Source organism: Patella vulgata, chromosome 4 (assembly GCF_932274485.2).
Source record: "Patella vulgata chromosome 4, xgPatVulg1.2, whole genome shotgun sequence".
NCBI lineage: Eukaryota > Metazoa > Mollusca > Gastropoda > Patellidae > Patella > Patella vulgata.
Genome location: NC_065882.2, coordinates 84240134 through 84312222, shown reverse-complemented (window position 1 = coordinate 84312222; position 72089 = coordinate 84240134). Strand labels below are relative to the sequence as shown.

At 35.5% G+C, this 72089-nt stretch overlaps 3 protein-coding genes and 2 long non-coding RNA genes across 18 annotated transcripts; 3 read left to right on the top strand and 2 right to left on the bottom strand.

Moving 5' to 3' along the window:
- Positions 1-4990: 4990 nt before the first annotated feature.
- Positions 4991-12458, top strand: LOC126818301 (uncharacterized). Its single transcript, XR_007679186.2, has 5 exons — positions 4991-5038; positions 6136-6216; positions 8024-8126; positions 9757-9852; positions 11700-12458. It is a non-coding gene; the product is annotated as an uncharacterized LOC126818301 (long non-coding RNA).
- Positions 12459-19136: 6678 nt separating this feature from the next.
- Positions 19137-25929, bottom strand: LOC126818300 (uncharacterized). Of its 5 annotated transcripts, XR_007679184.2 has the most exons (7): positions 25915-25929; positions 25408-25453; positions 24943-25052; positions 23722-23844; positions 23369-23460; positions 21574-21661; positions 19137-20773 (listed from the first exon to the last, which is right to left on the bottom strand). It is a non-coding gene; the product is annotated as an uncharacterized LOC126818300 (long non-coding RNA). The 5 variants fall into 5 exon arrangements; XR_007679183.2 differs by lacking the exon at positions 25915-25929 and having other exon boundaries at positions 25408-25561; XR_007679185.2 differs by lacking the exons at positions 25408-25453; positions 25915-25929 and adding an exon at positions 25255-25279.
- Positions 25930-26548: 619 nt separating this feature from the next.
- Positions 26549-36742, top strand: LOC126818293 (uncharacterized). Its single transcript, XM_050545628.2, has 2 exons — positions 26549-27256; positions 34140-36742. Exons 1-2 carry the CDS (start codon positions 26604-26606, stop codon positions 35035-35037), a joined length of 1551 nt encoding a protein of 516 aa, XP_050401585.1. The 5' UTR covers positions 26549-26603; the 3' UTR covers positions 35038-36742.
- A 2332-nt stretch (positions 36743-39074) lies between these two features.
- On the top strand, positions 39075-49714 carry LOC126818298 (uncharacterized). 5 transcript variants are annotated; one of them, XR_008787830.1, is made up of 10 exons: positions 39075-39282; positions 40479-42986; positions 44014-44792; positions 45209-45231; positions 45748-46031; positions 46688-46750; positions 47787-47899; positions 48108-48280; positions 48558-48769; positions 49234-49714. XR_008787830.1 is itself a non-coding variant. In XM_056100341.1 (10 exons), the coding sequence occupies exons 1-4, from the start codon at positions 39205-39207 to the stop codon at positions 45187-45189; spliced, it is 1011 nt and encodes a 336-aa protein (XP_055956316.1). In that variant the 5' UTR covers positions 39075-39204; the 3' UTR covers positions 45190-45231; positions 45748-46031; positions 46688-46750; positions 47787-47899; positions 48108-48280; positions 48558-48769; positions 49234-49714. The 5 variants fall into 5 exon arrangements, 3 of the variants coding, with proteins under 3 accessions (XP_055956316.1, XP_055956314.1, XP_055956315.1); XM_056100341.1 differs by having other exon boundaries at positions 42875-42986; positions 45148-45231; XM_056100339.1 differs by having other exon boundaries at positions 42875-42986; positions 49234-49713.
- Positions 49715-52192: 2478 nt separating this feature from the next.
- On the bottom strand, positions 52193-64605 carry LOC126818133 (uncharacterized). 6 transcript variants are annotated; one of them, XM_056100694.1, is made up of 10 exons: positions 64587-64605; positions 59369-59455; positions 59116-59203; positions 57144-57229; positions 56318-56491; positions 55445-55542; positions 54899-55038; positions 53880-53992; positions 52884-53035; positions 52193-52723 (listed from the first exon to the last, which is right to left on the bottom strand). In XM_056100694.1, the coding sequence occupies exons 5-10, from the start codon at positions 56461-56463 to the stop codon at positions 52521-52523; spliced, it is 852 nt and encodes a 283-aa protein (XP_055956669.1). In that variant the 5' UTR covers positions 56464-56491; positions 57144-57229; positions 59116-59203; positions 59369-59455; positions 64587-64605; the 3' UTR covers positions 52193-52520. The 6 variants fall into 6 exon arrangements, with proteins under 6 accessions (XP_055956669.1, XP_055956668.1, XP_050401308.2 ...); XM_056100693.1 differs by lacking the exon at positions 64587-64605 and adding an exon at positions 59855-59875; XM_050545351.2 differs by lacking the exon at positions 64587-64605 and adding an exon at positions 59619-59848.
- Between the last annotated feature and the right edge of the window lie 7484 nt (positions 64606-72089).

Here is a 72089-nt window from a genome sequence, read left to right as displayed (position 1 = left end):
CAAGGTCAATATTATAAAGTCAAATATTTAGAGAGAGAGAGAGAGAGAGAGAGAGAGAGAGAGAGGGGGCATTTTGGGACTAACATATGGTTCAATTTTATTTCAATAATTGGCTTACGCGTAGGGGTATGTATCTGTAGGAGGAAACCGGAGGACTCGGAGAAAACTCACCAGGTTGGACAGGCGAGTCAAATATTACAGAGGCATTATATAAGATTTAAAGAAATGAAATGAAATGGGGTTTAACGTCCTACTTTTCTGTGCCTACCGAAGTAATGACGTCCCATCTGTTTAAAACACAGATCCTATTTCGTTTCGTTTTTATAGTTCAAAATTTCGTTTTATTTGTCTTTGCTAAAGGTAGGGGCCTGTTTCACCAAATTTTAACTAAGATAAAATCCAAATTTTAGTAATTTGATTGGATAATACTAGACTGATTTTAGTGCTAAGCCAATCAAAATTGAAGTATCTACTAAAATTTGGATTTTATCTTAAGTTAAAATTTCGTGAAACAGGCCCCAGGAGGAGTTGTTATCATTGACGTGTTCTGAATAGTGTGAGGTATTAGCCACTGAAACGGTCTGTTATGGCGAGCTTTAGGCGTGTTTTGCGCGGAACTGTGGGTAATCCTCTAGTAACACCAATGCTGATCGGTTAATCAAATATCTGACGTCATAGGGTCAAAACCCGCTCGTATGACCTCTGATGCGACCTATCGCTACAACCGGTCAGATCTTCATGTAGTGTAGACCATCGAAAGTATAAAAAATAACGAAACGAAATATAGATCTATATTTTAATTAGATTGAATGACGACGGAAGATTTAGTTAAAGCGAGAATTTCAAATTTTCTAAGAAAGTCAAAACATAATTATTTCTATGTCTTTTGCTCAATAGGTTATCAAATCACTATTATACGATCATGGGCATTATTTCCCACCCTTAAAAATCTATGACACGGGAAATAACAACACAATTACCTCCCCTGTTTTGCTATTGACAACATGGGGCAGCCATTTTCCAACGTTGGAATTTGAAGTAAAAAATGATATTTTTGCCAATTTCTTAGCCGGCAATAGCGAATTATAGGATTAATAGGATTATTCTTTAACAAGGTAGGACTGTTTATGGATACCATCTATTTTAAGGCTTTATTTTAATACATTTTAAAAATATAACTTGAAAATTTGCAATTGCAACTTTAAAGAGCTAGTCGTTTTGTTCTATATAATAGTTCTAAAAAAGATAATGAAAAGTAACCAAATTATGATTCATTTAAAGGGGACATAACTTGTCGAAAACCTTGTGACTGGTTGTATTGTGAAATCTCAAGTTTTATGTCATTACAAAGTTTTTGTACGTGCTTCATATAGAATTAAATGAGCTAAATCGCTAATATTTGGGACCTAGAAATGGACACAAATGGGTCGCAACACATATAATAATGTAATATAAATGTATATAAACTGATTTGCATTCAATCGTTTCCATTTTACTCTAATTTCAAATCAGTCATGTTCGACGAAATACGCCAGAAGTTTCAATCGAATGGCAATCTCTAGCATCTGGTTATTCATAAATACATCGATAGTATTTATTGCGCTTGCTCTCCAGATAAGAATATGGCGTCGCCGATTGACATGACTTGTGGAATATGTGTAGCCTGGTTCTTCGAGTCCCTTGTTACAAATGGCGCTGAAACGCATTATGGTACACGATTCGTGTACCAATGGCAAAATGTTTATTTTGTCTTAAACATTGGATATCAGAAGCCCATCTTTTACCGGTAAGATCACAACATCAGTGTTGATTTCAATTGACAAATAATTAGTGTTTTTAATGTGGAAGACTTTGGATGATAATGAGTTAGAGACTTAGCTGCTTTAAATTTGTTGTTATATAACATTTATTTGGGTTAATTCTCAGACTTTGTGAACTCGGGGCCAGAATTAAATCCGGAAATCGTTAAAGGGGCATTATGGGAGATTAGATAAAGAGTTGACAGTCCTCGCTATAATAGTTAAAAAATAGATCACATAAATAGAATATGCTGAAAATATCTGCCAATTTGCTCCACTCTGAACCGAGATATTAGCTTTGGAATTTTAGACTAGCATCGATCATCATTACTAAAGTCGGTACGATAAAAACAAAGTCGCGATTATCCAATTTTACGTTTAATCATCCTTCATAAAGTGTATTCCAATCCGTTAAATATCGCAGACTAGCGAAATGGGGTTTAATGTTTAACAACCTTCGAATTTCCACTGCTTATGGTACTTTTACGCGAATGCCAACGTGTATACGGGACCTCGGGTTTTTCGCCCCGATCTACGCGTTGATCAATGTCACCCCAGCCCCCCCCCCCCCCGTTCTGCAAACAAAAGTAAACTACGCCTGACAATCCCGGGAATTTTCTCGACCGATGGAGCCGCGGTGACTCAGTGAGTAAGATGTTCGATCCCGGTGTTGGCCGAGAAAGTTCATCGGCATTTTAATTTTCCAGCGTGGTTCCCCCGTGTCAGTGGTGCAAGGGACAACGCATAGACGTTTGGATGGCACGAAAATCCGAGGTCCCGTGCACACATTCGCGTGCATGTAATAGATCCCTCGGCATTTGGAATTCGATATAATCGTGGGCCGTAGCGCCATTGTTAGAGCAAAATTCCCCCCGTAGCACACTGTATTAAACCCCATTTGATTTCATTTCTCGACCAACACCGGGAGCGATCTCGAGGTCAGTTTTTAATGCTGTTGAATCCAAGCCGAGGAATTACCTGTCAATGATATATAATTTTATTTTCTCAATTAAATAAATAACACACGGAATATTATTATTTAATCTGGGTCTATTCTGGAGGTCCATAGGGGCAAAAACAATTGATTTGTCTCCCTTTGATCTTCAAAAGTCGACTGTGTTCAAAGTTACCATACGTCCCGGTTTTACCGGGACAGTCCCAGTTCTTACATCAGGTGTTTTTCAGTTGAAAATAATAACACAAAACACATAAACTAGTGATTAATGTATACTGCGTTTGCTACAAACAATCGTGTTTCATCATCTAAATATATAGTTCAGAGCATAAAAATTACAGGCCTTGACATATGATCTTGGGTATAATTTTATTGTTTAACGACGTAGAGTTTTATAACAAAATACAATACATTTTAATTAAGACTTGTTAAACAATCTACATATTGACAACTCGATATAAAGTCTGTCAATGGTCCATTCAACAACATAATATGTTTAGTGTAACTACCGTCACAAAATGACGGAAAACGCATCTACAGGCTTCACAATCCCCCTAGCAAATTTGCGCATTCAGTCCTCAATATATCGCTCTCTATGGGCGCTCATTAACGTCACGCCCTTCGGGTGCTCCTTGCTCATTTTTGCCTTTGTCTGATCAGAATAACAAATGTCCCGGTTTCTTCAATGAATAATCTGGTAACCCTACCCGCGGGGGGGGGGGGGGGCAACATTTGAAAAAAGACAATTTATTCAACTTTGACATTGCGTATAGCAGCGTTGTTCTTAGTTTTGAAATTAGAATATGATTTTTCATTCCGTTGGTCGTGTGTATATAGGACTTAGACAAGTAATTATTTCCCCTTATTTCATGTAGTGCGAGTTATAAATAGACATTTTTTTCCTTAATTGTCTTTCTGCAGATCAATCATTGTGTCGGAAGTGAGATTTTCACCCCAGTCAACATCAAATCCCCGTAGCAAAAAATCTAAACGGTCATCCCCCTACAAAATTATGATGAGGATATTGCAAATATGGTCCCCATTGTGCCTATAAAGATTGGAACCAACGGAATGTTGGGCAAAAAGCTATAGCCTGTGGTGTTACAGCCATTTAACATTTCCATTAAAATTTCTCAAAGAATTGCGGTGATGTTTGAGTTGTCTCCCTTTAGTCTTCAGAAATTCAATAAGGTATACTGTGCACCCCCTGCTCAATTAACAACTGTGGTAAGCAATTATTATAATCATAGTCGATATAAACTATGCTGTCCTTGGGGAATTTATGTTTTATTCAGGGAAACAAGTGTGGTCTGTAACCAGCTACTTATTGGTGTACTCGTTTCTACAAATAGTAATTATTTGGGCACGTGTACTTTACTCGTTTGGCGAACAATCCTCTGGACTGCCGAGCGATTAATCTATTTCGGTGACCATGGTCATGGACCTTGATATATGGTTTACGGGGTCGAGGGGGTATTTATTGTTAGGGAACTTTCCAGAAATTCACCCAGATTTCTTAGCAAATGGCATATGGTTAACATGAATTTGAATCTAGCTCTTTGTATCGCGCTACAAAACAACATAAGAAAACCCACAGCACAATCAAATTGATGGTCATAATTATTGAATGTTGATGTACAAAATAAGAAATCCATCTTTAGATAGTAAGGGGGGGGGGGCTGATGGTTAGCACGTGCGCGTAGTATCATAAGGTTTGTTATTCAGTCAATTCCCCGGTTGTATGTGACAAGGAGTAGGGTCGCCTGTCTAACCTCGACATGGGTTTTCTCCGGGTTTTCCGGTTTCCTCCCACTGCTAAAGACCCTTACGCGCAAGCGAATTATTGAAATAAAATTAAACCATATGTTAGTCCCAAAATGACCTAGATTTTATCGAATGGATGTTAAATCCTCCCTCTCTCTCTCTCTCTCTCTCTCTCTCTCTCTCTCTCTCTCGATCGATCGATCGATTTACTTAAAGGAATGTGATCCTCACAATGTTTTGTTGAACTAGACAAGAATTACGGTGTATTTTCTACGGAAACATCGACGAGTTTGTAATGGATATTTGACGATATATCCCCCCCCCCCCCCATGTAGGTTTATGTAGTTTTAACAATAGATTGAATATAATCCAAGAGATATAATCAGTAAATCGAGGATATAAAATATCAAATAACAACTCATAAACTCTCTCTCGATAAATATGATTTCCATTCAGAGTAACTTGACCATGCCAATGAAGTACAACGCACAAGATGGCGGATGATGAATGGGAAGAAGAGGTTTGTTGGTCTATTTCGTAATGTTGTAGTTTATAGTTCAACTCAAATGAAAAGTTCAATGTCTTGAAGCATAAAGTAACAATATTTTTATTTGATGATATCTGCTCTGACTGAGTTTGTGAAAAGGAGACATGTTTGCAAAGATTTGAACGGTCGATTTCTTCTAAAATTTTGAGTTCTCACAAGGGAAATAACTCGTGATAGAAAAAGATGTATCGTTTCAGACTAGTCATCTAGAAATTGTTCCACTACTGATTTCTTCCGTCTTGCTCCAGCCACAATAGTGGACAGTCTTAAGGCCTTCCTTTGAGCAAGTTTTGTAGTCATTTAACTACAAAAATGTTACTGGCCTATAACTCACTTAATTTCCAATTACACTGAGTGACTGACCCCAAACTGTACTGGACATAGCTTAACATATAATAAACAAATTCCCATTGAAATAAAGGTGAAACTTTACCACATAATTATTTGACTTGATAAAACCCAACTGCTATGCGAAATTTCTGTTCATTTTAAAATGGTCGCCGAACCAGAATCATGTGGTTCATGGCACTCGAAAATACAGATTTCAGTGTTCCACTCTTCACTATTTGTAACATAATTACTTATTTCCATGCAAACTGTGATGATATGTGTTGAAAATTTGCAACTGAACCTAATTTTACTTGTGCAAAGCCTTGAATAGTGTATCAATTGTAGCCGCGGACAATACAGGATGTGGGTACAATATTGTAGCTAACGCCAGTCAACCTGTCCACATTGACTTCAATTTTAAATCCAGTCATTTCTTGGCCTATAACATAACATTTGTTTTTAATATTTCGATGATCTCAATGTTTTAACCATATAGAGGCCAACATGTTACAATCAGTCTTTAGCAGTGGGAAGAAACTGGAGGACCCGGAGAAAACCCACGAGGTTGGACAGACGACCCTACTCCTTGTCACGTACAACCAGGGAATCGAAACCACGCCAGTTGACTCAATGACAGACTTTATAATACAGCACGCATGTGCTAACCATTCAGCCATCCAACCCCACCCCGACCCCACCCCCAGGTGTTTTGAACTACCAGTATTTTTTTTTATTTCCAGGAAACAACAATATTGGTAGAATTAAATGGATTAACAGATTCTGAATTCTTTAAGAAAGAAAATGTAGCCTGTAAGATACTTGTAAGTTTCTGAACAGTAGGACGTTAAACTCCATTTCATTCTGTATTAAAATTTATTGCAAATCTTACTGTACTTGAATAATGCTGCCCCATATTACCTGACTGATCTCATAAAACTGCAAGATTCTGAATGTTTAGAATTGTTGCTCTAACTCTGTAGAATGACAAAGACTTGAACAATTCCATCAAAACTGCCAAAACATTACTTGACTTTAGGAAAAGGTTAAAAACACACCTGTTTCAACAAGCTTATCCAGATTGACATTAGAAGCGCATAGTGCATGCCTCAGCATGGAATAGATTCTTATATAAATAACTTTATTCTTATTACTTCAAGTTGGACTGTTATATATGCAAACCAAGTAGTCTTCATATCTCCTACATCCATATACACACGCTCAAAGTGCAACATTTAAAGAGTTTCTGGTTAATAAAAACACACACATAAACAATCTGTTTCTAATCTGGATAATAGAGTTTAAACAAATAAGTTTTAGATCTGTAACTTAAAGATTGTGACAGTTTGATACATTATGTAAGATTTAGATAAAGAACTGGTTGTTCTTGCTATAATAGGTCAAAAATAGATAATGATTTGATTAATTTATTACAAGACTTACCAGAACCTTAATTCACCATTTTTAAATAAAATCATTAAATGGAGCCCATATTTCATTCCATTTAAATCTCCACCGTCTGATGATCAAGAAGGTTGATGTTGATTAAACATCAAAATATAATTTATATAATATTTGAAGCCAAAATAAAGACCTTTAATAAGTAGATTTAAGTGTTTAAGTATATCTATGAGAATGAACTGGATAGTTGTAATGCACAAGTTAGAATCATCAAGACAAGTTTATATAATATAACTTGTTCTTTACTAACAGGTGCTATAGAAAACATGTCGTTAATGGGAATATCATTTCTTAGAGATGAACTGATATTTAGTTTAATGACAAACAGGTCATAGATTAATGAATGGTCTAATGCATGTGCTTTAGATCATAAGATCTGTCATTGAGTCAAGTGTTTGGATCGAGTGGATGTTAAACCCTGTTTCTCCATCTCTCAAATTGAGAATTATCTTTTTTTTTTGTATTTTAGGAAGTGGACAGCGATCTCTCTCTCTCTCTCTCCATCAATGGGGGCGGTTGGATGTCTAAATGGTTAGCGTGCGCGCGCTGTATCATAAAGTCTGTCATTGAGTCAACTGGCATGGTTTCGAATCGCTGGTTGTACGTGACAAGGAGTAGGGTCGTCTGTCCAACCTCATGGGTTTTCTCCGGGTCCTCCGTTTTCCTCCCACTGCTAAGGACCCCTACGCGCAAGCGAATTATGTAAATAAAATAAATTAAACCATATGTTAGTCCTGAAATGACCTAGTTTGTGTCGAGTGGATGTTAAACCCCATTTCTCTCTCTCTCTCTCTCTCTCTCCATCAATGGGGGATCACCTGGCTAAGAGTGGGTAAGACGCTGGCTCGATAGCCTGGAGGTCGGGTGTTCAATCCCTGCATTGGCCGAGAAAGATCATCCAGATTTTCCGGCGTGGTTCCCCCTTGTCAAGGACAGCTGTCTAGTCCTTTGGATGAGACAAAAAACCGAGGTCCCGTGTATATATTGGAATGCACGTAAAATATCCCCTATAAGAGTAGGCGATAGTGCCGCTGCCTGGGCAAAATTTCCCTCATAGCACACTTTATGGCGTATGCCCGTCTTCATTAGCCCAGCATAGGAGCAGAACAATAGGACGTTAAACCCCATTTCATTTCATTTCATTCAAGAATTACAATTTGGTTATTTTAGGGAGTGGACAGCGATAAACCATTATTACAACTTGGTACTAATTTATTTAGTGGTGAATACAAGGATGTTCTTGGTACCTGTCTCATCTTCGACAAAAATACAGGTAAATATCACACCACCTTCTACACCTTAACATATCCACACCTGTGAATAACCTGTAAACATTTAGAAAAAAAGATTTCATATTTTTTTAGATTTCTATAAGAAGCTAGTCATCCTTGTCATTGGTGCATGACAGAGAGCCCGGCAACGGACAACGTACATGTATAGTCGTTCGGATGGGACGGAAAACAAGGGTCCCGTGTACACATTGATGTTCATTAAAAGATCCCTTGACATTTGGAATGCAATATTAGAGTAGCGCTGCTGCCCAGGCTAAATTTCTCTCATAGCACACTGTATGGCATATGTCTGTCCTCATTAGGGGGGGTTGGATGGCTGAATGGTTAGCACGTGCGTGCTGTATCATAAAGTCTGTCATTGAGTCAACTGGCGTGGTTTCGAATCCCCAGTTGTACGTGACAAGGAGTAGGGTTGCCTGTCCAACTTCGTGGGTTTTCTCCGAGTCCTCTGGTTTCCTCCCACTGCTAAAGACCCCTACGCGCAAGCAATATATGGAAATAAAATTGAACCATATGTTAGTCCCGAAATGACCTGGTTTGTGTCGAGTGGACGTTAAACCCCCATCTCTCTCCCTCTCTCTCTGTCCTCATTAGCCCAGTGTTAGTAGAATACTGGGACGTTAAACATCATTTCACTTTCATTTGTCAAGCTAGTCAATATATCATGTAATGATGGTCAGTATTTGCAATAAGTATTTTGATGTTTGTAAAAAAAAAGAAGGGCCACAGTGGTTTATACAAATGGTCGATAGGGGTCAAGGGGTCTATCGCCATGTCGGATGAGAAAGTTCCTTGCCATTTTCCAGCATGTTTATCGGAGGACGCGTAGAAAACCAATAAGGTTGTAATCAAAACCACACCACTTAACTCAATGACAAACCTAATGATTTCACACGCACACATTAAACCACTAGACCCCCAATAATTTTTTATTTTGCGTGTGTTACAAGTGGGGTGGGTCGTTTCGAAATGTATAAATTGTCTCAATGGCATTTAGTAATTGAACTGTACACAGGTCACAGTTCTATGGACTACAATTACTACTTATCACTGAGTGACGATCTTGCTTGATAATGACTAGAGAAGCCTAGTCGAAACGGCGCTTAGTAATAAGCAGTAATTGTATTCCATAGAATTGTGACCTGTATGTTCTAAATGTATATTTAAAATTTATGGAAACCTTGTTTATTATCGTTGGTCTTCCCCTTTAATTTGTTGTACACATTAGCCTGCAGTCGTGCATCTAAAAGATCTCTTGGCACAGTTGGAATTTGATATAAGAGAATGCTGTGGTTGCCTGCATAGTACACGGTTTATATTGGTCTTCTTAGCTCTTCCCTTTAACCTGTTACTGGTAGTGTACTACTGCCTCATCTAATAACCCAACCTCGTAGATTTTCTCTGGTTCTCTTAGTTTCCCCCCACTGTTAAAGATCCCTATGCGCAAGTGAATTATTGAAATAAAATTTAACCATATGTTAGTCCCGAAATGACCTAGTTTGTGTCAAGTGGACGTTAGACCACATTTCTCTCTCTCAAATCTAATAATATTCTATCACCAGGAATTGAAATCTACGAGCGTTAATTTTGACATGAATCTTTGATTTCCAGATGCCGATGAAACCAATATAAAGAGTGTTAAATTTCACAGCAAAACTCAGAAAACTTTAGTCATGCATCGAACTTTCCTGAATGAGAAATCAGAAGGTATTATTACAGGCCTATTATATTTCACTGTATATTATTATATTATATTATATTATATTATATTATTATTATATATACTATTCAAAAAAAGTAGGGGATATTTGATTTTGGGGGCATAATACTAAAATATGCAAATGACTACGAAAAAAGTCACTATAGAACCTAACAGAAGAAACATTTCCAGTTACATGTGACGCCCAAACGCACCAATAGCTACCGCATGGAATGCAGGTGATGCTTGGGATCATCATGGGGGTCCAACCCAAGATTTGCACGACTCTGAATTTGAATTCCAGGGTGGAAACATCAGTTTAATTGTTTTAGTGACCAGAAAACAAATTTTGATATGCGTCGGCTTACCCAAAATGAAAGGTTACGTGCCCTTGGCATGCTACAGATCGGCACAACACAGGCGGTTGTGGCGCGGACGATGAATGTTTCTCAGTCTGTCATAAGCAGGCTATGGTCCAGATACCGTGATACACAATCTGTACAGGACAGACCACGCTCAGGTCGACCAAGGGCGACAACTCAAGCCCAGGATCGATTTATCCGTACCTTGGCCTTGAGAAATCGTGTCATCACAGCAAATCAGATCAGCAAATCGGAATCGACTGCATAGGGGTCACCTTCGCGCCCGACGTCCTCGCGTGATCCCTTGTTTGAGAGATCATCACATTCAGGCAAGACGTCGTTGGTGTAGGGATCGTCAACACTGGGATAATCGACGCTGGAGCAATGTGATGTTTTCAGATGAGTCAAGGTTCACTGTTGATTTTTTGGACAGACGTAGGAGGGTGTGGCGTCGTCGGAACGAGCGCTTCCAAGACGTTAACGTCATCAGACATGATCGATTTGGGGGTGGTTCTGTTATGGTGTGGGGAGGCATCACTGTTGCTGGAAGAACGGCTTTACATGTTGTTGCAGGGCGTGTTACAGGCCAGTACTACCGGGACAACATCTTGGCAGTCCATGTTGTGCCGTTCGCACGACGTCATGGCCGCCGTTTCATCTTCCAGGATGACAACGCAAGATTTCACAGGGCCAGGATCGTTACAGGTTACCTCCAACAACAGAACATCACCACATTACCTTGGCCAGCACTGAGTCCCGACCTCTCCCCCATCGAGCATGTCTGGGACATGCTTGGACAGAGGTTACGTCAACGTCAACAACGTCCTGCCAATGTCCAAGAACTTGCTGCTGCGTTGCAACAGGAATGGGACAATCTGGACCAAAATGACCTTAGACGTCTCATTAGGAGTATGCCATGTCGGATCAATGCTTGTTTGGCAAACAGAGGAGGATTTACCCGTTACTGACTTGGTTGTGATGCTGTGGTAACTTTGCTGTTTGACCCCGGGTATCATTTTACCCTTATAATGGTCAGTCTGTGCCTTACTTAGTCTAACGATCATTTGGAATAAATCGATGAATGTGAACTTCATTTCATTTTGTCATTTGTTTCTTCGTCAGTTTCATTAGGTGACTTTAATAACACTTAAAAATCAAATATCCCCTACTTTTTTTGTATATTATATTATATTATATTATATTGTATTATAATATAATTATATTATATTATATTATATTATATTATATTATATTATATTATATTATATTATATTATATTATATTATTTATATTTTATTATTTTTATTTTTTTAAAATTTATATTATATTTATATTTTATTTATATTATTTATTATATTATTTATATTATATTTATATTATATTTATATTTTATTTATATTTTATTTATATTATATTTATATTATATTTATATTATATTTATATTATATTTATATTTTATATTATATTTATATTATATTATATTTATATTATAGGTGTGATAGAGTTGTGTAAAGATACAGCAACTACAGAACAAACGGATCCTACAACTTATGACAAACCACCAATTACACAAGAAAATACTTGATCGGATATTTTATTCTACAGTTCAAACACATCAATGAGCAAGATGACTCGCTGGCAATATATTTGAGATGGATACGATTTCGTCTGATACTCGTGAACTTTTGACCAAGCATTTGATAAAGATGAGATGGCCCTGTTTCTGTAACCTTGTGCTGTAGAACTGGTGGCTAGAGGTTTGGTATTTTTGAGATGGATACAATCTGGTGCTGTTGTACTATTGGCCAAGTCTTTGGTATCAAGCTGGTTTAATCTAAGGAAATGTTACAAATCAGTATAAAATTAATTTAAAAAACAAACGTGTTGAATCATTTAGGAGAAAGGTGACAGAATAAAGAGACTTGGATAAAACGATCATAAAAAAAACCTAAATTTATCTGAGAAACACAAGTTTTATTTTGATTGGTGGATTGATGGATCGATTGATTTATCAGTTGGTTTGTTGATTGAATGATTGATTGATTGATTAATTGGTAGGACAACATTTTAAGGTACTTCGATCCAGACAATGCTAGGCAAGAGACCACATTTTTAACTTTCCCTGGCTTAATAATGTCTACTCATTGCCTATTTATTTGGACCAGATTTTCTATTTATTTGGACCAGAAATGGATTTTGAAATTAAAATGTCTTTTTAAAAGAGAAATAAAACAGTTACTGGATAAAAAAGACGTACAGATATTGCTGTTAACTTTTGTTGAAATCATCTTTCTGGTACAATTATAATATAACAGTTCATTTAGTAATCTGCATAAAAGACCTGGAAAGAAAAACACAAGGGGTGACAGACGACCCTACTCCTTGTCACTACATAAAGCGCACACGTTAGGCCATCCACCACGCAACCGCCATGAACAAAAATTTGGCCAACAGTGGGACCTTAAATCCCATTTCATTTCCAGTTGTTTTCCACAAATTTTAACCAATCATATTTGCCCATTTTCATTAGTTGCTGCATAAATGTCTGACCTTAAAACCTTCCATTCTTATACGTTCACATTATGAATGTGGACGTATGTTGTCGTTGCCCCTGTGTGTCGCATACTTATTTCTTATGCCCTTAGGATGACCTCTATTATTTTTTTCGGTGCATGCCCGACCCTCTGAGACAGAGCGATGCCCATTTTTTGTGTGTGTCGCCTACAGGCCGCAATTCTAAACTGATCGTCTTAAAACTTTGCATACTTATTCCTTATACCCTCAGGATGACCTCTTATTATTTGTGGCGCATGTCCGACCCTCTAGACAGAGTCAATCACAGTATTTGTATTTGTGCCTACAGACCACAATTATTAAAGCGATAATTTCATATTTTTAAAATCTATTAAAATAAAGCCTTAAAATATATGGTATCCTTAAACAGTCCTACCTTGTTAAAGAATAATCCTATTAATTCTATAATTCAATATTGCCAGTTGAGAAATTGACAAAAATATCATTTTCAACTTCAAATTCAAACGTTTGAAGATAGCTATTCCATGGGGGGGGGAATAGAAAACAAGGGAGGTAATTGTGTTATTTTTCCGGGGTGAATGGTTTTTAAGTGTGAGAATGATACCTATGATCGTATAATAGTGAGTTGACGACCTATTGAGCAAAAGACATAGAAATAATTATGTTTTGACTTTCTTAGAAAATATGAAATTCTCACTTTAACAGATCGTTTTGAAAAACTTTGTTCGTTCGTTCCTCGTTTTTAACGTCCATTTCCCTATGCTAGTTACGAGGACACGCATGGTGTAAGTTGGGAATGCAGCGAAACGAGGTCATTGGCTCTATACTATCATACTGTGGACTTGACACTTGATTGTGGTCTTTAACCAGTAAATTACTACGTGGGGATCACGTGGCTAAGTGGGTAAGACTCTGGCTAAGTGGGTAAGACGCTGGCTCGCTAGCCTGGAGGTCGCATGTTCAATCCCTGACAGCTGTCTAGTCATTTGGATGGGACAAAAAAAAGAGGTCCCATGTATATATTGGCGTGCACATAAAAGATCCCTTGGCAGTTGGAATTCGATATAAGAGTAGGCCGTAGCGCCGCTGCCCGGGCAAAATTTCCCTCCTAGCACACTGTATGGCGTATGCCCGTCTTCATTAGCCCAGTTTAGGAGCAGAACAGTAGGACGTTAAACCCCATTTCATTTCATTCCCCCCCCCCCCATCTCCTTCCTTTGACCACGCATGGAAAAAATACAATATAACTGTTTGAAATTGATGTATGGCACAATGTCGCGATAGAACCGTTATTCATTAATGTGATCAACCGAGGACGCATATTACGTTTTAATATCGACAAATGGGGACTTTATGTATGGTGAACACCAACAACCGAGTACACACACACACACACTCACATCCCAGGGGACGTTACAAATCTATATCAATAATATACTAAACAGCAAAAAAAAAAACGTCAGTACGATTTCAAAATCAGTCACCCATCATTTAATAGATTTTTGTACCATTCGTCTTTGATCACCTCTCAAGGCAAGTAAATATAAATGTTCCAGAAAATTATTTAAATATTTGAAAAGAGCAGTGAACGTGCTTTTCAGTGATATGTAACTACGATATCGGGAATTTCGTATTAAGACCCGTAATTTGGTAGTGAGGGCAAGCTTGATTCACAGTTAGTGAAGTGTAAGTATTCTTAGTGAAAGATGAGTTAGTGAGGGCGGACTTGATCTCGTGGCCGCTTCAACATTGATAAATAAAGTCGACAACCCGACATCACGACATTTTTACGCGACATTCTTCATGTCGTGGTGTCGGGTGAAAATGTCGTAGTGTCGGGTTAAAAATGTCGTGATGTCGTGGTGTCGGGTTATGATGTCGGGTTGTCGCCTTATGAAGGGCAACACCACGACATCACGACATGATACCAATCAGCCACCATATCTCCGCTATTCATTTTTTTAGATATAGTTCCCGTTTCCACCGACAAAGATAACGCAAAAAAGTGTTCAGTCTCTAATAAAAGCATTCATTCCTACAAAATGTTTCTTTAGTCAAGTGAAGCAAGAAAATTCATAACATGGGCTGAGTAAATTCACCTGAACAAATCTGAATGGGCTAAATAGAGCAACAGAACAAGTTCACCTTGATGTTATGAAAGATGTAAGTGCATGTGAACATCAACTAATAAGATATATAATGTGATTCATCTATATGCAACATATATGATTAATTTATCAAAATATCTTCATTCAAGTTAAACCAACTAAATCTATTTATTTTTTAATTTCACGTTTAGCTGAATAAAACATTACAGCATGGATGACAGGGTGTAACCAAAATTTATAATTGGGTCTTTATTATTGCCAACATTTTAATGTACCTTGGCTTTTCTACACCAAGTCTATCGCATCCAGATATTTAAAGCGCGTTAACAATATATTCATTTAAGAGAAACTATGTCATTTTGGGATTAACATATCGTACAATTCATATTCATTTGCCGAGGGTCCCTGAATTAGGCCTTGCAAGGGGTTCCTACTCTATTGGGTGTCCGGCTAGGTTATCTCCTTGCTTTTATAAAATTGACCTACAAATTTTTTTTCTGTAATTTCTCCAGATGTTTCTAGCTTCCGCATAAATTTGACGTGTGACTATTCTATCTGAAATTAAGTTTTGAAACCAATATTGAATTCAGTAACTTTAAAACCCTTATTTTACAAGCAATATCCACAAGGTAAGACATTTTGGTTTCTATTTTGGTCGTCGTTTTAAATTGACATCGTCTGGACCATTCATAATAATTTATTTTTAGAAAGAAATTGAACCTAGCAACCATCTAACCCATATATAAGACATATTACAAGCCATATCCAACGGCACAAATCACGATTAATTAAACTTCCACCAATTTGGATTTCATTTTGCCGGCCATTTTGAATTTCTACGATCAAGAATTCTTAAAATTTATTTTTGAGATCAGGTTGAACCCAACACATATATAAGACATATTAAAACATTTCACAATTTTGGATTGAATTTTGCCGGTCATTTTGAATTTCTGCCACCATGGATTAATTTTTGAGATCAGTATTGGACCCGGTAACATCGAAAACCGTGAAAATATCCAACAAGTAATAAATTAATATCCGTCGATTTGTGTTGCTGCCATTTTGAATTTTCGAAATTGAACTTTAAATTCAGAGACATCGAAAATCATATAAAAGGCATAGCAAAAGTCATATCTTACGTAACAGTAGGACGTTCAACCCCGTTCCATTCCATTTCGTACGAGTTCATCGCTGCCCTTTTATTACCAAATGTATGGGTTATTTTTAAATGACATTATATTACCAAATTTTGCAGTCATTTTGAAAGAAATACATTTTTTAAATTGATGTTTGTCAAATTCGATTTTTCGGCACATTTCGCTTGCTTAACCACTATATATGACATTATATAATATTACCGCATTTGGAAACCATTTTAAGAGAAATGCCCGGCACCATATGAAAAGTACATTTTTTGAATTGTTTGTCAAATTCGACACATTTAGCTTGCTTAACCACTTTGAGGAATTTAAAAAGACATTTTTTTTAAAGGTGAACATTCTCTTAACAACAATTCATCAATCTAAATGTTAAAAAGATTTTCATAACAAGACGAGTTTAACTATATATTATGTGTAGGATAAAGCACGAGACCGAGGTTAACTATTATGCATGGAACCATCGGGATACCTCGGGATAATTGCTAGAGTTGAGTTATTAATATTTCAATTGTATATTATTATTTTATCCTTATTATTTCGGCAATAATTTTATATGTTACGCCAGGTAAAATATTTCGAAAGGTTTGGGAAATTCTTTATGAGCAATTAAAATTTTACACTGAGAAATAAATGAGTTATTTATTCCCACACATATTCGCACATTTTATGTGGACGTATATTGTCGTCGCCCCTGTCCGTCCGGACGTCCGTCTACAATTCGTTTGTGGACACTCTACTGGTCATAATTTTTATCCGATTTTGACGAAACTTGAAATATAGGTTTATCTCCCAAAGACCCCGGTTCCTGTGGATATTGGCATGTATCGGATAGTAATTTCATGGATTATGGCCCCTGATTATACGACAAATCACGTTTTTAGCTTCTAGAACGCAAATAGTGTAAAAAAATATGTAATACCAAGGTCTTGGACACGCTATCGGTCAAATTTTTGTCTGATTTTGATGAAACTTAAAATATATCTTTAAATCCCAAAGATTTCAGCCCGTTTCGATTTTCGCGCATTGCAGACCATCACGTCTTGGATTATGGCCCCTGATTGAACGAAAAATCGCGGGTTTTTTGTTTTTAGCTTGTTCTCTATCCATCTGTTGCAAAATGTGGGCGTATAATGAAATGCCTGGCAACGACTGGTTGTTTGTATAGACGATAGATTATAGGATTAATTCGGTAGGAGACGCATCTTCATCCAAGCTCTCTGCAAACCGTCATTAGAAGATCCACATATTTGACAGATATTTGACATTTGATATTTCGGGACTAACACATGGTTCAATTTTATTTCAATAATTCGCTTGTGCGTAGGGGTCTTTGATAGTGGGAGGAAACCGGAGGACCCGGAGAAAACACACGAGGTTGGATAGGATATCCTACTCCTTGTCAAAAAGCATATAGAAACATCAACAATTAACAAGCGTCTTCTTTTAACTTATTTATCAGCGAACGTTCAAAAAAATATGGGATCACGTGGCTAAGTTGGTAAGACGCTGGCTCGCTAGCCTGGAGGTCGGGTGTTCGATCCCTGCATTGGCCGAGAAAGTTCATCCAGATTTTCCGGCGTAGTTCCCCCTTGTCAGTGATGCAGGACGGAGGGCCTGACAAGGACAGCTGTCTAGTCCTTCGGATGAGACGAAAAACCGTAAAATATTCCTTTGCAGTTGGAATTCGATATAAGAGTAGGACGTAGCGCCGCTATCAGGGTAAAATTCCCCTCATAGTACACTGTATGGCACATGCCCGTCTTTATTAGCCCCAGCTGGAGCAGAACAGTTGGACGTTAAACCCCATTTCGTTTCATTTAATAAAATACTATACGTTAATCACCATTTTCTTTCTGGGGTTTGATTTGATATTTGCATAGAGCAGTGGCGGCGCAAAGGGGGGTGGGGGGACCAATATTTTTAAAAATAAATTAAAAAATTGTGATATGGTTTGATAATCAATACCTTCTACAATTATTAAATCTCTCATTCGCACTCAGTCATAGATTTACCTGTTGTTGAGTTTGATTGAGATATTTTTTTTTTTTTTTTGCGTGTCCTAAATCAGCAGTCTATTTATTTTAAAATTTTGTGGTTGAATCTCGCGCCCCATACCCTCCGTAAGGGTTCTCTACGTTGAAGCTCATGAGGGGGCTTCTTCGAGGTTCATTTGACACCTTCCGCCCTGGTCGGATAAACTAGTGGTCAGGTGACTGGTTGTATCTGGTTAGATCTATTGATCTCGACGACCAGTGCCTGAAATGCTGCCTCACTGCAATTCCCAGTTTTTTTAATATTTCTGACGGGAGGAGGGGAATACCCCTGAATGAATCTTGCGCCTTTGCCCCCTTAACCTTGAACTTTGCCCAGCTTTGCCCCTCCAACCCCCGGCGACTGGCGCCGCCACTGGTATAGAAATTGGATGTGCTATTAACTTCACGATCAAACCCACACACTGTCAAGTGAAATAATTCGCCTTCCATTGTCTACCTGTATATAATTAAATCGAGACATGAAAAGCCAATAGCTAATACTACTAGTAATAGTGTGTACTCATATTGCTTTAAGGTTTTATTCATTGAGACGTGGTATACATTGATTTATTTATACAAGCCACTGTTAAAGCTGTTGTGATTGTACAAAATAGTGATCGGAACACTTTTCGTAATTTAATTCAGTACACTGAAAAAAAACTTGTGTTGAAAGAACACAAACTTGTGTAAATACAACACAAGTTAGCTGTCTCTATTTAACAACACAAACTTGTGTTAAAACAACACAAAACTTGTGTTAAATGTTGAAACAACACAAAACTTGTGTTAAAATGTATCAAACAACACAAAACTTGTGTTGAAACTTGTGTGAAATCTACACAATACTTGTGTTGAAACTTGTGTTGAAATTTCTGAAACTTGTGTTGAAATTTCTGAAACTTGTGTTGAAACTTGTGTTGAAATTTCTGAAACTTGTGTGGTTTCATACAAACTTGTGTATAACCATCATCAAAAACTTGTGTTGTATTTTTCCCCAATTTATATCCAGCATAGCAACCTTTCTATGCAGGACCCCTCTCTTTGCTCTGTTAGACCTGTAAAGTTTGATAAAAGAAGGAAACAAAAAAAAATTTTGTAAGATTATTATTTATTCATAAAATCATAGGAAAAAGTAAATTAATACATCAAAACTAAATAGATATTTGAAATGTTAACAGAAAAACAGAGACTTCAATTCTAATACAAATTATATTGTGTTATATATAATGACCCCTCCCCCCCCCCCCACTTTACCCATCACAAAATATAAAATAGCTATTTAAATTGTTTTTTTGCCCCACACACTTTACCCATCACAAAATATAAAATAGCTATTTAAATTGTTCTTTACCCCAAAACAAGAACTGAGAATATAAAGATATGTACACAGTATCCCTACCCCATACCCCAAAATATATAATTCAAATATATCTAAATTTAATAACATCCAAACTAAGCACTAATAAGATTAATTATGCACTAAATTGAAACAATTTCAAAAACTGAAAAATGCTACAAAATCACACTACAAGTGATTTGTGAGGCATCTAGAAATAACTAGCATACACAGAAAACTAACAAAAGAAAATTGCTCTATTTTGCAGGAGTAATAAAATGATGTAGAGCCTTTTCCTCATTAAAAAAAACCCAAACAAAATGAATATTTTATAAATAAAAGAAGCAAAGTATCAAGATTACAGGATTGAAATAAAAAAATATCATATGTACAAAAGATTTATATACAATACAAAGTCATAAGCCACAGTGGTTCAGTGAGCATAAGGCGTTGGCCGCGAAATTTCAACTGGATTTTCCGGCATAGTTCCCACTTTTCAGTGTTGGATATGGCAAGGGATAATTGGGTACAAGCCCAGAATCAAAAGAGAGAGAGACAGAGAGAAATGGGGTTTAACGTCTACTCGACACAAACTAGATCATTTTGGGACTAACATATGGTTTAATTTTATTTCAATAATTCGCTAGCGCGTAGGGGTCTTTAGCAGTGGGAGGAAACCAGAAGTCCCGGAGAAAACCCACAAGATTGGACAGGCGACCCTACTCCTTGTCTACAACCGGGGATTCAAAACCATGCCAGTTGACTCAATGACAGGAGGCCGTATGATACAGCATGCACGTGCTAACCATTCGGCCATCCACCCCAACCCCCCAGAATTGAAACCAACCCAACTGCGTACACTTTGAAGAACCCTTGAAAATTGAATTATTTGAATCAATGACAGACCTTCTGATCAAATGTGTGCGTGTTAACCATTCGGCCCCCCTGGGTACCCTTTAAAGAACCCTTGACAGTTGAAATATTTGATATAAGGGTAGGGTAGAATCACTCTAAGAACACAGAAAAGCAGGATATTAAAACGTATTTCATTTCATAAGCAAGGGAAAGTCACCTTAATGTAGGTCAAGGTTTTTTGTAATTCTGGGTGTATTTGATCTACATTTGGTTTCTAGTAATGCCTATTAAATACTTTATGATTTCCGACCAAATTCTAAGTGATTTATATGTCAGTTTACTTGCTATATTATACATACATATTTGAAGAGAATTAAAATCTAATTGTGTTTTGGAAGAAAATTTAACATTAATAACAAAAAATAAATATTTAAAAATTGGGTCAAATGCATTCTTTCCCAGAAGTATAAAATAAATTGATGCTTGGGTTCTCTTGTTGTTATCATACACCAAATACTCTTTCAAGGGTGTTCCAGCCTAAAAAATAAAAAGTAGGCAATAAGAATACAATGTTTAAATAAACAATTTATTTTGCCACATCGAGACTGAGTCTCTATTTGGTTTCAACTTTGCGTAACGCTTATTGTGTCTTGTCCACTTAAAGACCCAGGCAGATTATTATGCTCAAATCAAATGGGTTAAAAGTCAGAAAAATGAAATGAAATGGGGTTTAACTTCCTACTGTTCTGCTCCTATACTGGGCTAATAATGACGGGCATATGCCACACAGTGTGCTATGAGGGAATTTTTGCCCGGGCAGCGGCACTATCATCTATTCTTATATCGAATTCCAACTGCCAGGAGATCTTTTACGTGCATTCCAATATTCGTCTCATCGGAAGGACTAGACAGCTGTCATTGTCAGGCCAAGTCAGAAAAAAGTCTTGAGATTTGGGACTGAAGTCTCATAATAGGTCAACTATTCACCCGGTTCATACATGTATTGTCTGCAAATCCAGATTCCCTACTACATCATTGGCAGCACCTATTTACTTGGCAATGTCTAATTATTTTTGGACCCATTCTTATTTTATTTCCATTGACAACAAATTGGATATTACCCTTTAAAATCTATTGAAATCTATTTGAAAAGTAAAATATTGTCCATCATTATTTTACTGCTATTTACTGTAATGGATGTGATTGGCAAAAATCAAGCATGCCAAGTACTTGAAATAGCTGAGTCCTAGGCATTGCCCCAAGAAGAATAACTAGATTACCAAGCAAGTGTATAAAACTACTTCCTGATTAAAAATACAAATATGTATGTTACTTACATTTTGCCTGATTATCAAGCTCTGTGAGAAAAGTTTCCACAATATGAATAGCCATTTCCAACTGTTTTTATCTTTCTGATGTAGTTAACTGGAAAAAAACATACTATGTATGAGATGACTTAAATTGACTCAACAGTTAAAAGATGAAAGTTTTAATTTACAGTCTATATTTTACACAAATTTCTGGAGAGAATTAAAATATAATTGTGTTTGAGAGGGATATTTAACATTAAAAACAAAAATAAAATGCAACTGATAACTTATTAGCTTTTACAATCACTATATTCTTTTTCAAAATTATAAGGAGATCACATTGCTAAGAGGGTACGACGCTGGCTCACTAGCCTGGAGGTCGGGTGTTCGATCCCTGAATTGGCTGAGAAAGTTCATCCAGATTTTCCGACGTGTCTTCCCCTTGTCAGTGATACAGGACGGAGGACCTGACAAGGACAGCTGTCTAGTCGTTTGGATGGGATAAAAAACGAGGTCCTGTGTACACATTGGCCTGCATGTAAAAGATCCCTTGGCAGTTGGAATTCGATATAAGAGTAGGCTGTAGCGCCACTGCCCGGGCAAAATTTCCCTCATAGCACACTGTATGGTGTATGCCCGTCTTCATTAGCCCAGTTTATGAGCAAAACAGTAGGATGTTAAACCCCATTTCATTTCATTTTCAAAATTATAAAATAATTTGATGGCTTAATATTCAAGTATTATGACCAGGTAGAATTAGAGCATAGTTAATTTGAGGCCAGAGCCATTATAGATTAGCCAGAATCCTAATTAAAATAAACTCTGTAATTATATTAGAGAGACATTGTTTCATAAATTATTATCTATTGTAAAGTTATTCCAGTAAGGTATTAAGGATTATATTGTAACTAAAAACAAAGCTAAGGTATAAAAGTCCTAACAATTGTATATTAAAGAAAAGGGCAGTTAACCACAGGCAGGCAGGGGACATACTGAAGGGCAGGTCTCTGATAAGTTATTTCTTAGATGCTGTTCCTTATTAAGTTACCTATCCTGTGGGTCAGTATTATATGTATATATTATCTTTGTTAGATATTGTTACAGAATATAAGATTATACTAAGAGAAGTGAGTTATTGAATTATTGTATGTTCAATCGTACACCTCCAACTAGATTGAACATACAACCCATCGTCGAAGGTTGGACTATAAGTAGGTCCATAAACCCTGGATGATAGTATGTGGTTGAGTTGGCAATAAATATACTTTCTACGGTTCACAATTTTTAAATAAATAACTTATTTTTCCACACGTTGAGTCTCTATTTTGTTTCAACTTTGCATAATACTTATTGTGTCTTTTCAAGTTACAGACCCAGGTAGATTATTATGCCTCAATGGGTCAGAAGCCAGAAGAAAAGTCTTGAAAAAAAGACAAAATGAAAAAATAATCATTTAATTTACCAATTATCTCCACTAAGGCAGTGGTGAATACAGTATTGCAAACAGTATTACAATATGATATTAATTATATTTTACAAATTCATGCATTTGAACGCTTTATAATAATGATTATGAAAGGGTGTAACATTGCATCCATCTTATAGTTTTGAAGTCATATAGGTCTTTAGCAGTGGGAGGAAACCGGAGGACCTGGAGAAAACCCACGAGGTTGAACAGGCAACCCTACTCCTTGTCACGTACAACCGAGGATGACAGGCCGTATGATACAGCACGCACATGCTAACCATTCGGCCATCCCCCCCCCCACCAAGTGTATAGAACCAGTTCCTGATTCAAAAAGCAAATATGCATGGTACTTACATAGCCTTTGTCTGATAAGCAACCTCTGTAAGAAAACACTTCCACAATATCAATAGCCCTTTCCAGCTGTCTTGATCTTCCGAGGTGGCTAACTGAAAAAAAATATGCAATGTATTACATTAGTTGGCTTAAATTGACTAGACAGTTTTGATTAAGTCAAAAAATGTTAATTTAACTACATTTGTTTTGTTTCATGTGTTGGTTTGCTTTGCCACAGATGAGACAGTCATATCTAACTAAGATTCTGTCTGTGCTCATACATGTACTGTACAGTTTTACTATACTAAACTGAATTTTAGATTTCAAAATAGCATAACAGCAATCTTTTCTATAAGAATTGAATAGTTACCCACCAAGAAAAAGCTGCTCTATCATCATTTTTTCCAGCCATTTCTTCTTCCATTTTTTTACTTTTATAATTTCTTTTGTTACATGATCTTTTCCTGGGTGATTTGCATATACATCCAATATTGAAACTGAAAAAATAAATACATTATATGTAATTTACCATTAAAGCTACCATACCATATATACAAACTGTGTGATTTGAAATTGAAACTAATGTATCTACATGTATCAAAAATTTTAATCCCAAGGAACTACCTAAGCCGTAAAAATCTATTTTTATAATCCTTGTTTGTCACATGGTTTCAATGTCGCAGTAATTAGAAGACGACCATGGTGACTGAGTGAGTTAGGTGCTGGAATACTAGCATGGAGGCCACAGGTTACCTCTTGGGGTTGACCGAGAAAGCTCATCTTGATTTTTCAGAGTGGTTTCCCCTGAGATCCAATGTACACATTGGCGTACACATAAAAGTTCTCTTGGCAGTTTGAATTCGCTATGAGAGTAGGCCATAGTGTCGCTGCCCGGACAAACATTTTCTCTTAGCACACTGCATTAGACCAGTCGGAGCTGAACAGTAGGACGTTGTCTTTAAACCCCATTTCATTTCAGGTAATCTAGTATTTTTCTAGTAAGATTGAAGTCTCTCTACTTTCTTTATATGTAAATATCATATTTGAAATAAGCCATACTTTTATTCAATATGGGGTGGGGCTGGGGGGAATGGTCTAGTAGTTAATGCATTCACATGAAATCACAGGGTCTGTCATTGTGTTAAGTGGCATGGTTTCGATTTCAAGGAGTAGAGTCGCCTGTCCAATCTCTTGAGTTTTCCTCTGGGCCATTCGGTTTCCTCCGTTTGCTAAATACCCATACCAGCAAACGAATTATTCATATCAAATTTAACCTTACCTGTCCTTTTTCCCGAAACGACCTAGCGTCTGTAGGCTAAGTAGAATGGAACAGTGTGCAGGGAAAGGGTGGAAACGGAAGAAAGCTAATCGTCGTCGTAGTTGATTACCGGTATGCATATAGGCATAGCTTGGACTACTTGATTCTTCAAATACAAGTACACGTAAGGCCTTGTTTATGTCATTTTTCTCTCTCTGTTGCATGTAAGTGTCATATAAATACTTTACTTGGGATTGTATGTTCACATACACTAATCATTGTAGGACATTGGTAAAAAAAAAAAATAGAAAATATAAAAATTAAATGAAATTGTTACCAGTTTTTCTTCAAATTCCAATTCAATGCCAAAATGGAGTCCTTGAACGGTAAATTCTCAATACGGTAATTGCTGTAACTGTAAGGTGGAATGAGTCATATCATCACTGACTGGAAAAAATAATGAAACTATAGAGAAACTTCCACAGACTGATTCTAGTTCCATTATTTATTATTTATTAACTGTGACTGAATCAGGAAAATAGGGGCCTAATAATATTCCAGAGGTTGAACGGAGGGTTTGGGGAAAATATCTGCTTATTTGATTTAAGGTTGTTTTTTTAAACATAAATTAGATTACAATTCAACTAACACAAAAGTGTAAAAAGATTTTTTCTAGTCTGTGCCCGCGTTTATGTCTACTCTTGGCAAAATCTTTATAATATAAAAAATCATGAAACAAGAATCAAAATGTCCGCCAATCCAATCCAACCTCCCAAGATATAATTTCAAAACAGATTCTTACCTGCTGGTTCAAGTCGAGCCGTTTCTGGTTTAATCATAATGTGATTCTGTAATGTACGTATTTGAACAACATCGTAGCGCCGAACAACTAATGTTAATTAAGCACGATTTCAGAAAAATTGAACAGATTTGATAATAACATGCCGAAATTTTTCCCCTGTCCCCGCCCGCCATTTTAAACATGAACTTCCGGGTTAAATTGTTGGAGTTTTTTTTAAGGAAACGAAATACTAATATTATACACAAAAACAATATCGATGCTAAATTACATACATAGAGGATATTTGTCGTTTTAGAGTGAATAACATATTTTATTTCATCGAGAAGCAAGAAAACTTATATTTTCACGAATGCGTAATGTTCTATTTATTTTATGATTTTACAATCATTTTAGGTAAAAACAACTAGCCAGTGGAATAACACTTTTATTTCACTGATAAAACGCGATATTCCACTACTGATCATAAAATAAATGGTATTATTTTTTTTTATATAAATATTCACAAACCTGCGGTCTTTTATTCTCTGTGACCATTAGCTTACATTTGTCAAACATATCACTGCTCAAAAATCATTTCAGCACGCTGTTAAATGGTAAATGAATTGTGTGAAATCAATTCATTTAATGTCCGGTTGCACAGAGATGATATCGCAGACAAACTGTAGCCTATAGTACGTTGATTTTATCAACCAATCACATTAAATAATAGTTTTACTTATTTTCTTGTCAATGCATTTGGAGTCAATTGTTAAAATCACACCGGGCATGAGCGCTCAATAGGCCTTTGATCTACCAGTTTATTTTAACTACAGACATCTTAACACCAATTAGCATTCAAGTCTGTCTGGCCATCATGTCTGAGTAAAAAATACTTTTCTTATACTTGTGGACGCCCGGATTAAGACTTTGTATGGAGTTCAAATTTAAAAAAAAAATATTTGTTGACGGTACACATTACTTGTGTTAATTATATGAAAAAACCCACAAGATTTGTGTTAATGCATTAAAAAGAACACAAGTTTGTGTTAATGCAATGCAAAACAACACAAGTTTTGTGTAGAATAATTTTCACACAAGTACTTGTGTTGAGATCCAACACAAGTTTTTTTTCAGTGTAAATAAGTTGAAATTGTTTTCAACATGTGCGTGTGTTTGTGTGAAATAGGTTTGTTATTGTCCGCTTGGGAAATGAAATCATGCAGCCCCTGTGCAAATGTTTGGTTCTCCTGATTTTTGTCGTTTATTTGCTTATTCTGTGTGAATTATTAACTTGGTCCCCCCAGAACATTCTGGGAGAACACGGCGGCGGTGATTATTTGTATTTCAAGAAATATGACAAACCGAGTTCGGTGGACATTAATCTGGATAAAGTTAAAATTCATTCGAAAAGTTTTATTCATGTTACCGAAGTGGATGGACCCAATATAAGAGAGCCCGGTGATACCAATGTGAATAAATTTGATATAAAACAGTCACCTGTTACATACAGAAAAAAAGAGACTAGTAATAAATGGAATAAAGCAATAAAGATTGGTGAGTTGAGGGATAAAAATAGTACCAAATTGAAAACGAAAGGACCAAAGATAAAACGTAAAACCGACGTGATAAGATCGGATATTAAAATTAGGAACGATTGGCAGCCTGTGGATGATCCAGCCACGTTATTTGTATTTAGTGGGTATTTTGATGACAAATCCAAACATCCTGTGATCCGGATCATTGGTATATCCCTTAGGAACAGAACCCAACCTTACATCAACTGTAGGTTCACGACGAACACTCCCGATGGTCCGATAACCTATCGGCGTGAGGGGTATATCCGAGGATTACCGGAAGACAAAGGCTTGAAGTAAGTAATTGTAGAGAAGCACAGTAGCTGGTCATTTAGAGATGGTTTTGAGTGGTGGGGTGGTCGTGGTGTGGTGTGGTCGTGGTGTGGGGTGGGTGGAGTGGTCGTGGTGTGGTCGTGGGGTGGGGTGGGGTGGTGGGGTGGGGTGGTCGTTGTGGGATGGTGAAACATACTCGTTTTGCGATTGGTTTCTAAATGACAATTTTTGTGTCCATCTTATAAAGTGACAAATTTACCCCAAACTAGTTTTCAGTTGTTTCTGGCCGATAAAAACAAAGAAAAGATATTCCTTTCCGGCTAAGTCTATAATGCGACTACAATTCCGATAAATAATGCGTTGTTTTCTTTAGAAATGCTTGCACTGATATTTACCGGCAAACGTCAATTGAAGTTGCTGTGTGTCAGTCGACGTCGCTGTGCTTCAATTGCATTTTTCGGAAAATACCCGATTTTCTTCAAATTTAATCAACGATGTAATGAACTTAAATGAAAGGAAAATATCAACAAGGGTCGATAATCTTTCGAGAGAGAGAGAGACAGACAGACAGACAGACAGGCAGACAGAGAGAGAGAGAGAGAGAGAGGATTGGATCCGATCCGATTTAAAAGAGGCCGGCCCGTTTAAAGATACGTTATGTAAGAGCTAAACCTGCCTATTGTAGATCTCTCTTTTGGGCTTCAAATGTTATATAAATTATTACTTTAGACATTTATTCACATGGCTAGCCTATAATCAACTCTCTAGATCATCGGATGGTCGAGGTTTTAAATGGATTAAAACACGATCTCCATTTGTCTGTCATTGAGTCAACTGGCGTGGTTTCGATTCCCCGGTTGTATGTGACAAGGAGTACGGTCGCCTGTCCAACTTCGTGGTTTTTCTCTGGGTCCTCCGGTTTCCTCCCACTACTAAAGACCCCTACGCGCAAGCGAATTATTGAATTAAAATTGAACCATGTGTTAGTCCCGAAATGACCTAGTTTGTGTCGCGTGGACGTTAAACTCTCTCTCTCTCTCTCTCTCTCTCTCTCTCTCTCTCAAGAAAGATTAACGACCCTTGTTGATATTTTTCTTTCATTTAAGTTCATTGCATCGTTGATTAAATTTGAAGAATGTTATATAAATTAGACATTTTATTCCCATGGCTAGCCCATAACCATCTCTCTATACCATCATGTGGTCGTGGTTTTCAATAGATTGAAACATGATTTGGGCCCTTATTCACGAAAACTTAAACTAAGTTACAACCGAAATTTTAAGAAATACTGCAACTTCATTGGATATATGCAAATTGATTTTACTGGTCAGCCAATCGAATTGCAGTATTTATTAAAATTTCGATTGTATCTTAGTTTAAGTTTTCGTGAATAAGGGCCCGGCATTTAATAATTTAACTTAAAATTGAATTATCGAGACATTGTTTATTGTCGTAACATTTATACACGCATAACTTCGCTTTTTTCATTTGGACGTAAATTGTCGTCGCCCCTGACCGTCCGTCCGTCCGCCCGTGCATAATTGTTTGTGGACACTCTACATGTCACAATTTCTATCCGATTTCAACGAAACTTGAAATATATGTTTATCTCCCTACGATCTCGGTTCCTGTCGATATTGGCATGTATCGGACCGTAACTTCATGGATTATGGCCCCTGTTTGTACGAAAAATCGCGTTTTAGCTTGTGGACCCTATAGACGTCATAAGTTTATAACCCACAGATCAATATTCGCACATATCGGATCGTAAATTCCTCAATTATGGCCTCTGATTGTACGAAAAATCGTGTTTTTAGCTTGTGGTCCCTCTAGAGGTCACAATTATTATCCGATTTAAAAACAACGTTCGAAATGTGGGTGTATCCTGCCTGGCAGCTACTGGTTAAATTATTATAGCAAGAACGACCAAGATACATAACGTATCTTTAAGGTTTTTAACTAATAATTATAGGTGGCGCTGTCCGGCTTATATCGTTTTCGTTATTGAACAAGTCGATGGTTCGACAATATGGTAGTTTGTAACTTGTAAGGGATTCCCCCATCTCGTTAAAGACTATCTGCTACTTTATATATTGCGATGGTTCACAATATGGTAGTTTGTAACTTGTAAGGGATTCCACGGGATTCCCCCATCTCGTTAAAGACAATCTGCCACTTTATATTTTTCGATGGTTCATATGATAACCACAATAATAATGTATATTTATAGTGCGCAGGCGTGATTTACACCCTATTTTAAAAAAAAAAATTGTAATATTTATTCAATTACTCTCGGTAAAATAGGGCAGTGGCTATTTGCCACATGTGGTAAGCAAGAATTTCAAAATAGCCTTACGGCTACAGACCGCAATTGTTAACCGATTTTAATGAAACTTACAGATTATGATAACATTGATAATATCTCTGAGTAACCAAACTTTCGACCACTTCCGGTTAGCGATTTCAGAGATATCAGGTTACCACACACTTTGATGTGTCACGGCTACAGACCGCAATTATCAAAATTAAGACTACTTCCGGTCAGCAGTTTCCGAGATATCAGGTTACCACACATTTCACGTGGTACGACTGCAGACCGCAATTATCAACCGATTTCAATGAAACTTACAGAATATGATAACATCAATAATATCTCAGAGTAGCCAAAATTTCGACCACTTCCGGTTAGCGATTTCAGAGATATCAGGTTACCACACATTTTGATGTGGCACGGCTACAGACCGCAATTATGAACCGATATCCATGAAACTTGCAGAATATGATTACATTAATAAGATCTCAGAGTAGGCAAAGTGTCGGTCACTTCCGGTTAGCGTTTTCCGCGATATCAGGTTACCACACATTTCATGTGTAGTGATTTTAGAATGTTCACTGTGTTTTAAAATATTCACTCTGTCTTAAAATGCATTATGTAAGAGCAAAATCTGCCTAGTGCGGGTCTTTCTTTTGGTCTAAAATGTTATATAAACTATCATTTATTAACATGAAAAAACCATAATCAACTCTCTAGAGCATTGGATGCTCGCGATTTTCAATGAATTGAAACAAGATAGTCAAAATGGAAAGACTTTGCTAATCTATTATGTAAAGACAGATTTTTAAAGCTGTTGTTTATTGTATTGTAGATATCGGTAATTGTTTTATAATTAACCTAGCTGAGATATAAAATTGTTAGATGTCTTTTTCATCACACATTTTTGGCAGATAAAATATTCCAGTTGGCGGAAAAAAAATATGAAAGCTTTTTTTTATATAAAAAATTATCATCCATTTTGGCGGGGAAAAATTGAAAGCCAGTATAGCAATTACACCCGAGTTCAGCTATTCTCCAAAGAGCCATAACTTCGCTCCGAATGAAGTAATTTGACTGAAATATACAATATATTAATTTTATTTTCTATTTTTAAACGATTATAGCACGAACGTCCAACTCTTTATGTAAATCTTATATAATGTATCTCTAATATAACTATTATAGCACGAACGTCCAGCTCTTTATCTAAATCTTATATAATGTATCTCTAATATAACTATTATAACAAGAACGTCCAGCTCTTTATCTAAACTTTATATAATGTATCTCTAATATAACTATTATAGCAAGAACGTCCAGCTCTTTATCTAAATCTTATATAATGTATCTCTAATATAACTATTATAACAAGAACGTCCAGCTCTTTATCTAAACTTTACATAATGTATCTCTAATATAACTATTATAGCAAGAACGTCCAGCTCTTTATCTAAATCTTATATAATGTATCTCTAATATAACTATTATAACAAGAACGTCCAGCTCTTTATCTAAATCTTACATAATGTATCTCTAATATAACTATTATAGCAAGAACGTCCAGCTCTTTATCTAAATCTTATATAATGTATCTCTAATAGAACTGTTATAGCAAGAACGACCAGCTCTTTATCTAAATCTTATATAATGTATCTTTAATATAACTATTATAGCACGAACGTCCAGCTCTTTATCTAAATCTTATATAATGTATCTCTAATATAACTATTATAGCACGAACGACCAGCTCTTTATCTAAACTTTACATAATGTATCTCTAATATAACTGTTATAGCACGAACGACCAGCTCTTTATCTAAATCTTACATAATGTATCTTTAAATAGGTGATATGAGCATCCTATAGTGATACGCCAAGATAATAACATCAATATTGATTGAAGTAGACAAGAATTAAAATCTAATTCACGTGTTTAATTTAGAATATATTTATTTAATACACATATATTGGTTCTTGTTTATGATTGCATATTAAAGATACATTATGTAAGATTTAGATAAAGAGCTAGCCATTCTTGTTATAATAGTTCGACAATAGATAATGTAAAATGAATAATTTGAAAATGTCATTCAAATTACTCTATTGCGAGCGAAGGTATTAGCCTTTGAAGGTTTGACAAGACGTGTGCAATAATTTCAACCACCGTACTGGTTGTTCGGAGCTAAGTCTCGCTCCTAAATTTTTAGATTAAATCAAAATATGGCTGAACCGTTCTAATCTATTTAATATCGCAGTGGTGTAGGACGGAGGGCCTGACAAGGACAGCTGTCTGGTCGTTCGGATGGGACAAAAAAACCGAGGTCCCGTGTACACATTGGCTGCACGTAAAAGATCCCTTGGCAGTTATATGATTCGATATATGAGTAGGTCGTAGTGCCGCTGTCCGGGCAAAATTTCCCTCATAGCACTTTGTACGGCGTATGCCCGTCTTCATTAGCCCAGTTCGGATGGCCGAATGGTTAGCACGTGCCTATCATGGAGTCAACTGGCGTGGTTTCGAATTCCCGGTTGTACGTGACAAGGAGTAGGGTCGCCTGTCCAACCTCGTGGGTTTTCTCCGGGTCCTCCGGTTTCCTCCCACTGCTAAAGACCCCTACGCGTAAGCGAATTATTGAAATATAATTAAAACATATGTTAGTCCCGAAATGACCTAGTTTGTGTCGAGTGGCCGTTAAACCCCATTTCTCTCTCTCTCTCCGTAACCAACAACGACCACAGACATAGCATGACCTCCCGGTGATTCAGTACGTACATGTCGTATATACCAACTAGTAATTGAAAGAGGAAAAAAAATATAGCCATATATAGAAATATATTATTTCGTTTTATTATTGTATTGAATCTTTCTTTGGGTGTGTTTCCCATATTCATTGTAGGACTACCAAAGTGTTAATAATGTGAGCGTGTTAATAATGCGAGTGTTTTAATAAAGAATTCTGTATTTATACTGTGTTGTAGATATTTATATAATTTATCCATTAGTATACAGCGTACTATATTCTATACAGGTATTGTATACTGACTTGAATGGGGGTATTAGTACAATATATATATATATATATATCTACAGGTAGTCATAATAAAATGAATAATATCACAGCTGTTTTGGAGATTATCAAGTTGCCACATAATTCATAGGGCATAGATGCAGATCGCATTTAACAACTTATTTCACTGTTCAGATTATTATAAGATTCACCGAAATGAATTGCTGTGCTAAATGAAATGTGTGGTAACCTGATATCCCTTAAATATGTTAGTCCCGAAATGACATAGTTTGTGTCGAGTGGACTTTAAACCCCCTTTCTCTCCCTCTCTTGTCCTACACATTTGTTACTGTACTTGCTTGAAAACGTTGAGAAAATACCATCACCAGAATCAGTGCACATAATTCTAATATTGAGATAAGCAGGTCGCTTCTACCATGGTTCTGGATAGATGATAACCCAACATCACGCTGATTGGTACCATGTAGTGATGTCGTGATATCGACCTTCTTAAGGCGACAAGCCCACATCGCGACATTTTAACCCGACATCACGACAACCCGTCGACTCGACAATGCGACATTTTTACGCGACATTACGACATTTGTAAGCGACATTACGGCCATTATAATGTCATGTTGTCGCGTACAAATGTATGCTCGGGTTAAAATAACCTCTTAGAGTCTGGTCAACTAATAACCTTTACGATTCTGGTCAACTAATAACCTCTAAGAGTCTGGTCAACTACTAACCTCTAAGAGTCTGGTCAACTACTAACCTCTAAGAGTCTGGTCAACTACTAACCTCTAAGAGTCTGGTCAACTAATAACCTCTAAGAGTCTGGTCAACTAATAACCTCTAAGAGTCTGGTCAACTAATAACCTCTAAGGGTCTGGTCAACTAATAACCTCTAAGAGTCTGGTCAACTAATAACCTCTAAGGGTCTGGTCAACTACTAACTTCTAAGAGGCTGGTCAACTAATAACCTTTAAGAGGCTGGTCAACTACTAACCTCTAAGAGTCTGGTCAACTACTAACCTCTAAGAGTCTGGTCAACTACTAACCTCTAAGGGTCTGGTCAACTACTAACCTCTAAGAGTCTGGTCAACTAATAACCTCTAAGAGTCTGGGCAACTACTAACCTCTAAGAGTCTGGGCAACTACTAACCTCTAAGAGTCTGGTCAACTACTAACCTCTAAGAGTCTGGTCAACTAATAACCACTAAGAGGCTTGTCAACTAATAACCTCTAAGAGTCTCGTCAACTACTAACCTCTAAGAGTCTCGTCAACTACTAACCTCTAAAAGTCTCGTCAACTACTAACCTCTAAGAGTCTCGTCAACTACTAACCTCTAAGAGTCTTGTCAACTAATAACCTCTAATGGTCTGGTAAACTACTAACCTCTAAGATGCTGGTCAACTAATAATCTTTAACTACATTACCCGCGGGGCATTTTGACCACTTGTGCTCACGATTCACTGTAATGTGATTTCCTCTCTCTCTCCCTCTCTCTCTCTCCCTCTCTCTCTCTCTCTCTCTCCCTCTCTCTCTCTCTCATATACCGTGTTTATGTTATATTTCAGATATTTTGGAGTGTTTGTGATTTGCAAAATAAAACCAGATGACAGACCCTCGACGGTTTCAGTCAGTCTGAAGACTCAAGAATCGATGAATAAAATCCGAATTTCCTATCCAGATCCTCCACAAGTAGAGTTTGCCGTTTGTTTTCCTGCTGTTACGTCTAAATATAACAATATCTTTGAACTGGTTCAAACCGTTGAAATGGCGCGAATATTGGGCGCGCAGAAGTTTTATATCTACGACCATGGTGCTCCGCCGGAAATCCGGCGCATTCTTCATTTATATAGACAACAGGGACTATTTGAGGTGATTGAATGGAAACTTCCTGTTTTCGAGATTCATTATTTTGGCCAGCTCGTGGCTGTGAATGATTGTTTGTATAGAAATGTTGGGATAACTAAATATGTTTTGTTTATGGATTTGGATGAAATGGTGATACCAAGACAACACAGCACGTGGTTGGAAATGATGAAAGTTCTCGATAAAGAAAAGGGAGGCTACTCCACATTTTATTTCCAAATGTCCTACTTTCATAAAGAATGGGAAGATGTCTACGATAGGCTTGAACAATTTAAACTCAACCAAACGGAATTAGTTAAGAAGTTCCGCATTCAGTTGTTATCGAAAATTTGGCGGGAAGAACAAATTCAGAAAGTAAAATACAGATCTAAATATTTCGTTCGTCCTGAAAAGGTGGAAACACTCGCCATTCATGTTGTTTATACCTACAGGGATCGCAGCCGATTCAACGCAGTCGATCCTAAAATAGCCATTGTTCAGCATTACCGGTTGCGGGGAAATCATCCAGCGCGTGTTCTCGATTGGTCAGCTAGACGCTTTACAAAACCATTAATAAACATGGTCGGCGAAACATGGCTGCAGTTGATGGAAGAAGACTGAACTTGTTCAAAATCATCGAATTCGCTTTGGCGAATCTAGTTGACTATATGGGTCACAGGGGTATTATGTCCATTCGGACCTTATATTCGTTGCGTGGGGTACACAGGGGTATTATGTCCTAATGGACCTTATAATCGTTGTGTGTTATAGCCGTCGTGTGGCGCGCACACAGTATATGTCCCTGTTGATGTTATAGCCGTCTTGTGGGCTGCACACAGTTAATATGTCCTTTTCGATGTTTTAGCCGACTTGTGAGGTTATAGCCGTCTTGTAAGGCGCACACAGTTAATATGCCCCTGTCGATGCTATAGCTGTCTTGTGGGGCGCACACAGTTAATATGTCCCTGTCGATTTTATAGCCGTCTTGTGGGCCGCACACAGTTAAATGAACGTGAAAGGACTTCGTGTTAAAGTTTCCAGCATTAAACACCAAAGCGGTTCACACACGCACAATATTTTTAGGAATACAATTGTCGATAATGAATATTGACAATACTATTGCTGGTCTGTGATTGAAGTCTTGTGAAATATATTGGCGAAATCAAAATCAGTTGATTAAGGCGAGGACAACTGATCATTCCATGATAAAGGATGACAGTTGGACAGAAATGTCACTATCCGTCCTCATCAGCCCAATTGATGCAGCGGGTCAGATGGCCGAATGGTTAGCGCGTCGGTGTTGCATCATAAGGTCTGTCATTGAGTCAACTGGCGTGGTTTCGATTCCCCGGTTGTACGTGACAAGGTGTAGGATCGCCTGTCCAATCTCGTGGGTTTTCTCCGGGTCCCCCACCCTCTCTCTCCATCTCTCCCAATTGATGTTGATAAGTAGGACACTAACACCCAAAGCCATTAAAAACTCAATGCCAAATTCAAAGTTTATTTACTGCAACAACTTTTAACAAATGTACATAACAATTGACAAAATCGAGATAACAAGCATCTGTGGATAATTTCATGAAAGAATTCACCACAAATGCACAAAACCGAAACGTCAGAGAACCATGAAACAAAGCAGGGGTCAGCTGAAGTCAATATCGGGTATGCCCACCCTGAGCTCTTACACATGCCTGAAGTCGCCTTGGCATGGACTGGCACAGATGTCTCACTACACGCTGTAGGGCTGTTTGAGGGCTGATCTGACGTTGCCGTGTTCCAACAGTTCCCCTGGCAGTAGCAGTAGCTGAATGGAACCTGTTGCGCAGAAGCTGTAGTCGGATGTGGCGTTCCAAGTCGGGGTCGATCGGCAACTCTTCCAGTGGCGTGGAAGCGTTGCCTGCGGCAAACAATGGTCGATGTGTGGACATTAAAGTGACTGTCGACGGCTACCTGTGAAGCCCCCCGATCCAGCATGGAAATAGCTGTTCCTGTTTTCTTTTGTTAGGCGTGTTTGTTTTGTTTCCGAATTGATGAATGTTAAATTTTTTATCTGTATTTAAAGGGCCAGAGTGAAGGGAATGCACGTGCAAAAAGACAAAGTGTTGCGTTTGCACGATCAAAGTTCATTACCGAGAACTGATATTGGGTTCAAACCCAGAACTCCTCAAAAAGAGATCCATCACATGTTTCGCCTATGTGCCATAAGGCATTGCGCTTTTAATGGCTTTGGGTATATTATAATAAAGTGTAAAAAATGAAATTATATAAATATATGTATACATAACCCAAAATAAGTTTTTACATTAAAACTATGTACATTGTTAAACACTGCCACGTTTTCATCAATCCATTTAGAAGCACTTTAATATTTTGCTGTATTTTCCGTTCCATATAGCAACACTTTAATATTTTGCTGTGTTTTCCGATCCATATACCAGCACTTTAATATTTTACCGTGTAGGAGGTAAAATATCCATTGATATTTTTTGTAAATTTATTAAAATTTAGATTATTGCATCCCTTTTTAGTGATGCAGGACGGAGGGGCTGACAAGGAAAGCTGTCTAGTCGTTCGGATGGGACGAAAAACCGAGGTCCCGTGTACACATTGGCGTGCACGTAAAAGATCCCTTGGCAGTTGGAATTCGATATAAGAGTAGGCCGTAGTGCCGCTGTCCGGGCAAAATTTCCCTCATAGCACACTGTATGGCGTATGCCCGTCTTCATTAGCCCAGGTTAGGAGCAGAACAGTAGGACGTTAAACTCCATTTCATTTCATTTCATTTCATTTCAGATTATTGCAACCTACTTATGCAATCTGATTAAAATATATTTCGTTTCGTTTTTTTATACTTTCGATGGTCTACAATAAGAAGATCTGACCGGTTGTAGCGATAGGTCGCGTCAGAGGTCATACGAGCGGCTTTTGACCCTATGACGTCAGATATTTGATTAACCGATGAGCATTGATGTTACTAGTGGATTACCCACAGTTTCGTGCAAACTAAAGCTCGCCGTAACAGACCGTTTCAGTGGCTACTACCGCACGTCATTGATAAAAACACTTCCAGATCCTAGGGGGGGGGGGGGGGGGGTGGCCCAATGGTTAGCACGTGCGCGCTGTATGATAAAGCCTGTCATTGAGTCAACTGGCGTGGTTTCGAATCCCCGGTTGTACGTGACAAGGAGTAGGGTCGCCTGTCCAACCTCGTGGGTTTTTTTACTCCGGGTCCTCCTTTTTCCTCCCACTGCTAAAGACCCCTATACGCGCAAGCGAATTATTGAAATAAAATTAAACCATATGTTAGTCCCGAAATGACCTGGTTTGTGTCGAGTGGACGTTAAACCCATCCCTCTCTCTCTCTCTCTCTCTCTCTCTCTCTCTCTCTCTCCAGATCCTAGTTTAGTAAAGACAAGTAAAACAAAATTTTGAACTATAAAAAACGAAACGAAATAGGATCTATGTTTTAATCAGTTTGTCTAATTATTGCACTCACCGAGGTTTTGTTATGGAAGCCTATTGCGGCCATTTCAGAATCTCGTCCCCTCGCCTTAACTTACCTGTACCTACCTGTAGATACGAATCTTCATGTTGTGCATCCCACTTATCGTCGTTGCCATCGATAAATATTGTCATCGTCGTTTTCCATAAAATAGAACTTTATTGAGATTTGTGACATTTTATTGTACAAGTAGTTGTTAGAAATGATGCGAAGATGATTTATTAATCGAACAAATGTTTATGAAAAGCAATCAAGTAGTTTAGATATACATGATGGGAGATAAGATAAAGAGATGACAGTTCTCACTATAATAATTAACAACTAGATAATGTAAAGGGAATTTGCTGAAAATTTCAGTCAAATTGATTCACTATGAACCGAGAATTAAGGATTGAAAATTCGTCCTAGCCTTGATCATCATTACTAAAGTCTGTACGATAATAAAACATAGTCTCGATCATCCATTTCATGTTTAAATTATGAATGGATGTCGAGCAGCAAATTGGGTCATAATCCAGTACATATCGCAGGCTAGCAATGCAATTGAGAGTTGATTATGGTCTGGATAAGTTAATTAATGTCTAATTAATAATTTAGATAACATTTCAGGTCTAAAGAAAGACCCGCAATAGACAGATTAGCTCTTGGATGTTTAAGTAAACTAGACGTCACACCTGGGTGTGTTTAATAATCACAACAACTCAACAAAATATGGAAGCCTATTGCGGCCATTTCAGAATCTCGTCCCCTCGCCGCGAGAAGTCGAGGGCGAGAACACGAGAAGACGAGAAGTCGAGGGCGAGGGAGCGAGAACGCGAGAACGCGAGGGAGCGAGAAGTCGAGGGCGAGGGAGCGAGAGAGCGAGAACGCGAGGAAAAAGGGCGAGAATACGAGGATCTCGCCTCGAGAACACGGGATTACTTTCACCTCGACTTCTCGTCCCTCGACTTCTCGCTCCCTCGTGTTCTCGCCTTTGAAAAACCTCGTGTTCTCGCTCCCTCGCCCTCGACTTCTCGCTCCCTCGCCCTCGACTTCTCGCTCCCTCGCGTTCTCGCCCTCGACTTCTCGCTCCCTCGTGTTCTCGCCTTTGAAAAACCTCGACTTCTCGCTCCCTCGCTCCCTCGCCTTTGGGTCAATCTCGTCCTCTCGCTCCCTCGCTTCGTCACAATCTCGACTTCTCGTCCTCTCGTGTTCTCGCCTCGGAAGTGCAGTTTATAACGCATGTCCACTGACTACCGTATCGGCATTTGTATTCAGTCTGGTATTTTCATTCAAAGTCAAAGCCGATGGAAGCTCTAGCGATCAACAAAATTCTCAATGATTTGGGCTTAATCCATCTCTTAGATGTATTTACTGACAATTCCGTAAGTACTAAAGTAGCCTATCCTGTAGATAGATACGACTACAAGTTTTGTTTGGATTGTTAAGTTTAAATTTTGTCTCAGAATTGAATTACCCTTTTGTGTAGTCTCAATCAATATTATTATTAAGCGAAAACGCACATCTTTAGGCCCGTGACGTGTAGCCTATATTTACTTCATTTTATTTAAATGTTAGGCCTAGATATTGGATATTTTCACAGGTTACCGATACCAGTTTAATTATGTTATTTGTTAATATACCATAGGTAAACTATTTATTAAATTCATTTCATAACCCTAAGCCTAGTCCGGGATGGGATATCGTATTCTATTTATAAATTCAATACGTGACAAATCGGTCGTTTGCTGGGTTAATTTGGCAAGGTTGCATAACTTGCACGTGCTAATTCCATTGGCATTGATCATACAATTTGGTTGCTTAAAGCCCCAATAACACTCTTGTTGTAATTGAATAATATGTCCCAATTTTTATTCTGGTCAACAAAGTGTATTATTTTACAATATTCAAATAAATTGATGATACAAATTTCATCGTAACACACCTAATTTAAAAAATTGGAAAAATTCAACTACATGATTTGAAAAGGTTAACGTAGACCTTTTCAAATGTGACTTGGATTTTAAAATATTTTCGAACCCTCTGGACAAGTAAAATAGGTTGTAATGGATAATTTACACAACAGGTAGGACACATAAACATCTGGTACTTAGAATAAGACTATTAATTATTTTCTAGAGCTGCCAAGCCAGCAAGAGTGTTATTGTCCCTTTAACAGTAACAGCTAGGTCACTCGGTACAGTTAGGTGCCCTATAGATTTCCGTGTTCTGGAGGCGTAGTCCTATAATTGACCGAACGTTGCCATATTACTATTTTATAATTATTGGATGTGGATGTGATTAAATGCGGCTTCTAAATCTGACTGCAACTCTAATATTTTAATTGGATGTGAGTATAATTATAATACATTATTATCATTCCGGGGAAATTTAGGTCTTGTCATTAGAACTAGGCCTATTACAATAATATTTGGTTGTGAAAACTTCGTTTCTATTCGTCCACATGCCCATCTTATATTGTCATTTGAAAAACTATAACAACTAAACAAGTAGCCTATTTATAAAGTCCTATAAAACTTCCAGTAAGTCTGTATGTACATTTTTCTACTTTCTATTCTAGTAGCTGTTGATCTGTCAGTGACCAGGGTTTAAGCCACCTGTGCAGATGTCATCAAGGTCACTTTAAGATGTAAACAGCGTTAATTATAATTAGGCTTTTAATTAGGGCATGTGATTGTTGTGGAGGATTTGTGGGGTTAGGGCTAGTAGCACTAGTTCCCTAGCATCTCATGTTGAAAAACTATGATAAATATGGCCCATGATGCTTGATCACCTTTGAAAAGTTGTGTTGATGCTCAAGATCTAGAGGTTAAAGTTAATATCGAATTGACTCTAAATTTACACACAGTTTAAAGGTCATGAGATGAAGAATCCTATTGATTTTCAACATTTTCCAATAGTTACTGCCAGAGTTATGGCCCTTGATCTCTTTAAGATATCTTGTTGACGGAATAATATTTATAAACTTAATATCAATTGACTTTTAAATTTAAAATAGCATTATGCAAGAGAAAAATCTGCTTATTACAGGTCTTTCTTTAGGCCTGAAATGTTATCTAAATAATCAATTAGACATTAATTAACATATCCAGACCATAATAAACTCTTTATGTCAAGGCTAGCCTTCGATGTTGGCGGATTAAATTCCTATATGCAGCTTAATGGCCGTTGATAATTAAATCAATCAAGTGGATAATCGAGACTATACTGTTTATATTAATGATTTGAGTAATGATGACCAAGGCTATGTGAATATTGGAAACGCTTTTTTCTCGGCTAATAGTTGATCAATTTGACTGAAATTTTCAGCAAATTACCTTTACACTATCTAGTTTTTAACTATTATAGTGAGAACTGCCATCTCTTTATCTTATCTCCCATTATGTAACTTTAAAGAGTGTTTTAGGCCACAAGACACATTAGCCTATTTCCAATAATTACTGCTAGAGTTATGGCCCTTTATCGCTTCAAAATATCTGGTTGACATTCTAGATGCTAAAGTTAATAAACATCTGATTGATTTTAGATTTATATGCACTGTTTAAATTCACGAGACACAGAAGATTATTGATTTCAACAATTACTGCCATACTGTAGCGCGTGACCTCTTTCAAAAATTTTGTAGACTCTTGTGGCTAAAGTTAATATCTGATTGACTTTAAATAGAGATTACTATCATGAGACAAAGAATCCTATTCATTTTCAAAGATTTCTGATAATTACTGCCAGATTTAAGGTGGAGTGTGGACGCTCTAGAGGCCAAAAATCAATTCATGCATTCATTCACTCTAAAGGCCAAAGTTGATATAAATTGTTTAAGGTCATGAGACAAGAAATCAAAACAAATGGTTTCTGATGATTTATACTTCATGGGTTATTACTTGTAATCAGATTTTCATGTGTTGTAAATGTTCTCATTACTGACTAAAGAAAAAATATGCTTTGGGCGTATGGTGTATGTTTTGTTGCCTGGCAAGAGTGGCAACCTATCTTCTATTTTTTTTACAAAGGTTTTGTTAAAGGCACTGAGGGACCCATGGTGGCTCGCTAACTGTCCTGTGTTTGATCCCTACATTGGCTGAGAAAGTTCATTGGAATTTTCCCGTCTGGTTCGTAGTTCCCCCTGTCAGTGATGTAGGATGGAGGGACAATGCATAGCGGTAGTCGTTCAGATGGGATGAAAAACAGGGATCCTGTATATACATTGGTGTGCACGGAAATGATCCCTTGACAGTTGGAATTTTGTAATAACATACTGCATGTCAAGCCCATCTTCATTTTGCCCGGTCGGAGCAAGACTGTAGGATGTTAAACCCCAATTTATTTTATTTCATTATAATCCGTATGTGTGGGCGTATGTTTCGTTGCCTGGCAACCTATTTTTTGATTTAAAAAGTATATCACCATTACACCCTAATGATGTTTGAATTTTGTGAAAATCGGACCAAAACTGTCAGACAAAATGGCCGCTCTTTGTCTGCAAATTGTGTATATAAGTAATACAAAGGTTATGGATACCCTCTAGGAGTCACAATTTTGATCCGATTTTAATTAAGCTTAGACCATATCTTCATATATTAAAAAAATCTTAGTCCCTTTTGATATTTGTGTATTTCAGAGCGTTACTTTTTGGATTATGGCCCCTGATTGTACCAAAATTTTTTGTTTTTTTTTAGCTTATTCTCTTTTCATCCCTTGCAAAGTGTGGGAGTTTCCTGCCTGGCAGCTGCTGATTATCCGATTTTAACGAAACTTAAAATATATCTTTATATCACAAAGATGTCAGTCCCTTTTGATATTTGCGCAATTCAGATCATAACTTTCTGGATTATAGCCCCTGATCGCATGGAAAATCACTTTTGTTCCAGCTTGTTCTCTAACCATCTCTTGCAAAATGTGGGCATATCGTGTCTAGCAGCCGCTGGTTTTCTTAATTAATATATGTTTATTTAACAGGTTGGCCCTCCAGAAGTTCTAACATTAACCGATTCAGAATTTAATTTCCTTGGTGTGAGTGCTATTGGGGACCGTGCTAGGTTGAGACAGAGATGTAGAACATATTTGAATGGTAAGTAGCATGTGCAAAGTCTGGGGATAGCGATAGTAGATGTTGGCAAAACGGAAATACTGTTAAAAGTATGGATTGTAGTTAACTCATGTGTACAAACAAGAAATGTCAATGACAGACGGAAGTTATCGAAAATCTTTAGCCAATTTTAACCCCCAGAGTTAACTACAATCCATATTTTTTTTAAATCGAAATAAGCGCCGTTTATTTTCGATAAAGACCACTAGAGTTATGCCCCAGAGTTAGAACTTTATAATTTATATGCTGCATTTATTAACTTATTTTTATATGCCCACATATGAAATACGTTGTCACCAATGTCTGTCTGTCGGTCCGCCTGTCAATAATTGACTTGTTAATGCTATTGTGGATACAGTTTTTAACAGATTTTTTTTTCAAATTTGTTTTCTGGAATATGATAACTGCTACAGTGTTTTTTTTCAAATTGGGTGTGATGAATTGGGGTCATGAGAGGATGAACCCTATTTCTGCATCCTTCTATTTCAGATGTGCTGCTGTCGAGGCAGAGCTGCTGTGTAGGCGTAATTACACACTTTGCAAGGCTATGTTTATAATATTTCAGTAATATATGCAATTGTCATATATCTGCAGTTTAATTATGTCTTTTTGAAATTTTTATCCTGTTAGCTGAATAACTGCTGGTAAATTTAGCTGCGCATGTATGTTCTCATTGAAACTAGAACTTAACTTTAAGGAATATTGGGTATTAATTCCTTGTGTTTAGTTAAATTTCGTGGTCTAGATTTGTCTTTGAAATGGCTGCAGATCTTTCATATATAATGCATACCTCAATATGCTCAGTTTATCATTTTGAAGATTTTCAAAATCAGATACAGGTATTTTTAAAATCAAATAAGTGTTCTGACTGTACTATGAATGCTATATATGGATGACTGGCATATTGCCCTTGCTTGGCAGATTTAATCTGGCTGATTTAATCTGGTTCTTGTATGGCAAATGCATTTTCCATTCATTGGTTTTGACTTCACAAATTCAAATTTTCTAGGTCAGTGTGAATCGCCATCTTTAAAGAAATTCAAAGAGCTATCAGAAAAGAAAAAAACACAGAATAACAACAAGTTCAAGTCCAATCGTAGATTATATACTGGGTGGAAGTTATCTACAGGACAGAGTTTTAAACTAGTTCCACTATCTCAAGGAGGGGGATCTATAATTATGGATCTTCCCAAAGAGTATTCTCTTCCAGACCTTCAAAAAAAAATGATTGCAACTTTCTTCCCAGATGGTCAAGCAGTCCATAAAAACATAAAACTTTCACATTGTGAAACATTCATCGGAAATTTTGCTGGTGAACGTGTGCCATCAAGACTGTTGAATGGTGATCTTTTTTCCCTTGATGGATATTTTTCTGAGATAAAATCTAATCCTGTGAGATTATATTTGTATGCAAAAACCACAACGGTTAATCAACCACCATCACCATCAACTTCAACTACCACATTAAATCAACAAACTTCAGCTACATTAAATCAACCACCATCTCCATCAACTTCATCTACCACATTAAATCAACAACCTTCAGCTACATGTACTCAACCACCATCATCATCAACTTCATCTACCACATTAAATCAACAAACTTCAGCCACATGTACTCAACCACCATCATCATCAACTTCATCTACCACATTAAATCAACAAACTTCAGCTACTTGTACTCAACCACAACTAGCAATTAATGCTGTAAATTATGCAACAAATATCATCAATGATGACACAGATGATGAACTACCGGATATCTCATTTTATTCAGGAACACCAACTGTAAGTATATAAATAGAATAATTTATAATCAAGATGCAATTTAAAATGATGTTGAGGGTACAAAAAATACAAAAAAGACTATTGAAAATTTAGGACAAAGTTGGGCCTTTAACTCTATTCAGTTGAGCCCTCACTCACCAAAGGACCTTGGCCAATATTTTAAAGTCCATTAATCATAGAATGGCTACCGATTTATTTTGAAGAATAAGACGCAACCACCTTTAGTCTGCTCCAGTAATCAGACTGATATCAAATCCCAAAGTAAAAGTTAAATTTGTCAGAAATACTCAATTTTTTAGCCCTCTTTTCAGCCCACCCAATGATCTTTCTTTATTATTTAAAATTGGCACAGCAGTCTTCATTATTGTGTGTACGTGTATGCCATCTTATGAAATAAGCGATCTTTTTACTTGCAGATAACCTTCAAGAAAAGTAAAAAGTAAGTAAATTGTCTTTAATAAATGATACTTTTGTTGGGCATATGCTCCATATTTTGAAATGATCCTCACAAAACTTTTAGGCTAGATTAAAACACTCACCCAGAAGGGGACAAATTTATATCATCATATTCATAGGCATATCTTTAATTCAGGCTTTAGATAAGGCCTGGTAAACCAGAGTCAATTGGTTTTAAAGGGTAAATGACTCTCATCAGCAAAGATTTTGCCCATTTGATTAGATTAATGCTTTCTTCACATGCATGGAAGTGGTGTGACTGTAGTTGATTCATTCTGGTATGAACTGATAATTTTTATGTGATGTGTTCGTAATGACAGACTGTTCTTTATGCAATTGTTATGAGCATAAGGTATACCGGTAGATCAAATTTCATTTGAGTGATTTAACAAGCATGTATTCTAGAGTTATCGTCCAAGTCTAATATCCAGTTTACCAAATGCATATATTTAGATTTATGCCTTACTCTTAAGCACTGATATCTTAATTTTATTTTCAGAGCTGAGAGCTTGGAAGAGATTCTAGTTCGCTTGAATAGTCAGATAAAAAATGAGAAAAACATCATCAATGTAAGCCGAGGTGATGTTTTGTCTGGAACAAGGAGAGCGTTTTCCAGAAAAACCTTCAGGCCCGAATTCGGTTAAAGAGTCAAATTTTCAGGGGAAAATGGTATCGATGATGGGGGACCATCCAGAGAACTTTTACAACTTCTAATGAGCTCTATAAAAGATTCACAAGTGTTTCAAGGGTCAGAGTGTAAAATGCTCTGTCCTGATATCCCCAGTAAGTATCAAATGCACAGGTGAATCATACTAATAAAATCAGCATTGTCAACTGAAATCAACCTTTGTGACCATGCTTCCACTTGCTCCCAAGTAACCAGTCAGACTTACTGACATTATCTTGTTATATGCTCACATTTTAGTATGGTTATATATTGTCATTATTCCGGTTTGTCATAATATCTTGTTAACACCATGGAGGTTTTTAGTTTTGATTATATCTGAGCCAATTTGGTTGCCTATTCGATTAAAGGGAAAAATGCTATTTTACGGATATCTTCAAGTTATTTCCTTTTGCTATATATATCTTGTGGTCTTAGTGGCTTTATAGTCTGGGGTTTTAATGTTCTACTGTTCGGCGCTGAACTAAACTAATGAAGATGGGAATACGCTTACTGACTTATATGCGCATGCCAATGTTGTCATCAGACATTGGTTTTCCATCCGATCCGAACAACTAGACAGCTGTCCTTGTCGGGCCCTCGGTCCGGCATCACTGACAAGGGGGAACCACACTGGTAAATCTGGATGCACTTTCTCAACCAATGCAGGGATCGAACACCTGAGCTCCAGACTAGCGAGCCAGCGTCTTACCCACTGGAGGCTCAGTGCGGGGATATCTATTAGCTTAACTGCACGATTTAAATTATTTTTCAGGTGAAGAAAGAGATGATTACAGACTGTTTGGAAAAATCATATCATATTCAGTAATTCACCAAGGTAAGTATTTTGATATTCATTCCTTTTAACATTAAGTATATAGTGATGCAGGTAGCTGCAGTTACAATTGAATTTCTGGATGTTATCAACTTGGATGTCTGTAGTATGTCTGGGCATAAAAATGTCATTAGACACCACTTAAGATGAATTTTGAACAATAATCTATCGCTTTATCTACATTTAAGCCTAGAGAGATTTTGAAATTAACAAACAGCATAGGTATCTGCAGTTATTGTTGAACTTTTGAAAGCAATATTGTATCATTGTAGTAATACAGTGTCATTTCAAGTATATATAGATATTTAACTGATATTATGCATATACCAGCTACCTATATTCTGTCTTGATATTTATCCTTATCATACAAACAAATTTCTGAGTGATTTTCCTTCCAGATTGATGTAAATTAAAACTAAAAACCTAAAACAAAATTATTAAATTTCTTTTATTATGTTTCTACAGATTTAATCAATCTGTTTTATTTAGCTTACTTTATTAGACTGCAGATGTTTGCAACCTTTAATTGGTGTTTTAATTTTAAACAACCTTTAAAGATACATTATATAAGAGCTAAATCTGCCTAATGTGGGTTTTTATTTAGGCCTCAAATGTTATAAAAACTATTATTTAGATATTTACTTATTACTTGACAAGCCTATAATCAACTCTCCAGCAGATGTAAATGGATGCAATACGATTGCCATTTAATGATTTAATTCAAACGTGGAGACGTGAGAGAGTCTTGATAAACAAGACAAGTAATGTTGCAGTGATAATAAAAAATTTGTCAGAACTTCAAACAGTGACAACATCTCTAAGAATAACTTAATTTGAGGAAATTTTCAATATATTACTTTTCAAATATTTATTTTTGAACTATTATAGCAGAAGCCAGCTCTTTATCTGATTCTTACATAATTGATCTGGAGCAGAAAAGAAGGATTTTAAACTCCATTTCATAATTTATATTTAAGGATCAAAGATAAATTGACTCATTTAATCTTAACATAATTGTTTCTATTTTTTCAATGTAAAGGTCCAGTGTCAAGATTCTTTTCTGGAATCCTTTATGATCTGATAGCTTTTGGCTCTTGTGAACCAAAATTGGATGACATAGTAGATTATCAAATCAGAGAACAAATTAAAGAGGTATTTCGAATGCTAGTGTATTAGATATAGATTTGTTCAGTAGTAAAATTCAAATGCAGGATCTTTTCTGTTTGTCAAAGTGATTGTATCATACGGTGGGTGCCGAATCTGGTTCCAATTTAATTGTATTAGAAAATGCATATAAAAGCTGGTGTTTTGTTGTATGATTATATTGATGAATATTTTTTTTTTTTTCGTTTTTTAACAGTTGTCAAGGGCAGATGATGTAATAATGTTACAAGAGGCTGCTCAGCCTCTTATTGGCCATATAGACTTTTTAGGAGCTATACCTCTTATATTCGATGTAAAAAATAAAGAAAGTCTAGTCACATTATTAACACGGTATTTTGTTGTGGACAGGGTAAAAGGAGTACTGAATCAGTAAGTGAATGTTTTTTGATCACTGTTTATCTGAAAAATTGGTGTTCCTGGACGTAGAAAAGCTACAAGTTTTTAATGGGGAGATAAAAAAAAGTGATGTCCTCCATAAGTCAATGCATGTTAATCCATAGGCAATTAATATCAGGAAAAAAAGTAGAAGGAAATGCGGTTTGCCTGAGAAATTTGTTAAACTTCCACATTGAATGACTTATTATAGAAATATGAACATATTTCATCAATAAATATCCCTAAACAACTAATTTTAACTTTATTTTAGGTTCTGTGAAGGGATGGATTCTTTAGGTTTGAGAAAGGAAATAATTAAAAATCCAGAAGTCATGAGAGAACTTTTTGTTTTCTCGTATGAAAAATTGTCGTCCATTAATATTGATCACCTGTTTACTCCGGTTTTTAGCGAAAACAGCTTTTCGCTTGAACAGGAATTAAACAGCCATGCTCATTGGAGAGATTTTCTTCTGGATCTTGAAGGTAATCATCCTCAAGTATATTTTTCTGTTTTTCATTGTCTATTAGTTCTGTCCCACCTTTATCATGTTAGATTAGTGAACCACACAACAGTACAGTGTAAATTTTTAATAATACCATGGGACAAATGGTATGGTTGCCCATGTCCATCTGACAGTCCATAGGTATTTCTTGTCTCCAAATATTGTTCCATTGCGAGCAAAGATATTAACTTTTAAAGGTTGGATAGGATATTTGCATTATTTGCAACCACCGTTCTTATCTACTTTTAAGTAAAATATATAGATATCCAATGGCATCCAGAGTTGATAATGGCCTGGATAATTTAGATAAGATTTCAGGCCCAAACAAAGATCTGCAAAAGGCAGATTTAGCGCTTTCATAATGTACTTTTAATTTCTTGACAACTGCAGGCTTACAATAGATGTGGATGAAACTCAATTTTTATTTATCCTCTTAAATTTCAGAAACAGATGAACTGGGTAGTTTGTTATCTTTTGTGACTGGTTTAAAGGACATACCTCCACTGGGATTCAACCCACCACTAAAGCTACTGTTTAGACACCCATCTTTTGAATGGGACATTGCCCCGTTTGCAAATACTTGTGCTAATACCCTTAACATTCCAGTGTTAAAAGATTATGATGCATTCAAAACTGCAATGGCCATGTCTTTAAGAATTGGCAATATTTTTACTGACGCTTAAAATATTAACTTGCCTTTTTCTGTTTTACCCAGTCAGTTTGAAAGTTTTTAAGATAGTTATATTTAAAAACACTTTTTGGTCATACAACGTAGTCTGTTTTATCCAATCAATTTGATAGTTTTTAAGATAGTTAATTTAAAATTGCCCTTTTTGTGATACAACTTAAATCTGTTTTATCCAATCAGTTTGATAGTTCTTAAGATAGTTATATTTAAAAACGCTTTTTTGTGATACAACTTAGTCTGTTTTATCCAATCAATTTGATAATTTTTAAGATTAGTTATATTTAAAAACACTTTTTTGTGATACAACTTAGTCTGTTTTATCCAATCAATTTGATAGTTTTTAAGATAGTTAAATTTAAAGTATTGCTTATGTTTGTTTGTGTAATAATTTCTTATTTACCTTTGGGGGTAACCCGTTTTAAATTTATTTCTTTGTGATATATTTTATGTTCTTTGATTCAGTTTTTATTTATTTCTGTGTAAAGCTGCAACAATCTAAGAAAATATGCAATGTATAAATTTTGCATTATCAATTTTTGCAGTATGAGTTATTTATAATTTTTAACATAAAATTTTATGTTAAAAGATGTATAGTAGTAATGAAGCAGTATTTTTACACCTGCAAACAGATAAAGTCCGACAAATATTACCTTTATATTTTTTTATCGTTCACCTATTAAATATGCTCTTTGTAACTTAATTTCTTTGTCAGAATTGCAGTACCGGTATCAGTAAAACACAAACTACTTCCCTTTGCAAGACTTTTTGTACCAAATCCTATGCCTGAACATTTTGTACATGTAAATTTCCTACAAGAAACTGGTTTTCTATTATTTGAAAAGGAGAATTAAATTGTTTTAATTTCATAGGGAATTTCTTATTTGACAATGGGTAGAAATAATGATTAATATACAGGCTTTTGCATATAAAGTTAATTTAAATGTCTTCATTGCAATCACAACAAACCTTTTTAAGATTAAAATTCTTACATTAATTTTTATACTCCCACATTGAAATGTGGTTGTAAATTTTGTCGTTACCTTGGTTAGCTCTGTTAATATCTGATTGACTTAAGATTTATACACAGTGTTTAAGGTCATCAGACTCATTTTCAACCATTTCTAATATTTACTGCCACAGTCATGGCCTTTAATCACTTTGAAAAACATTGCAGATGCTCTTGAGACTAAAGTCAATATCCGATTCACATTAAATTTATTAAGTGTTTAAGGTCATGAATGATTTTCGATGTTTACTGCCACAGTCATGGCCTATGATTACTTTGAAAATTCTTGTGGATGCTCTAGTGGCTAAAGTTAATATCCAATTGACTTTAAATTTATACACAGTGTTTAAGGTCATCAGTTAAAGACGCATCAACAGAACACAATTTTTATGGGAAACAATCACCGGTTTTATTCTAAAAGCACCACGTTTCGATAAGAGGATAGTTGTCGAAACATCAAAAAAAACCAGTGATTGTTCCCCATAAAAATTTTGTTCTGTTAATTTATTTCCCAATCAATAAATGCCACTTAAAGATTAAGTTAAAGACACTTTTTGATTTTCAACAATTTCTGATAATTACTGTCAACATTATGGCCCTTGATCACTTTTAAAATCCTGTGGATGCTCCGACCAAAGTTATCATCTGATTTGATATTATATTCACTAAAACAGAGTTGAAGGTTATGAGATCTTATTGATTTTCAATGATTTTTGATGAACTTAAACAGCTAAATCCATGATATTAAATGTTTTGTATATTAAACTTTAGCATGAGCCAAACAAATTCTAATGATTTTCTGTTAATTACTTAATGAGTTGTTACTCTTAATCCGATTTATGTGCATTATAAATGTTTCATTAACGACAAAAAAAAAATATGCAACTGTCCAGTCGATTTAGCTGCTGTGGGGGATTTTTTTGTTGAGAGGCAACCTATCCTTAAATATGGATTAGTGTACTGCCATGTGTTTTATTATTGTTGATGAATATGTTTAATGATGTTGCCTTAATTAGGTTCCATATTAAATTGGTTAAGTTTGATGATCAACTGTTCCATGTAAATTTTGGGTTAAACATGATTTTGTACCTTTAGGCATAGTTAATGTCATAATTTTAATTTCTTAAAAAATCCTTTTATTAAGAAACTGTTATTGTATCTTGTTAAGTTATTAAATATTCATAAATTTTTTCTGTGTATGTACTGACTACATCCCATAAAGACTAGGCCTTCTACCATTTTAAGATTCTAGATTTATTGCTGTTTTTAAAATGTAGGCTAGATACAGGATTTTTGAAAGGGACGGGATAGGGTGGTCAAAGGAAAGTCTTGAAGATTTTTCATTGATGGGTAGAAACCGCTTACACATTTGACTAAAAAACAACAGTGTAAGACAAATATGTATTTAATACATCTACAAGATCATTCCATGTCCGGATGGGCAATAACTAAAACCCTTTCACCCTTCCCCTATTTACGAAGTCCCACTGTTCAGACATACTGTCATGATTTTTTTGGGAGGGTTAAATTGAAATTCAAAATCAGCTGACATTATTGTGTAACGGTGATAAATTTAAACATTTATTCCAAATCAGGCAAAAAGTCTACCCTCTAGATGAACAACAATTGGCCAACACGGATTTTCAGACATTCAGGGGTCATAATCCAGGAAATTACCATTCCGATATATCAAAAGGAACCAAGATCTATAGGATAAAAACATATTTTTATTTTCATCAAAATTTGATAAAAAAAATTGTGACCTCCAGATGATTAACAACCATGGTATTACATAACCTACTTTTACACTATCAGTCCAATTTTTATGAAATTCGAGCTCAACCATCATAACTATGTAACAGTGAAATATACAGTGGAACGGTTTTGTAAATCGGATAATAATTGTGACCTCTAGAGGGACCACATCGAAAGAAATCAAGATCTTTGGGTTATATTCTATAACCATACATTTCAAGTTTCATCAAAATCATATAAAAATTGTACCCTCTAGAGGGTCCACAAACACTGTATGTTTAATTAGTCACTTCTCATTTTTAGCCAACTATATAATTCTAATGCCTCTTCTGGATCATTTGGCATCTCTTTTCCGGCCTGCACTAACAATTCTGAGCATACATTTTCAAATTCTCTTAAACAACCGTTGGGTCCATAAAATTTACAAAACTGACTAAAACTATCAAGATCTTCAACAGCAACTTCGGTCTTGTAATCAACTGTATCTGAATATTAAAATGAAAAAAAAAAATCACACAAAAATATCTGATATATGACATAAAAGCAGCTTAGTTTTCATTTAATGATCAAATAATGACCAAATAGTTTCTACCCCCATATGGTTAAAATAATTTCTCATATTAAATCTTGTGATTGTCGCCTTACCAAACAATTGTGGAGTAAAATATAACAAGTCTGGTTTGCCTGCAGGACACTCTGCCCCTTTAGTTGGTCTCATCTTATGTTGATTCCAGTCTTTACGGATTTGGTCTAAGTCTTTTTGAATGAGATTTGTGAAGCAAAACCTGAAACATTCTCTGTAAGACATAATGATACCAATACTGCATTATCAATATGAAAACTAATATGTATGCTTGTTAACTTTGCTGTAAACATATTATATTATATTAGTATTAGTTAATTCAAGCATATCAAAAAAGGTAAACAATACCAATACCTATAGAATGTATTACATTGTAGGGACCTTAATAATGGAGGCTCTATCATAAATATATGCCAAGTAGCCTTTCTTTATAACTTGGCACCTAAGTTTGACTACCGATAATCTAACTATAAACATTACATAAACAAGGCCCCAAGAAGTCATCTAAATGAATGAATGAATGAATGAATGAATGGGTGTCACTTAAATACTACCCCTTAAGAACAATTAAAAATTATCCCTTAAGAACAATTAAAAGTTAAGTCAAGAATATAATTATTCTGTATTGCTTATTGTTACCTCAAGTAACCTCTAGTATATTAGAGGAAAGTTTGTAGATTTAATTATAGATAGTGACAATGGGTAGGCAAGAAGACATTCATAATTTCGCTCATAATAAAGTAATTTGACTGACATTTTCGATATATTCATTTTGCATTATCTATTTTTAAACTATTATAGACAGGCGAGATCTTTATCTAAATCTTACATACTGCATATTTAAATTTCATTCAGATTCAATTTAAAGTTTATTTCGATACAGTATTTTGGGGTAACAAAACAACCCTTTTGTATAAAATTGTCAATATTCATCATCCAATATCATATCAAAATAACCACACATATCATCACTTGCTAGAGTGGTGGTCACTATGATGACAACACATGTCCACATAACAGTATATGGATCTAAAAATGTTGAAATGATGTATACACACTTGTTTTGGCCATTTTCGGTATTAATCTCTCCTGAAGCTTCTAAATCCTTAAATAAATCCATCCAGAACTGACAACCACCCTGTTTTGCAGACCGCCAGAATCTTTCTATCCGCTACAAGAGACGATCATTGGTATATACTAAACATGTAACAACTTCAACAAAGATAAATTGCTAGACAACGAAACATACACCCACAGCATTCAATTCACCCGAGCAGTCCACAGAGGGTGTCACATTTATTTATTCTTTCAAAGGTAATGATAGCATTCACAAGACACTACTAGTTCGGTGGTTAAAGGGGGAGGGGGAATCGTCACCCGACCTGTGAATTTATGAGACCGAGTTTTTCTCAACAAGTTTTTTGCGTAGATCCGAATTTGTGGTGTGGCCCCATTTTTTGCGGTCAGATTTTGCATTTTAAGATTCAGACATAGCATCCCAACATTTCAAAACTATTTCTGATCGTATTACTTATATAGTAATTGCAGGGGGATTACACCACACATAATTTACATAAAAACAAATATATGGACAAGACATCATACCCAGAAACCACAATTAAACAAACAATTCAAAAAAAGTGAATGGATTCGATGTCAATTTTGACATTTTTGTAGGCGTGGCAGATTGGGCAGATTAGGGATGTACCCCACTGAAACCAGTCTTCGAAGTGATAAATGGCAATAACTCTGAAAGTAATTATCAGCCACTTCATCTCATGTACATAAATACTATAGTCAATCGGTTAATCACTTACGCTTGTAAAGAGTCCACAAGAGGTTCAGATTGATTAAGGGTGATCAATGATCGTAAATTTCAAGAGAATCGGATAACAACTTTAGCAACCACAAAATTTTAAAAAGTGACCATGGGTCATAACTCTAGAGCATTTACACGCATATGTGGATGCCACACTGTCTGAGGAAAGGCGGACAGACAAAGGGCGAATAAAAGGGACTAAATTGAAAATGTATTTGGTATTCTAAAGTTTGAATTTTTTTAATAAAAGAAAATTACCTGATTTGCCGGTGATGGTCCATACAAAAAGCTTTTTTCACCAGCCATGTCATCTCCATGATACCATCTTAGTGACTTCTGGATATTCTCAATTATTTTGTTCTCTGTGCCTTTATCGGCTCTAATACATCGATGAACTCCTATAAGTTTAAAATGGGTATTATTATATGGGATTATAATAAATAGATGGGACATATTAATTAATTGCATTTACTTACATCGGTGCATACATTGTTTCTTGTGTGTGTGTGCTTTCATAAAGCATCGTGCAAGGCGGGGGGGCAATATAATCATATGCGATTAACAACCTACGATTATGTACGCATCATTTTGCCATTGAAAGGGACAGATCTCTTAAGATACCACGTGGTTCGCCCTCGTCAATAATACCATACGAAAAAACTGGAATGCTACAATATTTGGGAACACAATAACAACAGCGTAGTACAATAGCCACAAGTGTCGCATTCTATGCCTCCCTCTCTCTCTGTATGATGCACATTTCAATGTTTCGTGAGAAATTTCACATTATGCTTCTACTCTCACCTTCAATTCCAAGCAAATATTCTAAAAAATAGCCTGCAACCACCTCTGGATCATTGTTGGTTCTACCAACACAAAGCCATAAAATTCGTCTAGAATATCTGAAAATAGTTAATCTTAATCTGTAATACAACTTATTGTGATATGCTGAGCTGTTAACTGAAAACAGGCAAAATAAACTTATTAGTGAAGCTGTAAGGTTCATCATTTCAAGTTGACATTATTCTCTTTTTGGTAAAGCTTTATAAAACTTGTTTTATTATTGAGTAGTCCAACCAAATGTAAATAAAACTAATAAAAGCGCAGGCGAAGCGCTCCTGGTTGCTTCTTGTTAGCTCTACAGTTTTCTGTAAATTAGCTTTTAAGTCCAATTAATCTTTCTATAGATATTATTTATTTTTTACTGATTTTATAGATTTATATTTTCTACATTTATTGTAGCGCATCGGAACACTCATGTGAAATATAGCTCTATATAAATGTTGTATAATAATAATAGAGCGACAGAAAAATATGGTTTATCGTCCATTCAACACAAACTAAATCATTTCGGGACTAACATAATAATTTTCAATTTCATTTCAATAATTTCCTTGTGCGGAGAGATCTTTAGCAGTGCGAGGAAATCTGAGGACACAGAGAAATATAACATTAAAATAAAAACTAATAATAATCTATTAAGTAAACTTTATTTAATTCTGGCAGGTGGTTTCATTAGGATAAAAGGGCATATCATAATAACACTAGCTACAATTTCATGGAATCATAATTATTGAGTTTAATACTAAGCATCCATAAAATTGTACCTTGTGTTAATATGTTCCATAACTATAAGTGCCTATCAAAGAAGTCATATTATAATACAGTTTTTCTTACCCACATATTCCACCATGTATCGCAAAGCCATAGGCCTTCAACTTGTCATACCCATCTATGTGGATTAAATAGTTTGGACCTTTGTTGACATATATTCTCCTTGACAGTTGGTGTTTCTTGCGAAGGTTCACCCCTTCGGGGTCCATTAACTTTAATAAAGTGTAAACCTTGTCCCTGTAAGTAATACAAGCGTATTACTAGAAACAAAATAGATATTTTATCAATCCTTCCACATTCCACTCAGAAATATTTCATTTTTCATAATATAACATGTAATTGTCTGCAATATCACTTTAAATAAAGCTATTTCACACAAACACAAGAAACAATGTATGCACCGATGTAAGTAAATGCTATCATAAAGGACTTTTTGTGTGTGTGTGTGTGTGTAGTGGTGCGGGGAGGGGGTGGGGCACATAGCCCTCCACTCTTTCATAAGCAGCCGTGAATTGTCAGGGACTACCTGAATCACATGCTTACTTAATTGTTTCCTGGTGATACTAACTAGAGCTGGCAATGTGGTCAAGCTTTTAAGTACTATGCTGTCCAGGAAGTTGCGAAACAAGTTATACACTGGAATGTAAAAGTTAAATAGTTTAACATTTAAATTTATTTTCGTTTGAGGACATGTATACCAAGTGTTATTGTTATCAGTTCAAATCTGTAGGGGTGAGGCTGCTTTCAAATGTTTGCGACAAATGTAATCAACTTTCGATGAAATTGCCTAACTCTGCTTGACCTTCATTTTATGATTAAGACACTACTAAGTTCAAGAATGCCAAGTTTCATTAACACGCAGTTGCATTGCAGAACATGATAGAAATACCTAGCAACACGTAGGCCATATTTTGACAGGAGTCTTTTCGCTAAAGCCCTGTAACCAAGGCACCGTCCACTTCCAGTCAATTCCTCCTGAAATAAAAGAAAATTTTTTTCATTTCCATGCCAAACCATTAAAGTAGTTGGATTTAGAGAGAGAGAGAAATGGGGTTTAACGTCCACTCGACACAAACTAGGTCATTTCAGGACTAACATATGGTTTCAATTTAATTTCAATAATTCGCTTGCGCGTAGGGGTCTTTAGCAGTGGGAGGAAACCGGAGTGCCCGGAGGAAACCCACGAGGTTGAGAAGGCGCCCCTATCTCCATGCCACATACGCTCACACCAGGGATCGAAACCACAGCCGCAAGCCAGAGGTGACCGGCCAGCTAGGGGTCGAAGCGCGGCACTCCAGACCTCTAGGCCATCCCAACCCCCCCCCCCCCCGTTGGATTTAGAAGCCTATATCTAAAGCATTGGTCATTATCAAGGCAGGGTTAACCATTGGGCTAATAAAGCTATAACGCAAGCCCTTTAAAAATATTTAGGCCTACAGATCTGGCTGGGGGTCGACTAAATTTTCTAAAGATACCATTGAAAATATCAGCAAATGTTGAATAGTCTTAGCTATCTGACACAACTAAAATCGCCATGGATATCTCAATCATTGTCTAAAAACTCTGTTGTTAATATTTTCATTGCAAAAGCCATCGAAAAACGCAACGTGCTACATAATAACTGTCTTATGACTATGTATTGTCATTTTGTTCCCAAAATTGGGTACTTCTTCAGTAAGCGACCATAAGTCTAAAGTAGGGGAGAGCGGGGCTCAGTGGGCTATGGGGCACAGTAAGCCAGGCTTTGTAATTTTACACTGTTTTGGCAAAATTCAATTGTGACATCACTGAGGAATTGCCCTTTAAAGCCCCCATTTGTCCTCCTAAATTCAATAAATTCATGTAAACTGATTGATATTTATCAGCCATTAACCGTTTTTGTGACGCAAAAGTGAATTTTTAGTGGACTGGTTAAACTGCTTGGCTACTCCAGATTTTGTTAGAGCCCACAAACCTGATATTCCAGGTGAAGTAGACAGTGATTGACTCTCATTAGAAATATTTTGTTTCATAATACTATCACATGTCTTCCTGCCATTTTCGATTTTCTGTCATGGTTGATGACGGGGCACAGTGGGACACACTTCAGAGGGGCACACTGGGCATAAGCATTTCGAGTTTAGCTAAATATCATCTGTCCATTTTAGAAAGAATCTGGGTATTTGAGCTGTTTTTAAAGAAATATTGGACCTAGGATACGAATCGTTACTGACTTACAAGTCATAGGAATTTTTCGCATAAAGGATTTTTTTTTCTTCTGTTAAAGAATTTTTTATTCAATGTTATGTTGGGATTTTTTAATTTTCAGATGTGCATCTGTGTTCAAGTCTTAAAACAAATTCATATTTTGAACTAAAAGATTAGTTTTTACAGTCCTTATGAGTTTCAGTCAATTCAGTGTGTTTTCTATGCATTTTCTTTTAAGAAACATACTTGATGGCCAACTGTGTCCCATAGTGTGACCCAGTGTACCCCACATACGGGGCACATTGGGTCAAAAAAAATTTTGGTTTTACAATGATCTACACAGAAATAGTTTCAATTTATTAACCTTTTAACAGCACTATTAAATCAAACATATGACTGGCTTCAACTGAGTACATAGTTTGATTCTCTGTAGGATTTCACTTCTGGTCAATTTACTAAAAAAAAGAAATCATGCCCACTGTGCTCCGCTCTCCCCTACCCTTAATACGACCCTAGTGATTATATAACAGTAACTACAGACTGTACCGTGGGGTGTGGGATATTGCTGTTGATTCTCGTTATTCCCACTTTCTGTAAACCGGGGTCATTTCTTCACAAGATATGTAAGGTTTCGGAGGGAAAAATTTAGCCTATTACGTAGGCTTCACACCTACTCTTATAGCAGCTGTTATAGACTCTTCGTCATTTCCACCTCTTCGCCTATGACCATATTTTTTAAGAATTCTTCTTATTTGCCTTTCACTGAATTAATAATAAACAAACGAAAATAAATGTTTTTAGTCATTTTCTAGAAGAACATATTTCTTTGCTTTTGTGATTCAATATTCATTATAAATTTCCATAAAATCAATGACACACACCATACCACACACACCATACCACACAATCACACCAAGAAAGGCCTACCTTATTGATATAGTGTGTCTTAGAAATAATAATATAGAGACTTCAATATTGGTGTATCCGCCAAAAATTCACGAATGAGCTCATCACCTGTAATAATAATAAGCATAGATAGGAAAATCAAATGTCTGCTCGTGGCTCAAAAACACACGTTTTGACTAAAATGTAAAACATGATTAATATAAAAATGAGATTAAACAATTAAAATACAAGTTTTGCGACTTTATAACCAGTGACAAAAATGTAGGCCTACGTGTTGGATGAACCCCATTCCGACTATACGACCAAGATGCATTGTTTAATAATTACTCTCAAAACTTTCCTTTTTTTCAAATTTTTTTATCCTATAATTAGTTAATTTCGTGTGTAACAAATAGTTATTCAAAAATCTGGACAAACGTAAATTTCATATGCCGAAATTGATCAAATGAAATTTGCATTTTGATAGATATTGTTGAAAGATTTTTTGTTGCGCACGAAAATTAATACTTGCACTTCCGAGGCGAGAACACGAATTATGCTTAAACATGAACAAAATTAATACAAATGCAACTATAATATACTGTATCTACATATATCAATGGAAGACTTAAAAATTATATCTTTAAATACTAGAGGTATGCGTAATAAAATCAAACGTAATAAAATATTTGTATGGTTAAAGGAACAAAAAGCAAAAGTTATATTTCTGCAAGAAACACATAGCACAAACTCAGATGAAATCACCTGGCAACTAGAATGGGGAGATCACATAATATTTGCACACGGAAAGAGTAATTCAGCTGGAACTGCCATTTTATTTAATACATCGAGTAATCTAGATATTAAGTCATATACAGCTGATGAAAATGGATACTTTATTATTTTGATTTTAAACTGCTTACAGACTAATTTTTTATTCGTTAATACGTATAGCCCCACGATAGATATTCAGCAAAAGGCCCATTTTCTTAAACTGCAAGATCAGATGCTCAAATCTTTTGAGGTTTACGACGACTTGTCAGTTATCATAGGCGGGGATTTTAACAATGTGATGAACAAAGACTTGGACAGAACGGGTGGAAATTATAAAATAAAAAACAACAGCAAGGTAGCTATTATAAACATAATAAAATATTTTAATCTTATCGACATATTTAGAGTTAGAAATCCAAAGTTACGTAGATATACGTGGAAACAGCTTAAGCCTTTAATACAAAGCAGGATAGATTTTTGGTTAATCTCGGCCACAACTCAAGATTTTGTAAAAGAGTGCACCATTATACCAAACACACTCAGTGATCATCAAGCAATTGCTATTAAAATATGTACTATTGATTCAAAAAGAGGGCCTGGACTATGGATATTTAATAAAAACCTGATATTAGATAAAAATTATTACAAATTATTAAAGAACGCCATCAGTATATGGAAGGATGAATATCATGATAAGGAAGATAGAGGGGGACTTTGGGATTACGTTAAATTTAAAATTAAAAATGAAACCATTAAATACTGTAAAAAGAAACAAAAAATTAAAAGTAAGTTAAAAGAAAAACTAATACAAGAAATGCAGGGTCTAGAAAATAAAATTTCATCCTTAAACACTCATGATGTCGAAACATACGAAAAATATTACTTCGTTAAACACAAGCTTGATCAAATTTATGATATAGAAATCCGTGGGGCTATCTTAAGATCTAAAGTGGAGTGGCACGAAAAGGGGGAAAAGAATACAAAATTATTGCTAAGTTTAGAGAAACAAAATAAAATATCAACATCATTAAACAGAATTGAAAAAGATAATAGTGAAATTACTTGCCCAAAGGAAATATCAAGGGAAATTTATAACTATTACTCGAATCTTTATTCAGAGACTACCCATAACAAATCAGGCCTCGAGGATACAATATTCCTCAGGAAACAGTACTTCCAAAAATTAAATGAAAATCAAAGTCAGATGCTGGAACATAAAATTGACAACCGTGAATGTTTGGAAGCATTAAAACTATTTAAAAATAATAAAACCCCAGGCAATGATGGACTGAATATAGAATTTTACCGTGAATACTGGCCTCTTATTAATACATTAGTACTAAACTCATTTAACTATAGTTTTGAACACAGGCAATTATCAGAGTCACAAAGACAATCGATTATTAAACTAATACCAAAACCTAACAAAGATAAATCACTTCTATCTAACTGGCGGCCCATCACACTTATAAATGTAGACGTAAAATTAGCAAGTAAGATTTTATCATTAAGATTAAAACCCTTTCTTCAATATTTAATACATCCAAATCAAACGGCTTTTATTTCTGGACGGCATATACAGGAAAATACTCGTATCATTGATGATTGTTTTTACCTCGCAAAAATTAAGAAAATAACTGGTTTTCTTTTAGCCATTGATTTTAAAAAAGCTTTTGATAGCGTTAGCCATAAATATCTGTTTTCTGTTTTGGACGCTTTTGGATTTAAACGCAATTACTTAAGATGGATACAAACATTATATAATGACATTAACTGTGCAGTAATGAATAATGGATACACTACTCCTTATTTTAAAGTGGCCAGGGGAGTACGTCAAGGTGATCCTAGCAGCACAAACCTTTTTAACCTCGTTATCGAAACATTATGTATATATATTAGAAACGATATAAACATAGGGGGAATTACCTTTGGGAATCAATCGTTAAAACTAATAGCTTTTGCAGATGATATGACAGTTTTATTGAAAGATTTTAAATCAGCTAGGCACCTTTTTGAGGTTTTAAAAAAATTTAGTAAGGTTTCTGGGTTAGAATTAAACGCTACTAAAACTGAAGCGATCGATCTAAACAGTGGCAACGCACAACTACCTGATAATATTAAAGGTTTAGGCCTTATTTACCGTGAGAACTATATAAAAATATTAGGCATTACCTATTCACTAGACGAAAAAACTTCGGAAAAAATGAATTTTGAAAATTGTATAGACCAAATTGAAGATACTTTGAATACCTGGAAAAGACGAAACTTAAGTTTAATAGGGAAAATCCATATAATAAAAACATTCTGCGTATCTAAAATATTATACCCTGCATCAGTCAAAACTATACCTGAAAATGTAATTAAAGGCATTAATAAATTATTTTATAACTACATATGGAACGGGCCTGATAAACTAAAGAGAACAGTTATAAATCAAGATATAAATAAAGGGGGGCTAAATATGATTGACTTAAAAGAAATGATGATATGCCGTAGCGTATTCTGGATAAAAAAGATACTATCACACGATGTTCAATCATGGAAAATTCCGTACGCTTATATATTGAACGAGTATGACGGACAAATATTACCGGCATGTAATTATGCAACATCTTTTTTAAAATTATCTCCCTTCTATCAAGAACTTTTCAATAATTGGTTCCATAACTACACCTCAAAAATCGATAAGTTAATAAGCCCTCAAAATCAAATCATCTGGAACAATAAGCATATAAAGATTAACAAAAAACCTTTAATAGATAAAGAATTGATGAATGATAATATTTTATTTTTGATTGACTTTTTAATCAATAGGATAATGAATAATAATAAAATATTAAGAATGAAAAGCGTTTGCTTAGCAGTTAAAGAGTTTTTGGATACAATCGACTACGAACCTACGCCTATAGTAAGAAAACAAAGCGTGTTTGATATCATTAATAACAACTGTATAAATATATATAAAAAATCACTAGATAAGATTAAAGCAAAAGACATTTATTCAATACGAGTAGATTCTAAATACAGTAAACCATTAGCAATAAGTAAATGGGAAGAAGAGAATAGTTTTATACTTGAAGAACGTGAAACCTCATGTATATTCAATTTGGTCTATAAAACGAGCACTGATACTAGATTACAAAATTTTCAATTTAAATACCTCCATAAAATTATATATACAAACGACCGTTTATTTAAAGTCCAATTAAAGGAGTCTTCATTGTGCGATTTTTGTTATTCAAATATAGAAACCCCGGAACACCTTTTTATATACTGCAATTACGCCCAGGTAATATGGAATGATTTATATGAAATCTTCTCAACTAATGACATTTCATTACAATTGCAACTTACGAACATTCATTTCGGTTTTCTGAAAGAAACAGTTTTTAAATCATATCGTGAATTCTTATTTGTAAATCATTTAATATTTTTAACAAAATACTACCTCTACAAATCGAAAATAGAAAATATCAGACCGACAATTATTAATTATCGAAACTACCTAAAAGGTAAACAACAGATAGAAAATGAATTAAACGAAACCTTAGTAAATAAATGGGATTATACCATATGAATATTATGCATACCTCTAGTATTCCATTCCTAGTATTCCAACCTCTTAATACCTGTAGCTATCTCTGTATGTTTTTTTTTTTTTAGTTTTTTTATTAGATTTTATTTTCTTTGTGAATATAATTGTTCTACTCAATGTAATATAGTATAGCCTTCAACATTAAACCGACGCTATCTGTATGATGCTACACACTGTGATTGTAATATGTGAACTATGTACTATGCTGTTATTGATTATTTGAAATAAAGATTTAAAAAAAAAAAAAAAAAAAAAAAAAAAAAAGATTGTGACGAAGCGAGGGAGCGAGAACACGAGAGGACGAGATTGACCCAAAGGCGAGGGAGCGAGGGAGCGAGAAGTCGAGGATTTTCAAAGGCGAGAACACGAGGGAGCGAGAAGTCGAGGGCGAGAACGCGAGGGAGCGAGAAGCCGAGGGCGAGGGAGCGAGAAGTCGAGGGCGAGAACGCGAGAAGTCGAGGATTTTCAAAGGCGAGAACACGAGGGAGCGAGAAGTCGAGGGACGAGAAGACGAGAAGTCGAGGTGAAAGTAATCTCGTGTTCTCGAGGCGAGATCCTCGTATTCTCGCCCTTTTTCCTCGCGTTCTCGCTCTCTCGCTCCCTCGCCCTCGACTTCTCGCTCCCTCGCGTTCTCGCGTTCTCGCTCCCTCGCCCTCGACTTCTCGTCTTCTCGTGTTCTCGCCCTCGACTTCTCGCGGCGAGGGGACGAGATTCTGAAATGGCCGCAATAGGCTTCCATATTTTGTTGAGTTGTTGTGATTATTAAACACACCCAGGTGTTACGTCTAGTCTACTTAAACATGCAAGAGCTAATCTGTCTATTGCGGGTCTTTCTTTAGACCTGAAATGTTATCTAAATTATTAATTAGACATTAATTAACTTATCCAGACCATAATCAACTCTCAATTGCATTGCTAGCCTGCGATATGTACTGGATTATGACCCAATTTGCTGCTCGACATCCATTCATAATTTAAACATGAAATGGATGATCGAGACTATGTTTTATTATCGTACAGACTTTAGTAATGATGATCAAGGCTAGGACGAATTTTCAATCCTTAATTCTCGGTTCATAGTGAATCAATTTGACTGAAATTTTCAGCAAATTCCCTTTACATTATCTAGTTGTTAATTATTATAGTGAGAACTGTCATCTCTTTATCTTATCTCCCATCATGTATATCTAAACTACTTGATTGCTTTTCATAAACATTTGTTCGATTAATAAATCATCTTCGCATCATTTCTAACAACTACTTGTACAATAAAATGTCACAAATCTCAATAAAGTTCTATTTTATGGAAAACGACGATGACAATATTTATCGATGGCAACGACGATAAGTGGGATGCACAACATGAAGATTCGTATCTACAGGTAGGTACAGGTAAGTTAATAATAATAACAATAATAACTAGACCTGCAAGCAGCACTGAACCGGCTTTCAGGAATCAGACAGGAAGCGTGTCATACATTAGCCCATTCATCGAGCTACCAAACGATACTTTAGTTGTTTTGATTCAGTGACACCCGGCTGAGAAATCGCGATTTATGCAAAATAAATGGTGAAACAAATTGAAATTGTACCCAAATACCGCATAGAATGGAAAAACGACTTTGGTTGATGCAGTATGAAATGCACAGCGTATACTTTTTTTTTGGACATAAGTATATATTGAGGCTAGACCACCCTAGGACTCCAAGTAACAGAAGTTAATGAAATGAATTAAGAGTAGAACACAAACTTGTGTTATTTTCAACACAAGTTAGGTGTCTCTATTTAACAACACAATCTTGTGTTAAATGTTGAAACAACACAAAACTTGTGTTAAATGTTGAAACAACACAAAACTTGTGTTAAATGTTGAAACAACACAAAACTTGTGTGAAAATCTACACATTATTTGTGTTGAAATTTCTGAAACTTGTTTGTGTTGAAACTCGTGTTGTTTCGTACAAACTTGTGTATAACAAAAACTTGTGTTGTATTTTACCAATTTATATCCAGTATAACAACCTTTCGAATGCAATCCCTTCCATTCGTTCTGTTTAAACTGTAATTATTGATAAATGACATAATAATTTTGTTTGTTAAATTATTATTTATTCAATAAATGATATGAAAAAATAAATTAATGCCTAATTAATACCAATACAGACATCTCGAAGGTTAATAAACAAAGTTAATTCCAATACTAATAAAATTGTGTTATACAATGAAAAAATACCCACCCCCCATTCCCAATTATTAAATAAAAAGTAGCTATTTAAATTGAAAAATAAAGCACCGAGACATTTGGAATATTAATCAAAAAAGTTAATTTCAATACTAATAAAATTGTGTTCAATAATAACAATATCCCCCCACCCCTCAAAAAAAGCTATTTAATTTTTTTTTACAATTAACCTTAAAAAGAACTGAGAATATAATATATATGTTCACAATATCCCTACCCCATGGTCCCAAAACATACATTTTAAATATATCTAAATTTAATATCAACCAAACCAAGCACTAAAGACATTAATAATGCACTAAATTGAAATACTTTTAAGAAAAAATAGTCCCTTTAACAGATTAGGAATTCAAAATTTTCTACAGTATATAAATGGGAACTAATAGATAAAGCACAGGCAAATAATTATAGATAGATAAAATAAATATAGCATAAAAATCAAACAAAATGGAGAAAATTAAAAATTTGTAAAACAAAAATTGATTAATTAATAAAACCATTTTATATAAAAGAGGCATTAACATTCGAAATGTTCACTAAATGTTTAAAAATAAAGGTTGATTTCATCCTACAATAATACATTTTTATAATTATCGAATGTTACTATTAATTATTGATGATCCCTCTATATTATTTCAAATTTTCAGGCCAAATCTTTAGTGTTTAGGATTACACTGCATTCTATATAATGAAACAATATTAGAGATGGTTTGGTATTTGACATTAAAAACAAAAATGTGATTAAAAAGGCAATGGTGACATATAACTTTTGGGTTTCCACAATAAGATCTGTAAAAGAATTTGATGACTTTATATTCACAATTTAGAGTTGTTTTCTTTCTTTGGTATTAATATTCACTAAATAAATATAATTCTCCAAGGATGTTCAAGTGATTATTATAAATACACTTATCGACAAATGGGGTTTTGATGTGGATTTAACTTGGTACACCAGTCATGGGTATAGAGTTGAAAAGAGCATAATTTAACAATATATTATATTATTTTGAGACTCATATGTATGACTACATGCGAATGCAAGGGGGGGGTATTTTAGTCAGGTAGCATTATTGCTTACTCATGTACACCAAAAACACGTCATCTCGCCTAAACAGATGTTTTACGCCAAAACGCTTCAACTTGATTGATTGCCATGTTTTTGGTGAAGATTTATATCTTTTCTTGGGCGCCGAATCGAATTACGGCTTTTAAAATGTTCAAAAATCGACGTAAATTGATTTTTTCAACGATAGTTGGTATACAACGATGAGCACATGAGTGAGTAGACTGTGGGAAAGTTACGACAACTCATTTCCAGGCGCCATTTTGGGTCCCAATTATGACGCCATAAAAGCTATGACGTCATGGCTTCATACAGGTTTACATACCAAAATTTGTTTTTTTCTTGCAGTATTAGGCGTTGAGGGATAACGTTTTACCCTAAAAAAAAATGCAAAAGAAACCAATGCAGTTTGGTTCAGTGATAAATATATCAAACAAAATCATACCCAAAATCGGGGAATTTTCTGAGAGCGATATCTCGTAATCAGTGTGTTTTACTATTTACTCGTTGGATTATAAATGATTTCTTTTTAAATTCCTCAAACACAGAGTGGTTATGCAAGCGAAATGTGCCGAAAAATCGAATTTGTTATATGGTGCTGGGCGTTTCTTTCATAATGGCCGCCAAATTTGGTAATATTATTATTATTATTATTATTACAGCATATTTATAGCGCGCCCTTTCATAAAACATGTTCAGGGGCACTTTACAAAGTGACAATGTAATCATAAATAAACAACAAGATTATGGACATGTTAACAATTGTATACAGAGTCAGTTAAAAGCCTCATTAAATAAATGTGATTTAAGTTGTTTTTTTAAAAGAATATAGAGATGTACAAGATCTTAAACCAAATGGTAGATTATCCCATAAAACAGGTGCTTGATAACTAAAAGAGACTAGTTGAATAGTTTGGGGCTTTAAAAATAGTTTATCTGATGTACGTAATATTCGACCATTATATCGTGGTTATGTACGCGAAATGTGTGGAAATCGAATTTGACAAACATCAATTAAAGAAATGTATTTTCCATGTGGTGCCGGGCATTTCTTGTAAAAGGGCTACCGAATTTGGTAATACATGTATAATGCAATTTAACAAAAAAAACATAAATTTGGTAGACTAAAAGGGCATCTCTTAAGATACGTAAGATATGACTTTTGCAATGTCCTTTATATGGTTTTCGATGTCTCTGAATTTGAAGATAAATTTTGAAAATACAAAATAGCAGCAACACCAATTGGCGGATATTAAATTAATCGTCATTTTTCCTGTTGGATATTAGATAGTGTCTCTTAAGCATGATGTACACTGTAGTTCGATGTACCCTGTAGTTCAGATACAGTCTCCAAACCGTGTTTACACTGACTGTAGTTTGGGTGTAGTTCGTCAAATGAAGATGAATTTTACGATACAAAAAAATGAATATATTGTAAACGCGCTTTAAATATCTGGATGCGATAGACTTCGTGATAAAAAATTCAAGGTACATTATATCATTGGCAATAATAAGATCCAATATTAGTTTTTAGTTACACACTGTTAACCACCAATAGATGTTTTAATGACAATAAATCATAAAATGTATTCAGCTCGACGTAAGACATAAATAGATACAGTTGGTATAACTTGAATAGAAGTTTTAATTATCTATGCTGCATATATGCATATATCACCTTGCAGCTGAATCACATTACATATCTTTTTAGTTGATGTTCATATCGTCTTACGTATTTGTGAACATCAAGGTTAGTGCGACCCATTTGTGACAATTTCTAGTTCCCAAATATTAGCGATTTAGCTCCTTTAAAAGCGAATGCAAGTTAAATATGTTTAATCAGAGGCGGATTTAATGGGGGGGCGCGAGGGCCCCCCCCCCCCCTAATTTTCAACAGTGCCCTTTTTTACGGCTGAAAGTGCCTTTTCTCAGACTCAAATATGTCAGTTCCCAACCCGTTGTAGGGATCCCAAATGACTCGAACCATCGACTCAAACACACCAGTCTGGGAAATAGCTCTTGGAATGGCTACAGATGCAAGGAAATGACGGATAATTTTCTTGGGGACCCCCCCCCCCCCTCAGCGGCAAGCCCCGTCTCCGCGGTCAATGCCTTCATTTTGCAGCCCCCCCCCCCCTTTTCAAAATTCCTAGATCCGCCCCTGGTTTAATAGTACTTTTATCTAGTGTATCTTTTATTTTGATTTTTCTTATAGAATAAGGCTATATAACAATAATGTGCGCTTCTTGTTGTATAATACTAATAATAGTATGTTCAGCTATACTTTTCGTTTAAAAAATGTATGTTTTATGTCCTATATACACTTATTCGCTGAAATCTATGACATCCAACAATATAATAGGTCATATAAATAGATAATAAGTTTGCATGACGTCATATGAAATTCCTGGCTTCACAGTTGTCGCAACTTTATCTATACACGGCGTTGCGTCGACCAACCATGCAATGTGAAGTAGATGTCAATATGGTTATGTGCATAGGCGTACGAGCTGGAGGTGGGGGGCTGGGGGCGGCGCCCCCCCCCCCATTTTGGGAACCAAATGCTGGGAAAATTTGGGCACACAATTGTACTTTGTAAAAGTTGTATAAAAAAATATTGTGTTCTTGAATGTGTCCAATTTAACAGCGAATTTATTATTATTATGTAACATACTAAGAACCTAACTACATTTTTGGGGCACCAACCACCACCGCCCCCCAGACAAAAATTTCCCCGTACGCCTATGGTTATGTGTAAGAATATTCAGTTCAATATATTCACGGTGTATGATTTTATTCATACTTCAATTTTAGTGAGTTACTTCTGCAACGTTTTTAGAAACAATTGCTATTAATTTGGCCAGTACTGTAATAGCAAGTGTATAAATATTTTCTGTTCAGTCTGTACACAGTAACATATCTGAGAACCATATTATCATTTCTGCCTAAGGCTCCCTGTGATTTATAGTTAGCAGTGATACAAGGCAATTACCAATTTTCCATGCTCTTGGCCTGAAGAAATAAAATAATAAAAGTCAAGTTTTTATTATTATGCAAGTGGAAAAATACAATTCTTCATGGTATGATTTGAATAAATACAACTGATTTGAAGTTGGAATTATTATTTGTCTAAGATGACTGGGCATTTACAAATTGAAATAGCTACTCTTCATCAAGAAAATACATGAATATTTTTCCCAATCCACCTGGATTTTATTGTAGGTGTTTGTACTTGAAATAGCTTTATTTAACGTCCGCTTCCACCGAAGTGATATTGCAGAAAATTAACAAATTCAGATTCCCTTTTAAAGGAATTAGACTACACTATCGCTGGATTGTATTATATTCAAAATGGCGCCCAGAACACAAAACAAACATTGCAATTCAGGGCGGACTGGTGTCGAGGTTGTATCCTAAGAATGATTTTTTGAATATTTAATCAAACAGAACACAATTATGCACATGCAGTTATGATATAATATTAAATTAGCTTACCTCAAATACCTCGAAATATACTGTTTGGTCAGTTTGTCCGCCCGCCATATTTCTATTAGTCACACATCCTTCGGCCAATTAAAATGGACGTATATTTTGTTTTAACCGAAACGAAAAATTTGCGTTATAAATACATTGTATTAAAAAATACCAAAATCACAAACCTGATGTTCTTATTTTCTGAACAAACTTTTTTCACAACAATATCACTTTTTTTCGATACTAATGCTTAATAATACAGTTAACATTTGCAGTACCACAGGGTTTAATACCGCAAAATTACTTCAATAAAAATTTCTTTCTTTGTTTTAAGAGTAATTCATTTTAATTGGTCATTTACAGGTAAGAATAAATTTCCAATTTCGATTAATGAACCAATTAAATTAAATAAAAAGATTAACTCGACTATTTCCACGCCCATTCAAACATTTTTTTAAAACGTAGATATAACACAATTGTTATTGTCTTTGATGTGTCAAGTTTATTGGGGCGATATCAATCAGACACTTCCAAATGCAGACATTGTAATAACCTGTCTCTGTATATTGTCTGAGACAAGATGTGAAAATAAACAAAGAGTAGAATCAGAATAATCTTTTATTATATCTAATTAAATAAATAGTTTATATTTAGATAATAATTGACTAAAACTTTGATCTCTTATATCAGTATACTGTTATAAAATACGTTGTTTTAAAAGAGATATTAAATGCATCGCACGATACATACATTGCGATTTCTACTTAATGTTTGTAATAATTAATATAATATCCTTTTAGATAATTAGAAATATTAAAAAATAAATCAAGTGAATTACTCGACATTCAAATTCAGGAAGAGTGGTTTTACATATAGGCTAGGCCAGATCCCTAATCCAGTTCCCCAATCCCATTCAGATTTTCTCAATAAATAAAAAACATAATGTGATAAAGGAACATAATAAATGTTATCTTTAATGTCGACGTAATTAATTATATGGAAAAAAAAACCACATAAGATTTTATAAATGTACACAAGTTTGTGTTAAGACATTGAAAAGAACACAAACTTGTGTCATTGCAATGCAATACAACACAAACATGTGTTAAATATTTTTAACACAAGTTCTTGTGTTGAGATCCAACACAAGGGTTTTTTCAGTGTAGGCTCCAAAAAGGAAAATACAAGATTTTCAGCGTCCCATAATGTATTGCCTAACCAGCAAATTTTTACCATTTAGATGTCATAAAATCGTTCATTGATCAGGATATACAATGATACTTTAGTTGTTTTGATTCGGTGAAATCTGGCAAAGTAATCACTTTTTCACAAGATCACCACTTCTTTTACTTTTTACGTTTTTTTCTCAAAAATATCGGATATTTTTTCGACTACTTCCGGTTTTTGTATCATTGTCGAGATAGTTTTAACAATTTGTCTAGATACTTAACTTTCTGTCACAGAAGTGTCAGAAACATCTATTCGGTAGTTTTTTTGTAAAAAAGATAAATAAAAAAACATTTTCAATAATTTAACGATTTTTCAACTTTTTTCAAAGATTGAGGCCATTTTTGGACCCCTTATATTATTTCAAACCTTTTCCTTTTGGATTCAC

Excerpts from the sequence above, each read along its gene's own strand:
- LOC126818293 (XM_050545628.2), top strand. The coding sequence starts at position 26,604 with ATGCAGCCCCTGTGCAAATGTTTGGTTCTCCTGATTTTTGTCGTTTAT. Across the intron at positions 27,257-34,139 it reads CCGGAAGACAAAGGCTTGAA|ATATTTTGGAGTGTTTGTGA; the intron begins GTAAGTAATTGT and ends GTTATATTTCAG.
- LOC126818298 (XM_056100340.1), top strand. The coding sequence starts at position 39,205 with ATGGAAGCTCTAGCGATCAACAAAATTCTCAATGATTTGGGCTTAATC. Across the intron at positions 39,283-42,874 it reads ATGTATTTACTGACAATTCC|GTTGGCCCTCCAGAAGTTCT; the intron begins GTAAGTACTAAA and ends TTTATTTAACAG. Across the intron at positions 45,232-45,747 it reads ACCTTCAAGAAAAGTAAAAA|AGCTGAGAGCTTGGAAGAGA; the intron begins GTAAGTAAATTG and ends TTTTATTTTCAG.
- LOC126818133 (XM_056100694.1), bottom strand. The coding sequence starts at position 56,463 with ATGGACCCCGAAGGGGTGAACCTTCGCAAGAAACACCAACTGTCAAGG. Across the intron at positions 55,039-55,444 it reads ATATTTGCTTGGAATTGAAG|GAGTTCATCGATGTATTAGA; the intron begins GTGAGAGTAGAA and ends TTAAACTTATAG. Across the intron at positions 53,036-53,879 it reads ACCGAAAATGGCCAAAACAA|AGAATGTTTCAGGTTTTGCT; the intron begins GTGTGTATACAT and ends TATGTCTTACAG.